Raw genomic sequence first — 72,089 nt, 5'->3', positions numbered from 1 at the left:
TTTTGCTGCTGTGATTATTTCTCAGTTGAAGTCACCTTTTGATCCAGAGCTTCTTCATAGCATTTTTCACCTCTGCACATCTAAGGGTGTAGATTAAAGGATTTAACATAGGCATTATCATGGTATAAAACACAGCCACGGCTTTATCAATGGAAAAGCTGATCCCTGAACACATATATTCAAATATGCAGGGTGCAAAAAAGAGAATGACCACAGTGATGTGGGAAACACAGGTGGAGAAGGCTTTGCATCTTCCTTCTGAGCTATAGGTCCTTAGGGAACACAAGATGACCACATAGGAGACCATCAGAAGGAGGAAGTTCAACAGGCAGACGAGCCCACTGTTGGCAACAACAGAGACCAAAGGGAGGAGTATCCATGCAGACCAGTTTCAACAAAGGGTTCAAGTCACACATGAAATGATCTATAATGTTAGGGCCACAGAAGGGCAGGCAGACTGTGAACAGGATATGAATGGCTGTGTGGAAAAAGGCTCCAGCCCAGGCCATGCCCACAAGAAGGCTACACAGCCGTTAACTCATGATGGCCATGTAGTGCAGAGCTTTGCATATGGCCACATAATGGTCATAGGCCATCACCGTGAGAAGGAATCTCAGATGTTCGGCAAAGATTTGAGTCATACACCCCCTAAAAGAGATAGCTCTTCTCACAGTAAGGGAGTCAACTAGCATCTTAAGGGTCATGGAGGAAGAACAGCAGCCATCTGTAGAGGATAAATGAGACAAGAAGAAGTACACGGGGGACCCTAGGGTCGTGCTGGCGCTGATGGTGATCATGATGAGCAGGTTGCCTGCCAAGGCGACCAAGTAGACAATTAAAAACACAACAAAGGAAAAGTTCTGAAGCTTCACATTTCGAATCGGGCCCAGGAGGAGGGATTCCATCACATTATTCATCCTCTCCACGAATTCCGTTCCGGTGACAAGACACTTCGCTGGAAAGAAAGTCACAGTCACCCTGAATTATAACCCTTTTACTTAAGGAATAAACAATTTCACGGAGTGCCTCTTTTCTTTAGTTTTACAAAAGCCAAAAACAAGCACAAAGCCATAAAAAATGTTTTTATTTTGTATATCCTTTCAAGTGAAAATATAGGTGGTATTTATTTCATTCTTTATAATTTACTAATTTGTTTTTAATCTTCGGTGACAAAAAAAAAATGCATAACTTTTAAAATCAGAAAAGAAAAACTACATCAAGCTTTAAGAGCCAATCCATGATGTGGACACATAGGTGGCACATTCACAAATACCCAAAGATATATGAATTCTATTCCTGGAAAGGCTGGACACGTCTACCAGTGAGAAACAAAAAGACTCAAAAGATAAGATCCTCATGACCCATATCTTTTCCTACTTTGCCTGTCTGATAGCTTCTTCACTTCCTCAAGACAGAGAAAGTGTGCCTCTTCCAGATCTCAGAGGCTGCAGTCAACGTCCATTATAGCACTGGTCCCACTGCTTCACACTCATACCTCTTTTTTCAACAGTGTGTGCCATTGAAAGCAAAAATATGCATTCCTACAATTGCAATCTTATTCATAAACTGTTTCTCCTCCCCTGGTCAAAAAGTAAACATTTACTGAGAGAGAGAAAGAAAAAAGTAAAATAAAAAAGAGGAAAAGAGAAAGTGGAAGAGAAAAAAGAAGAAAGGTAAAGTTAGAAATACATTAAAGAGCAAAGAAAGAGGAACTTAAAAATCCAAAGCCTTAGTTTAAATCTGGGACTTACACCTTATTAACTATATAACATTGATTCATTTAATCCCTCTTTTCTTCAATTTTTTCACCCATTAAAGGAGGGTTATGTATGACTGTATTTAGGGTTACTATAAAGATTACAAGATTTTAAACATTATTGTTGTTGTTGTTGTATGATTTAACTCTTTTCATGAATTTATCACTAAAGAAAACTTCAAAATTCTCTCTAAACATCTCCAACGGGCAAAGATTCTGAAAATTCAAAATAAGGAAAACATGGATAAATGTCAAAAAAGAAGGTCCTCAGATTTAAAAAATTGAAGCAAGCTATTAATAGAATCTTTAACATAAAGATTTAATTATTGCTTTTTTTTACTTTTGTGGGTTTTCCTTTCATTATTTGTTTCATTAACTCACTTGCTAAAGCCATATTCCAATACATAAGAAATTTAATACTTCTAGTTTCAACTTATGACTGGGTGAGGAGTTTTCTAGGAAAAAAGGAACTTTAAACTTAACTCATTATTCAAATAAGACTTTGTAGATGGGAGGACACATGTACACCCGTGGCTGATTCACATCGATGAATAGCAAAAACCACCACAATATTGTAAAGTAATTTGACTCCAATTAAAATGAATAAATTAATTTTTTTAAAAAAAGGAAAAGAAAATATACAGACCAAAGCAAAAAAATAAATAAGTGTAAGTGGAATATAATCTTTAAAAAACAAATGACTTCATAGAATGCAGTCTTATGATGTATTTATTTTTGGCCAATATTTGGTATTATAAAGTATTTGGTGAGAGAGACAGGAAATGTAGAGAGAAACAGACAGGAGAGGTGAGGGGAAAGGTGAAAGGATGAAACAAAGAAAGGAAAAGATTCATGTCAATCTATGCCAAAACCAATACAGAATTGTAAAGTAAAAAATTAAAAATAAATAAATAAATAAATAAATTTAAAAAAATAAAAATAAAAAAAAAAGATTAAAAGGGAAGAGGAAAAAGAGAAGAAAAAGGACATGCTGCAGAGTGATCCAAGAAAGACCCTTTGAAGCAGGTGCTTTGTAATATAGCCAACAAGTGCTGCACTTGAATTCAAACTATTTAACTTTTTTATCGTAGAAACTAAGATCAGCAACACACAAAAGAGAGAGACAAATAGTTCATAAGTTGTTCTTACATGCAAATGAGCATTAAAAAGTTATTTTTGCCCAGTTCAGTACTGAGGGTTATAAACTACTGACCTATCAACAACTGGTCCTTTGAAGGCTCAATAATATTTAAAATAAATTCCATTGGGGTTTTCTTCAAGCCAAGGTGTGTGTTACCAGAGTCATGAACATGTTAATTTACTGCAAAAAAAAAAGAAAAAAAATCAATGTTTCCAGAAAAGAAAACCCTGAAGTAAAATTTCAAAAAAGAAAACTGTACTTCTCTTATATATCAATTTGCATTAGACCCTGTCTAAGACTTCTCAGAGGAGCAATCCCACGCCCAAGGAGCAGTGGCTGTGTGGGCACAGGAGGGCCGAGAGGAGCTACTCCATGTTCAAGGTCAGGAGGGGCGGCTGTGAGGAGATACCCCTCATCCAAGGTAAGGAGCAGCGGTTGCGCTTTGCTGGAACAGCCATGAAGAGATACCCCACGTCCAAGGTAAGAGAAACCCAAGTAAGACGGTAGGTGTTGCAAGAGGCATCAGGCGGCAGACACACAAACCCTAATCACAGAAAACCAGCCAATCTAATCATTTGGACCACAGCCTTGTCTAACTCAAAGAAACTAAGCCATGCCCTGTGGGGCCACCCAAGATGGGTGGGTCATGGTGGAGAGGTCTGACAGAATGTGGTCCACTGGGGAAAGGAATGGCAAACCACTTCAGTATTCTTGCCTTGAGAACCCCATGAACAGTATGGAAAGGCAAAATGATAGGATACTGAAAGAGGAACTCCCCAGATCAGTAGGTGCCCAGTGTGCTACTGGAGATTAGTGGACAAATAACTCCAGAAAGAATGAAGGGATGGAGCCAAAGCAAAAATAATACCCAGTTGTGGATGTGACTGGTAATAAAAGCAAGGTCCAATGCTGTAAAGAGCAATATTGCATAGGAACCTGGAATGTCAGGTCCATGAATTAAGGCAAATTGGAAGTGGTCAAACAGAAGATGGCAAGAGTGAACATCAAATTCTAAGAATCAGAGACCTAAAATGGACTGGAATGGGTGAATTTAACTCAGATGACCATTATATCTACTACTGCGGGCAGGACTCCCTTAGAAGAAATGGAGTAGCCATCATGGTCAACAAAAGAGTCTGAAATGCAGTAGTTGGATGCAATCTCAAAAATGACAGAATGATCTCTGTTCATTTCCAAGGCAAATCATTCAATATCACAGTAATCCAAGCCTATGCCCCAACCAGTAACACTGAAGAAGCTGAAGTTGAACACTTCTATGAAGACCTACAAGATCTTTTAGAACTAACACCAAAAAAGATGTCCTTTTCATTATAGGGGACTGGAATGCAAAAATAGGAAGTCAAGAAACACCTGGGGTGACAGGCAAATTTGGCCTTGGAATGCGGAATGAAGCAGGGCAGAGGCTAATAGAGTTTGGCCAAAATAACACATTGGTCATAGCAAACACCCTCTTCCAACAACACAAGAGAAGACTCTACACATGGACATCACCAGATGGTTAAAACCGAAATCAGATTGATTATATTCTTTGTAGCCAAAGATGGAGAAGCTCTATACAGTCAGCAAAAACAAGACTGGGAGCTGACTGTGGCTCCAATCATGAACTCCTTATTGCCAAATTCAGACTTAAATTGAAGAAAGTAGGGAAAACCACTAGACCATTCAGGTATGACCTAAATCAAATCCCTTATGACTATACAGTGGAAGTGAGAAATAGATTTAAGGGACAAGATCTGATAGATAAAGTGCCTGATGAATTTATGGACAGAGGTTCGTGACATTGTACAGGAAACAGGGATCAAGGCCATCCCCATGGAAAAGAAATGCAAAAAAGCAAAATGGCTGTCTGGGGAGGCCTTACAAATAGCTCTGAAAAGAAGAGAAGTAAAAAGCAAAGGAGAAAAGGAAAGATATAAGCATCTGAATGCAGAATTCCAAAGAATAGCAAGGAGAGATAAGAAAGCCTTCCTCAGCATTCACTGCAAAGAAATAGAGGAAAATAACAGAATGGAAAAAACTAGAGATCTCTTCAAGAAAATTAGAGATACCAAGGGAACATTCGATGCAAAGATGGGCTCAATAAAGGACAGAAATTGTATGGACCTAACAGAAGCAGAAGATATTAAGAAGAGGTGGCAAGAATACACGGAAGAACTGTACAAAAATGATCTTCACGACCCAGATAATCATGATGGTGTGATCACTCACCTAGAGCCAGACATCCTGGAATGTGAAGTCAAGTGGGCCTTAGAAAGCATCACTGTGAACAAAGCTAGTGGACGTGATGGAATTCCAGTTGAGCTATTTCAAATTCTGGAAGATGATGCTGTGGAAGTGCTGCACTCAATATGCCAGCAAATGTGGAAAACTCAGCAGTGGCCACAGGACTGGAAAGGGGCAGTTTTCATTCCAGTCCCAAAGAAAGGCAATGCCAAAGAATGCTCAAACTACACAATTGCACTCATCTCACACACTAGTAAAATAATGCTCAAAATTCTCCAGGCCAGGCTTCAGCAATACGTGAACCGTGAACTTCCAGATGTTCAAGCTGGCTTTAGAAAAGGCAGAGGAACCAGAAATCAAATTGCCAACATCTGCTGGATCATCAAAAAAGCAAGAGAGTTCCAGAAAAACATCTATTTCTGCTTTATTGACTATGCCAAAGCCTTTGATTGTGTGGATCACAATAAAGTGGGGAAAATTCTGAAAGAGATGGGAATACCAGACCACCTAACCTGCCTCTTGAGAACTCTGTATGCAGGTTAGGAAGCAAGAGTTAGAACTGGACATGGAACAACAGACTGGTTCCAAATAGGAAAAGGAGTGCATCAAGGCTGTATATTGTCACCCTGCTTATTTAACTTATATGCAGAGTACATCATGAGAAACGCTGGGCTGGAAGAAGCACAAGCTGGAATCAAGATTGCCGGGAGAAATATCAATCACCTCAGATTTGCAGATGACACCACGCTTATGGCAGAAGTGAAAAGGAACTAAAAAGCCTCTTCATGAAAGAGGAGAGTGAAAGGTTGGCTTAAAGCTCAACATTCAGAAAACAAAGATCATGGCATCTGGTCCCATCACTTCATGGGAAATATATGGGGAAACAGTGGAAACAGTGTCAGACTTTATTATTTTGGGCTCCAAAATCACTGCAGTTGGTGAGTGCAGCCGAAATTAAAAGACACTTACTCCTTGAAAGGAAAGTTATGACCAACCTAGATAGCTATTAAAAAGCAGAGACATTACTTGGCCAACAAAGGTCCGTCTAGTCAAGGCTATGGTTTTTCCAGTAGTCATGTATGGATGTGAGAGTTGGACTGTGAAGAAAGCTGAGCACCGAAGAATTGATGCTTTTGAACTGTGGTGTTGTAGAAGACTCTTGAGAGTCCCTTGGACTGCAAAAAAATCCAACGAGTCCATTCTAAAGGAGATCAGTCTGGGTATTCTTTGGAAGGACTGATGCTATAGCTGAAACTCCAATACTTTGGCCACCTCATGTGAAGAGTTGACTCATTAGAAAAGACTCTGATGCTGGGAGGGATTGGGGGCAAAAGGAGAAGGGGACGACAGAGGATTAGATGGTTGGATGGCATCACAGACTCGATGGACATGAGTTTGAGTGAACTCTGGGAGTTGGTGATGGACAGGGAGGCCTGGTGTGCTGCGATTCATGGGGTCACCAACAGTTGGACATGACTGAGCGACTGAACTGAACTGAACTGAAGACTTCTCATCCTGGCCTGACTTGTTCAGATAATAAACTAGCCCAGACAGAAGATACATGCACTTTGTATTGAACAGGAATTTGTGTTTGAGAGAGAGAGGAAAGATTTCAGAAGCTGTATCACATTTCTATTTCTTTGGGACTCATAGATGTTTATAATATTTTAAGTTTTGGCTCAGACAGTAAAAGAATCTGCCTGCGATGTGGGAGACCTGGGTTCAGTCCCTGGTTTGGGAAGATCCCCTGGAGAAGGAAATGGCAACCCACTCCAGTACTCTTGCCTGGAAAATCCCATGGACGAAAGAGCCTGGCAGGCTACAGTCCATGGGGTCCCAAAGAGTCAGACATGACTGAGCAACTTCACCTTGGTCTGCTAGGCCCTAAGAGCATAATAGACATATCTAACACTAAAAAATGTAAACCCAGTTATAAAAATTAGCATTGGATTAAAAGTACTTTGGATTAGAAACTTCTCGAAGCCATTTCTTCCAATTTTTTTCAGAGCATCTACACTCAATGGAAAGTCAGGTATTTTGGTCCTTGGGACTCAACCTGCCCTCTCTCATCATTTCACTAAACACCATGGCTAGCCTTAAAGAAGATCATTGCCTTTGTGGTTTACTCACCAAAAAACTTCACAGTTCTTCTCAAATCCTTCAATTCTTACAATATAGAGACACTAGTTTTATTCAAGTGGGTGACTCATCTCTCCGTCATTTTCTCAAGGGAAGAGTAATTAATTTGGGGAGACTTTGCCAAAATAACAACCAAATGCCTTTCCCTTCCCCCAGTGGTTCCTCTGACCAGAGAATGATATTTCTGACAAGGGTTAGAATCCATCTGTAGGAATGGAATCACCAGGCTACAGTCAGAACTTGGATTCTTCATTTCATTTTTTTTTTCAGTAAATGTTTATGGAATATCTACAATGAACCAGATAGTTTTATTCAATAATAAAAATGATAGCAACAAACTATTGAGAGCTAAAGGTGAGATTCTATATTAAACACATTATGTGAGGTACACTTTGTGATGGGTCCTATTATTATTCCCACTTTACAAATGAGCTGTATGAGTTTAGATAATTTACCCAAGATCAGAAGTGAGTGGTGGCAGAACTGAAATGTATATACAAATCTGCCTCCAAAGCCTCAATACTATTCCTGCCATCGTGATGCAAGAATTCAACTATTTAAAAAAAGAGAAAGAGTAGAAAAGTGTGTGTGTCTGTGTGTGTCAAGTGTGTATCTATCTGTGTGTGTCAAGAAGGATGGAAGTGAAATTTTCAGGTAAGGTTTTCTTTAAAATTTGATACTGAAGTTGAAGCTGAAAAATATTATCTAAGGCCCAGATTAAATAAATTGAGGGTTTAAGAATATTGACAGGTTTAAGAATTGAGCCAGACTATATCACTGTTGGATAGTGAAGAAAGTATCTCTGTGTGTCTACCCAGTACATTGGTAATTCCATCCTGTTTTGAGCCAGTTCCAATCGACTGTACTTTTTGAAACATCCTTCAAGTATACCACTGACTTCCCTGGTGGCTCAGACGGTAAAGCATCTGCCTACAATGCAGGAGACCCAGGTTCAATCGCTGGGTCAGGAAGATCCTCTGGAGAAGGAAATGGCAACCCACTCTAGCACTCTTGCCTGGAAAATCCCATGGACAGAGAAGCCTGGTAGGCTACAGTCCATGGGGTCACAGAGTTGGACACGACTGAGCGACTTCACTTTCAAGTATATTGTGTGTTTTCATTATTACTATCAATTAGCTGGAAAATTACATAAGCAGAATAGTTAGAAAGCATTGAGCAACTGAAAAAACCAGTTATATGTGACTCACTGAAATATGAATAAAGATAGCTTAGCTCAGCCACACAGCTGTTAGTTACCTAACAGGCCCAATCTCTAACCTAAGCTGTGCTGTCAGCTTTACCTTGAAATGAGTTGCTTGAGCTTTCTCAGCCTGTTTTCCTCATCTTCATTGTTTCAAGGATTAAACAGAAAAACATTTTTTAAAAAATCAATAAATGGGAGCCATATTTTTACTAACTTAAAAAACCAGGATCCAACTCTAGATAAAATTTCCATTAAAATTTTGAGAATTTGTTTTCAAGTGACTAAAGAAATGTACCTTCTCTGACATTCCTCATAAATTATTTCCCATCACACAACAAATATGGTCACCCTTTCTCCCTGGAGCTTTTTGTTCTGCAGGTCACCAGTGCTGAATTCTGCAGTATTTGGGGTAAATCTGTGGTCTTAGGCAATGTTCATGGTGGTACTTCAGAGCTGATGTTTGTTCACAGGTTTCTGGGTGGGTCCACACTTTATATGCTACTGACAGTCTACTATAAGGACTAGTACACAATTCCAATTGTACAGGTGCCAACTATTTCTTGGGTACACATCTAGGAGGTGAACCTAAGAATTGAGGTTATGCGAATGTTTAGATCAAACTAGATAGGACTTATTTCTGAAGTGTTTGCATCAATATATACTTCCAACAACAATGTAAAAGACACCAGTTGGTTCATATACTCCTCATCAGACTGGCTCATACAACTCAACATCAAAAACCAAACAGCCTAACTAAATAATGGGTAGAAGACCTGAATAGACATTTTCAGAGCAGAAGACCTGAGAAGACACGACTGAGGGACTGAACTGAACTGAATTCAAAAAAAGTCTATGCACCCCAGTGTTCATTGCAACATTACTTACAATAGCCAACATACGGAAGCAGCCTAAGTCCCGATCAACAGATTAATGGATAAAAAAGATGTGAAATACACATACACACACACACACACACACACACACACATAATGGAATACTACTGAGCCATTAAAAATAAAATTGTGCCATTCGCAAAAATATGGATGATTCAGTGGATAGCATGCTTAGTGAATTAAGCCAGACAGCAAAAGACTAATGCTGTATGTTTTTGTCCATCTGGGAAGCATGAGAAGTCCTTAGAGAGAAATTAGAACCATAAAATACCTATATTAGAAAGTCAATACATCTGTGTCTCTTTTGCTATCTTGCATACAGGGTTATTGTTACCATCTTTCTAAATTCCATATATATGCATTAGTATACTGTATTGGTGTAATATCATATAAGAAACGAATCGTCAGTCTAGGTTCGATGCAGGATACAGGATGCTTGGGGCTGGTGCACTAGGATAACCCAGAGGGATGGTATGGGGAGGGAGGTGGGAGTGGGGTTCAGGATTGGGAACACGTGTACACCCATTGCGGATTCATGTTGATGTATGGCAAAACCAATACAATATTGTAAAGTAAAAAATAAATAAATAAATAATAAAATTTTTAAAAGTCAATAATGTCTCGAATCAATTATCAAAGATTTTGACTCAAAGAGGTTGAAAAATAAGAGGAAATTAGCAGAAAGTAAGAAAAAATAGGAAATAATAAGGTTAAGAACAAAAATCATTGAAACAGAAGATATAAAAACAATAGAAAAATCAATGAAACAAAAAACTGGTTCTTTGGGAATCTTAAATACAATAGACAAAGCATTAGCTAGAATTATAAGGAAGGGAGGAGGAGGAAGGGATAAGGACAAGAAAGTACGATAGAGAATAGACAAATTATTCATATGAAGAAATAAAATATAAGTATGACTTAAACGGGGTTTCCCTGATAGCTCAGCCAGTAAAGAATCTGCCTGCAATTCAGGAGACCCTGGTTCGATTCCTGGGTCGGGAAGATCTGCTGGAGAAGGGATAGGCTACCCACTCCAGTATTCTTGGGCTTCCCTGATGGCTCAACTGGTAAAGAATCTGCCTGAAAGAACTGGGTTCAATTTCTGGGTTGGGAAGACCCCCTGGAGAAGGGAATGGCTACTCACTCCAGTATTCTTGCCTGGAGAATCCATGGACTGTATAACCCATAGCGTCACAAAGAGTCAGATATGACTGAGCGACTTTCAGTTACTCACGACTTAAATGCGTTTCTTAGGTGGCTCAGTGGTAAAGAATCTGCCTGCCAATGCAGGAAACAGAGGAGACATGGGTTCAATCTCTGGGTCGGAAAGATCCCCTGGAGAAGGAAACAGCAATCCACTCAGTATTCTTGCCTGGAATTCCATGGGCAAGGGAACCTGGCAGGCTATAGTCCACGGGGTCACATAGAGTTGGACACCACTGAGCGACTGAGCATGAGCACATGTTCAAAAACGTATTAGAACATCCAGAGAAAAACTCAAATGCATTAATTTTTTGCAAAGGTGTCAAGATAATCCAGTGATTAAAGAATAGACTTTAAACAAGTTATGCTGTTTCAATGGGATATCTATGAGAAAAAGAAAAAAAAAAACACTACTACCAACACAACACCCCAAAATTAATATGAAATGATTCACGGACCTACAAGTTAATGCTTAATCTAAAATAATATCTTTTTCTAAATGTTTGAGTAGACCAATATATGTTAGATATGACCCAATAAGCAGAAAATAAGAAAAAATGGACTTTATCAAGATTTTAAACCTTTTACAGTTTCTGATGCCTGTATTTCATCCTGGTATGGGTCATACTTTTTTAGCACATCTCCTAATTTTTTATTGAAAACCAGACATTTTATTTATCTTAGTAATCTATTCTTATTTTTGGCTGTGCCGGATCTTCACTGCTGCACGCAGGCTTTCTCTAGTTGTGGTGAGCTAGCTAGTTGCAGTGTGCAGGCCTCTCGTCGCTGTGGTCTCTCTTGTTGCACAGCACCAGCTCTAGGGCATGCAGCCTTCAGCAGTTGGGGTACACAGGCTTGGACTTCAGTAGTGGTGGCACATGGGCTTAACTGCCTCACAGCATGTGGGATCTTCATGGACCAGAGACTGAATCTGCATCCCCTGCATTAGTAGGCAGATTCTTAACCACTGGACTACAGGGGAAGTCCTAAAACCCAGATACCTTAGATAATATATTGTAGCAACTTGAGATATCAACACCTACCTACCTCCATCTAGGTGGCTCAGTGGGTAAAGAATCCGCCTGTGACACAGGAGATGCGAGTTCAATCCTGGGATCCAAAGATCCCTTGGCAGAGGGCATGGCAACCTACTCCAGTATTCTCGCCTGGAGAATCCCATAGAGAGATGAGTCTGGTGGGCTGCAGTCCATGGGGTCGCAGAATCAGACATGACAGAAGCGACTGAGCATGCACTATCCGATGTCACCATTTCAAAAAGTGAAAGGGCAATTCATGAGCAAGGAGAAAACTATATACATATACATATGTATATATTATATAAGTGTGTTATATAATTTTAAAACTATTTTTAAATGTGCAAAGGACATGAACAGCAATGTCACAAAAGAAAATATATAAATGGTCAATAAGAGCATGAAAAGTAGTGCTCGACAAAATTAGCAACAGGGAAACAAGAAATTAAAACCACAATAAAGTACCAAGACATACTTCTTGGAATTACTCAAAGGAAAATAACTTCAAATGAAAAGAATGCAGAACAATTGGAACTCTCTTGTGTTTAAATTTATGTTCTCATTTTTACTGCTAATATTTCACATTGACAAACTCATATGACAAAGAAAGAAAATATTGTAAGATGGAGCCTTCTGGGATTGTGGCTACTGAGAAAAGTGTTTGACTACTTCCAATTTGCCTTAATTCATGGACCTGACATTCCAGGTTCCTGTGCAATATTGCTCTGTACAACATCGGATCTTGCTTCTATCACCAGTCACATCCACAACCAGGTATTGTTTTTGCTTTGGCTCCATCCCTTCATTCTTTCTGGAGTTATTTCTCCACTGATCTCCAGTAGCATATTGGGCACCTACCGACCTGGGGAGTTTCTCTTTTGGTATCCTATCATTTTGCATTTTCATACTGTTCATGGGGTTCTCAAGGCAAGAATACTGAAGCCGCTTGTCATTCCCTTCTCCAGTGGACCACGCTCTGTCAGACCTCTCCACCATGACTCGCCCGTCTTGGGTTGCCCCACAGGCATGGCTTAGTTTCATTCAGTTACACAAGGCTGTGGTCCTAGTGTGATTAGATTGACTAGTTTTCTGTGAGTATGGTTTCAGTGAGTCTGCCCTCTGATGCCCTCTTGCAACACCTACCATCTTACTTGGGTTTCTCTGACCTGGAATGTCAGGTCCATGCATCAAGGCAAATTGGAAGTGGTCAAACAAGAGATGGCAAGGGTGGACATCAATATTCTAGGAATCAGTGAACTAAAATGGACTGGAATGGGTGAATTTAACTCAGATGACCATTATATCTACTACTGCGGGCAGGAATCCCTCAGAAGAAATGGAGTAGCCATCAAGGTCAACAAAAGAGTCCGAAATGCAGTACTTGGATGCAATCTCAAAAACGACAGAATGATCTCTGTTCGTCTCCAAGGCAAACCATTCAATATCATAGTTATCCAAGTCTATGCCCCAACCAGTAACACTGAAGAAACTGAAGCTGAACGGTTTTATGAAGACCTACAAGACCTTTTAGAACTAACACCCCAAAAAGATGTCCTTTTCATTATAGGGGACTGGAATGCAAAAGAGGGAAGTCAAGAAACACCTGGAGTAACAGGCAAATTTGGTCTTGGAATGCAGAATGAAGCAAGGCAAAGACTAATAGAGTTTTGCAAGAAAATGCACTGGTCATAGCGAACACCCTCTTCCAACAACACAAGAGAAGACTCTACACATGGACATCACCAGATGGTCAACACCGAATTCAGATTGATTATATTCTATGCAGCCAAAGATGGAGAAGCTCTATACAGTCAGCAAAAACAAGACCGGGAGCTGACTGTGGCTCAAATCATGAACTCCTTATTGCCAAATTCAGACTGAAATTGAAGAAAGTAGGGAAAATCGCTAGACCATTCAGGTATGACCTAAATCAAATTCCTTATGATTATACAGTGGAAGTGAGAAATAGATTTAAGGGACAAGATCTGATAGATAGAGTGCCTGATGAATTATGGACTGAGGTTCATGACATTGTACAGGAGACAGGGATCAAGACCATCCCCATGGAAAAGAAATGCAAAAAAGCAAAATGGCTGTCTGGGGAGGCCTTACAAATAGCTCTGAAAAGAAGAGAGGTGAAAAGCAAAGGAGAAAAGGAAAGATATAAGTATCTGAATGCAGAATTCCAAAGAATAGCAAGAAGAGATAAGAAAGCCTTCTTCAGCGATCAATGCAAAGAAATAGAGGAAAATAACAGAATGAGAAAGACTAGAGATCTCTTCAAGAAAATTAGAGATACCAAGGGAACATTTCATGCAAAGATGGGCTCGATAAAGGACAGAAATGGTACGGGCCTAACAGAAGCAGAAGATATTAAGAAGAAGTGGCAAGAATATATGGAAGAACTGTACAAAAAAGATCTTCATGACCCAGATAATCATGATGATGTGATCATTCACCTAGAGCCAGACATCCTGAAGAATGTGAAGTCAAGTGGGCCTTATAAAGCATCACTGCGAACAAAGCTAGTGGACATGATGGAATTCCGGTTGAGCTGTTTCAAATCCTGAAAGATGATGCTGTGAAAGGGCTGCACTCAATATGCCAGCAAATTTGGAAAACTCAGCAGTGGCCACAGGACTGGAAAAGGTCAGTTTTTATTCCAATCCCAAAGAAAGGCAATGCCAAAGAATGCTCAAACTACTGCACAATTGCACTCATCTCACATGCTAGTGAAGTAATGCTCAAAATTCTCCAAGCCAGGCTTCAGCAATACGTGAACCGTGAACTCCCTGATGTTCAAGCTAGTTTTAGAAAAGGCAGAGGAACCAGAAATCAAATTGCCAACATCCGCTGGATCATCAAAAAAGCAAGAGAGTTCCAGAAAAACATCTATTTCTGCTTTATTGACTATGCCAAAGCCTTTGACTGTATGGGTCACAATAAACTGTGGAAAATTCTGAAAGAGATGGGAATACCAGACCACCTAACCTGCCTCTTGAGAAATCTGTATGCAGGTCAGGAAGCAAGAGTTAGAACTGGACATGGAACAACAGACTGGTTCCAAATAGGAAAAGGAGTGCATCAAGGCTGTATATTGTCACCCTGCTTATTTAACTTATATGCAGAGTACATCATGAGAAATGCTGGACTGGAAGAAGCACAAGCTGGAATCAAGATTGCCGGGAGAAATATCAATACCCTCAGATATGCAGATGACACCACCCTTATGGCAGAAAGTGAAGAGGAACTAAAAAGCCTCTTGATGAAAGTGAAAGAGGAGAGTGAAAAAGTGGCTTAAAGCTCAACATTCAGAAAACAAAGATCATGGCATCCGGTCCCATCACTTCTTGGGAAATAGATGGGGAAATAGTGGAAACAGTATCAGACTTTATTATTTTGGGCTCCAAAATCACTGCAGATGGTGATTGCAGCCATGAAATTAAAAGATGCTTACTCCTTGCAAGAAAAGTTATGACCAACCTAGATAGTATATTCAAAAGCAGAGACATTACTTTGCCAACTAAGGTCCATCTAGTCAAGGCTATGGTGTTTCCTGTGGTCATGTATGGATGTGAGAGTTGGACTGTGAAGAAGGCTGAGCGCTAAAGAATTGATGCTTTTGAACTGTGGTGTTGGAGAAGACTCCTGAGAGTCCCTTGGACTGCAAGGAGATCCAACCAGTCCATTCTGAAGGAGATCAACCCTGGGATTTCTTTGGAAGGAATGATGCTAAAGCTGAAAGTCCAGTACTTTGGCCACCTCATGCAAAGTGTTGACTCATTGGAAAAGACACTGATGCTGGGAAAGAGTGGGGGCAGGAGGAGAAGGGGATGACCCAGAATGAGATGGCTGGATGGCATCACGGACTCGACGGACGTGAGTCTGAGTGAACTCCGGGAGATGGTAATGGACAGGGAGGCCTGGCGTGCTGCAATTCATGGGGTCGCAAAGAGTCGGACACGACTGAGCAACTGAACTGAACTAAGAAAAGTGAAAAACAGTGCTTGCATAGTGGCGGATTCATGTTGATGTATGGCAAAACCAATATAATATTTTAAAGTAATTAACCTCCAATTAAAATAAATAAATTTATATTAAAAAAATGAAAAGACAATATTACTGTTACTTTTGTAATTATCTAAAACTCAAATTTAAAAAAAAAGTCATATAGATCAATTTATATATATAGAATAGAACTGTAGACCAACCAATTCCTGATTTCCAAATCAGGAATAAGCCATCCACATACATACATTCAACTGAGCTTTCACAAGGATGTCAAGAAAAAGAATGGTTTCTTCAGTAATGGCTTGTGTACTGTGGATAACCCCATGCAGAAGAAAAAAATCAGATCCTTATCTCACAGTATACAAAAAATAAAACTCAATATGGATTAGACTTAAATACGAGACAGGAAACAAACAACAATCACAAAAAACTACTTGAAGACAACACAGAAAAATCTTGACATTGGTCTAGGTAATGACTTTTTAAATATGACACCAAAAGTAAAAGTAGAAAAGTGGGGTTACATTAAAAAAGAAAAAGAAAAACCTGCACAGCAAAGGAAACAATCATGAATAAAAAGGCAGCCAGTGAACTGAGAAAATATTTGCAGCCACAGCCACATGTCTGATAAGGGGTTAATATCCCACATACATAAGTAACTTGCATAAACCAATAGTGAAAAAGCAAATAACCTAATTTTAAAATGGGCATAGGAAATTTCTCAAAAGAATACCAACAATGGCCAATAGGTAAATGCTGCTGCTGTTGATGCTGCTAAGTCGCTTCAGTCGTGTCCGACTCTGTGCGACCCATAGATGGCAGCCCACCAGGCTCCCCCATTCCTGGGATTCTCCAGGCAAGAACACTGGAGTGGGTTGCCATTTCCTTCTCCAATAATAGGTAAATGAAAAAGTGTTAAATGTCACTAGTCATCAGGAAAATGTAAGTCAAAATATCAGTGAGGTATCACAGTTATATGGTAATTATTTTAAAAAAGCATAAAAATAACAAGTGTTGGTAAAGATGTGGAAGAAAGGAAACCCTTGTAAACTAACAAAGCAATTATAGACAGTAGAATGGAGATTTCTCAAAAAATTAAAACTAGAACTACTTTTGATTCAGCACTTTCACTTCTGGGTATATAGGCAAAGGAATTAAAAGCAATTATGCTGAAGAGATACCAGGACTCTTGTTCATTCACAATAACTGGAATATGAAACAACATGTGTCAGATATACGGGTAGATCATGTGGCAGGTGTGTGTGTTTAGTCGCTATGTCGTCTCAACTCTTTTGTGACCTCGTGGACTGTAGTCCACTAGGCTCTTCTGTCCATGGGATTTCTCAGGCAAGAATACTGGAATGGGTTGCCATTTCCTTCTCCAGGATACATAGCACACACACATATATATATATATAATAGAATATTACATAGTTTTTTTCTTAAAAGGAAATTTCATTTGCAAGAGCATGAAATGAATCTGGAGAACATTATGGTAAATACAATAAGCCATATAGACAAGAGAAATGCTACATGGTATTACTTATATGTGTGTGTGCATGCTAAGTCATTTCAGTTGTGTCCAACTCTTTGCAACCTCATGGAATGTAGCCTGCCAGGCTCCTCTGTCCATGGGATTCTCCAAGCAAGAATTCTGGAGTGGGTTGCCATGACCTCCTTCAGGGCATCTTCCCTATCCAGGGATCAAACCTCTGTCTCTCACGTCTACCTGCATTGGCAGGTGGGTTCTTTATCACTAACACCTCCTGGGAAGCTCCATTACTTATATATGGAATCTAAAATAGTCAAACCTATAGAAGCAAAGAGTATAATACCAGGGAGGGAGAAATGAGCAGAGATTGATAAAGGGAAACCAAATGTCAGTTATGGAAGGATCACAATAAACTGTGGAAAATCTGAAATCTTGAGAAATCTGTATGCAGGTCAGGAAGCAAGAGTTAGAACTGGACATGGAACAACAGACTGGTTCCAAATAGGAAAAGGAGTGCATCAAGGCTGTATATTGTCACCCTGCTTATTGAACTTCTATGCAGAGTACATCATGAGAAACACTGGACTGGAAGAAACAATAGCTGGAATCAAGATTGCCGGGAGAAATATCAATAACCTCAGATATGCAAATGACACCACCCTTATGGCAGAACGTGAAGAGAAGCTAAAAAGCCTCTTGATGAAAGTGAAAGAGGAGAGTGAAAAAGTTGGCTTAAAGCTCAACATTCAGAAAACGAAGATCATGGCATCCGGTCCCATCACTTCATGGGAAATAGATGGGGAAACAGTGGAAACAGTGTCAGACTTTATTTTGGGGGGCTCCAAAATCACTGCAGATGGTGATTGCAGCCATGAAATTAAAAGACACTTACTCCTTGCAAGAAAAGTTATGACCAACCTAGATAGTATATTCAAAAGCAGAGACATTACTTTGCCAACTAAGGTCCGTCTAGTCAAGTCTGTGGTTTTTCCTGTAGTCATGTATGGATGTGAGAGTTGGACTGTGAAGAAGGCTGAGCACCGAAGAATTGATGCGTTTGAACTGTGGTGTTAGAGAAGACTCCTGAGAGTCCCTTGGACTGCAAGGAGATCCAACCAGTCCATTCTGAAGGAAATCAACCCTGGGACTTCTTTGGAAGGAATGATGCTAAAGCTGAAGCTCCAGTACTTTGGCCACTTCATGCGAAGAGTTGACTCCTTGGAAAAGACCCTGATGCTGGGAGGGATTGGGAGCAGGAAGAGAAGGGGATGACAGAGGATGAGATGGCTGGATGGCATCATGGACTCGATGGACGTGAGTCTGAGTGAACTCCGGGAGATGGTGATGGACAGGGAGGCCTGGCGTGCTGCGATTCATGGGGTCGCAAAGAGTCAGACACGACTGAGCGACTGAACTGAACTGAAAGATGAATAATTTCTGGAAGTATATTATACAGCAATGTGATTATAGTTAACAATATTGCATTGTACACTGAGAATTTGCTAAGAGGGTGGATCGTGCTATCACCACAAAAAATGGTAACACCATGATTGATAAATATGTTAATAGTTTGATTGTGGTGATTATTTCACAATGTATACTTATATCTAACTGCTGTTAGACACCTTAAAAACAAAATTTTATTTGTCTGTGATACATCAATGAATCTGGAGGAGGAGGTAGAAGGGAGAAAAACAGCTTTTTGATTCAAGAACTTTCAAAAGGCTGCCATTAATTGTATGTCCTCGGTGATCTAGCTCTCAAGCAATCAATAATGGTTTCCAATAAAGGTTTAATAATTGAGAAGAAAATACAAACTCTCCTATGACAAGAGTCAATGGGGATTCATCACATGTCACGCACAGGAATTATGCCACTTTGCTATTGACAAGACATTCAGTTTTCTTAACAATCCAGGTCCTGATAGAAAAGAGGGAATCTCACAGATTTAGTTTCCAAGTGAAGGGAATACTGAGCTTCTCCAGTGGCTCAGCTCGAAAAGAACTTGCCTGCCAATGCAGGAGACACAAGAGACATGGGTTTGATCCCTGGGTCAGGAAGACCCCCTGGAGAAGGAAATGGCAACCCACTCATGTAATCTTGTCTGGAAAATTCCATAGACAAAGAAGTCTGGCAGGCTCCATGGGGTCACAGTCAAACATAACTGAACTCCCACGCGCACACACGAAGGGAAAACTATTCCCCACTTCACAGTATTTCTCCACCCTGTCGTTCCAGAATACTTGCTTCTGGACAAAGCCTTTCCATCAAAGGAGATAATTAATTCCTAGGAGAGAAAGCAGCAGCTATAAGACAAGGTCCCTGGAATATACAAGAGGGAAAGCCTCTTTGAATATCTATGAATATACAAGAGGAAGGTGGAAGTGATTTGTGTTGCTGTTCATCTCTCTAGAATAAGATTCATCATGGGCAGAATGAACCATTTGAATATGCTTCCTTCACACTCTGTTTCTTGTGCTGCTGAACCACTGACATTTATTCAAATCAGTTGTCCATAGTATTCCAGTTAACCCATTCTAAATTCAAAATCAGAAAGCAAGTTTTCTGTGAAGACCGTTTGAGGCTTTAGAAGCTAGATGGAAAGATTTAAACTTCTAAGAACCCTTTTATCTTTTAAAACAGGTTTTATGAGATATAATTGATATACTAAGAACTTATACATGTTCAATGTATACAATTTCTTAACAACTGTTCATTTCAGAGTTAACAAGCTCTTCTCAAGTGTCACACCTTTTATACTGAAAGTTACTTGCTATAAGAAGTTAGTTTGAATATGGAACTGCTCCTGAACACATTCAAACATCACTAAAATCATGTGAAGAGCTAAGGTAAGTTTTTCAACAGTGTTGATGCTCATTTTAATTTGTTACTTCATATGTATAACTCATTATTTTTCAACACATTTCAAATATAGTAAAAGATTATTTTACCCACACTTCAATTTTTCAAAAGATATTCATTAATTTGACACTTGAAAATTTTGAGACTTGAAGAGGTTAAGCAAATTGAGGAACCCAGCTCTGTGACAGCAGGCCCCATGCTTGGCCATGAAACATCTTATTTAATGATCAGGACTAATAATAAGGATAAAACAAAATTTAATTATACTTCACATACCTGAAAGAGAAAATTACAAATATCAGTAGTATAAATCACCAGTAGTTTCATCAAGTATAAATATGGTGACCCTTCCTGGGGAAACCTGCTATGGATAATATCAGCATCTGTTGTTTCTTTGAGAGTAAAATTAGTAGTAATTCTGGAGTTTGAAGCATGGTTAAACAGTTCTCTGTATTACTGCTCCAAATGTTAACTCTCCCTATCCTACAGCTGTATACACAGTCACAAAAGTAACTAAAAGTTCTTTTTGTATCCACAGCAGGTGGGTGTCTTCATGCATAATGACTCAACTACTGATCTATGAAGTGGATATTATTATTCTAACTTTATAGCTGAGAAAACAAGAATGTAAGGTGCCAAAGAAATGCACTTCAGATGAAAGAAGTTGCAATTGGAAGAACCAGGATTCAAACTGGGTCTTTTCTGATTCTCAAACCAAACCATTTAACCAGTGGCATAGACTTTCTCAACATTTTGCAGAAAAATCTGGGGTCCTATTCTTTGGAGTGATATCAGAGAAGGGAGAGTTAGGTTTGAGGAAAAAGTCAAGATGAAAGGGCTATTCAGTGAATTCAATACCACAGTTTCCTTACTACTTGAGAGTTCAGAGATATCAATGTGTGTGTGAATGTGTATATGTGTGTGTGAGTGGATGAAATTTATCAGTATAAACTTGCCTCTCAAATAGTATTAAAGTAATCGAAAGTATAATAATTATGGTCATTTCAAAAGGAGGTTACTAGCTCTCCATTGTTTATTATAACATGACAGCATAGAGCATGGATTAAGATTTGGAGCAAAAAAATAAAGATGCATAATATGAACTGATCTTAGCTCTGCCTAAATTTTTAGCTGCTTGGCCTTGAACAGAATCCTTAATTTCTCTATGCTTCTATTTCTTAACGTGTAAAATAAGCATAAAACTGATGGTAGTAACCATCTTGTAGGTTTGTATCAAGGATTAAAACCAAATGTCTGCATGACATTTAAAGCAACTAAGTGTGCAGTTTTAGTTAATATTAGCACTTTTATCAAACTATTAATGTTAGTCTGTGAGATTGTTTCCTCATGCGCCAAATGAATGATACAACTGTGCAAATTGTTATTACTAGGAAAAGAAAGCATGTGATAGTATACTATGAACATAGCAAAAAATTATTGGAATGTACCTGCTATATGCATTGCAAAGTAATTAGGTTTAGTCAACATGCATTATGAATACTTTTAATTAGCTCTTGTACCCATTCTTTGGGCTTTCCTGGTGGCTCAGTGGTAAAGAATCTGCCTGCCAAAGTAGGAGACATGGGTTCGATCCCTAGGTCAGGAAGATCCCCATGGAGAAGAAAACAGAAACCCGCTCCAGTATTCTTGCCTGAAAAATCCTATGAACAGAGGAGTGTGGAGCGGTTACGGTCCATGGGGGTCACAAAAGAGTCAGACATGACTTAACAACTAAACAATAACAACCTGTTGGGAAGACTCCAACCTACTCCAATGTTCTTGCCTGGAGAATCCCATGGAGGGAGGAGCCCGGTGGGCTAGAGTCCATGGGATCACAAAGAGATGGACATGACTGAAGCAACTTAGCACACGTGCATTGTAGTGTTACTCCTTTTTCAACTATTCTAAGTACTTTGCTATTGTGGTTTCTGTCTCCATCTTCCATCCGTTCACTGAAACCCTGCCAACTTCATCCAAGACACACAAAATCTTTAGTAGAATAACATCCAAGATTCCCTCTTCATCAAATTTCTTTCATCCTTCCACTCATATTTTCAATGACCTTCCATGGTCCCCCATTTCTTAGAGAGTAAAAGGAAAATTCCTAAGCTTTACATCCATCCTCTACCTCTTTTCACACTTAATTGCCATTATCGGGGAAATACACTACTTCAAGTCAGACTCTGAACCATTTCAGATGATTAAGGTCTCCCACCCATGGGTTTACAAAAGTTCCTCACATCTACATTATTAAAAGAATTTTCTCCTAGGAGGTAATTGGAATAATCTTAAGAACTCAGAATCATTTCTTCATTAAAAAAAAAAAGAAAGAAAGAAAGAAAGAATTCACACTCAGTAAAGTCTGGGTATTTATTACTTATTAGAATGAAGAAGTCTCCCTTGGACTGCAAGGAGATCCAACCAGTCCATTCTAAAGGAGATCAGTCCTGGGATTTCTTTGAAAGGAATGATGCTAAAGCTGAAACTCCAGTACTTTGGCCACCTCATGCAAAGAGTTGACTCCTTGGATAAGACTCTGATGCTGGGAGGGGTTGGGGGCAGGAGGAGAAGGGGACAACAGAGGATGAGATGGCTGGATGGCATCACCTACTCGATGGACATGAGTTTGAGAGAACTCCAGGAGTTGGTGATGGACAGAGAGGCCTGGGGTGCTGCAATTCATGGGGTCGCAGAGTCGGACACGACTGAGTGACTGAACTGAACTGAACTGAGAATGAAGAAGTTTAATAAGCTTGCTGCTGCTGCTGCTGCTAAGTCACTTCAGTTGTGTCCGACTCTGTGCAACCCCATAGACAGCAGCCCACCAGGCTCCACCATCCCTGGGATTCTCCAGGCAAGAATACTGGAGTGGGGTGCCATTTCCTTCTCCAATGCATGAAAGTGAAAGTGAAGTCACTCAGTTGTGTCCAACTCTTCCAGACCCCATGGACTGCAGCCCACCAGGCTCCTCCATCCATGGGATTTTCCAGGCAAGAGTACTGGAGTGGGGTGCCATTAAATGCATAAATTAAAATTATGTTTTCTTTTGTTAGCTTTGGACAGTGAACGATGGATTCATGATCTCTGAAGAAGAGGATTTAGCTTCAGAATCAGGGACCAGGCTTGATCACTCAGAGCCTTTGTGTGGTATAAGTTTTATTACAGTGAAAAAGGGCAGAGAAAGCTTCTAACATAGATATCAGAAGGGGGACAGAGACTGTTCTTATCAAGTCTTATCAAGGCGTTATGTACTTTTACCAGACCCACTCCCACAACACACATCTTAAGACTAGTCAGAAGGTTCACTTAAGAAGGAGAAACATGTTCTTGAGTAAGATACATTGTTGTTACACAATCATTAGTACAGAACTTAAGGGAAAACCCACCCTTGAGCAAGATGAGATGTTTTGTTGTGTAATCATTAGTTCTGGGCTTAAAGAAAGTTTATTTTAAAAATTATTGTCACAAAAACTCAGTTTAAGAAAAAAAAAAATGGGCTTAAACAAAGTTAATTTTAAAGATTATTGCCACAAAAGCTCAGTTTAAGAAAGAACATTTTATGTGACTAAGACAAAGCAATGTAGAAAAAAAAAATGTTTATGTCTTTCTCGCCCTCCAGGGCCCTGGACCCTTTCTCTTTCAGGCCCTTATCAGCCTTCCTAAGAATTAACTCTCTCACTTTCAGGTAGTGAATAAACCATTTCATGAAATGCATGGAGAGCAGGAACAACGTGACAGAGTTTGTTCTCCTGGGGCTCACACAGAATCCAAAGGTGCAAAAGATTGTATTTGCTGTGTTCTTTATCATCTACATCACCACTGTGATAGGAAATGTGCTTATCATGCTCACCATCACTGCCAGCCCGTCTTTGGGATCGCCCATGTACTTTTTCCTGGCCTATCTCTCCTTTATTGATGCCTCTTATTCCTCTGTGTGTGCCCCTAAGATGATTGTAGATTCACTTCATGAAAAGAAAACCATCTTATTTAAGGGATGCATGACCCAAATCTTTGGGGAACATTTCTTTGGAGGTGCAGAAGTCATCCTGCTCACTGTGATGGCCTATGACCGCTATGTGGCCATCTGCAAGCCCTTGCACTACACAAGCATCATGAACTGGCAGGTGTGTGGGCTGCTAGTGGGAGTGTCATGGGTGGGAGGCTTTCTTCATGGATTCATACAGATCCTCTTCATCTTCCGCTTACCCTTCTGTGGCCCTAACATCATAGATCACTTTATGTGTGACCTGAACCCTTTGCTCAATCTTGCCTGCACTGATACCCACTCTCTAGGGCTCTTCATTGCTGCCAACAGTGGCTTCATCTGTCTGTTAAACTTCCTTCTCCTGCTGGTCTCCTATGTGGTCATCTTGCATTCCCTACGGGCCTACAGCTTGGAAGCAAGACGAAAAGCCCTCTCTACCTGCATCTCCCACATCACAGTGGTCGTTTTATACTTTGTTCCCTGCATATTTGTGTACATGAGACCCGCAGCTACCTTACCTGTTGATAAAGCAGTTGCTGTATTTTATACTATGATAACTCCCATGTTAAATCCCTTAATCTATACCTTGAGAAATGCCCAGATGGAAAATGCCATTAGGAAATTGTGTAGTAGGAAAGTTACTTCAGTTGTCTTATTAATGTGCTTTAGAGCTGAACGTTAATTCGTCTGATACAAAGGTCAAAGTGTATTTTAGATGATTGCAACAAGGAGTATGTAAAGAATAAAGAAGTAAATTAGTCACTGCAAATTATACATTCTGCACTGAGGGGAACAGAAATAAGCTCCCAGAAAAAGAAAAAAAAAAAACATATATCAAAACCATTCTTTCCATCTTTAGAATCTAAATTCTACCAAATTGAGGTTTATTTTTTACTAGTTTCAACCTTGTACGTGGATTTATAGATTTTTCATCTAATAACATGAAAGAAATACTAAGTAAATTGGTATTTACCACTAAACTCTAACAACACAAAGAGTGTTATAATGCTGCTATTATCCCAATTTTACAAGTGGTGAAATTGAAGGAAAAGGGATGGTATTAAAGCATATATACCAAAGAGTTAGTAATCAGAATCAGACCCATTTCCCTGACCAAAATCCTAACTGCCTTCATAGACAGCCAAGAAATGATAGAAAGGGAAGATAATTACTAACTACCTTTTATTGAGATAGACACTATGCTGGACAAATTATGTACAGTACATTTCATTTTGTTACTGTAACTAAAAATCCAATAACTTTTCATTGCCAACTGTTCACTTTATGTATCATAGTTGAGAGTGATTTGTTAGCTGTAACATGTAACTATTTTATTGTTATAAAGCCCAACACAACACTGGGTTTTGATGGACACATTAGAACAATTATCCTCCAGTTAAACATAAATATATTTAGTAATAAAATTGTTCATTGAACATTTATAATAGTTGAATGGAGATTGCATGATTTTTTTTAAATTTCCTCTTAGGTTTCATAGCACTTACCATTGTTCATGTCACCATCTTAGGTTGAAAAACCATCCAAAAGAGTTATGACTCAAACAAAAGAAACTCTTGATGTCAGATAGGAATTTCTATCTATTAAATATGTGGTCATATTCCATAAAAAACTTTCCTGGTATATCATGATAGTTTCTTCAGTTCAGTTCAGTCACTCAGTCGTGTCCGACTCTTTGCGACCCCATGAATCGCAGCACACCAGGCCTCCCTGTCCATCACCAACTCCCAGAGTTCACTCAGACTCACATCCATCGAGTCGGTGATGCCATCCAGCCATCTCATCCTGGGTTGTCCCCTTCTCCTCCTGCCCCCAATCCCTCCCAGCATCAAAGTCTTTTCCAATGAGTCAACTCTTCGCATGAGGTGGCCAGAGTACTGGAGTTTCAGCTTCAGCATCATTCCTTCCAAAGAAATCCCAGGGTTGATCTCCTTCAGAATGGACTGGTTGGATCTCCTTGCAGTCTAAGGGACTCTCAAGAGTCTTTCCAATACCACAGTTCAAAAGCATCAATTCTTCGGTGCTCAGCCTTCTTCACAGTCCAACTCTCACATCCATACATGACCACAGGAAAAACCTTCAGAGTAGCACAATTTTTGGTTAGTAATAAACATTGAATGAGTAAATAAAAGGTGAAAGCAAAATAAAATCTCAGTAAAATAAAGAGGAAAAAGGCACTGTATTTGAGAGAATTTTTTCCTATCTTTATTTAACTTTATTTAATTCAGATTCTGAGAATTCTAGGTGAATTGTTTAGGGAAATCACAATTTCTTTTACTCTTTCTTTTGAGAGAAAGAAAGAAAGGAAAACTGAAATTATCAGCAACATGAGCAAATAGTTTACCTTGATGTTTTTCCTGTCTCAGCAAGATTTCATTATCTTATATATGTACGAGCTATTCATATTATAGTTCTCTGTTAATCTTTACCTTTTGGTAACATTTTATTATTAAAAGCTTTTTTTTAATCTGTGACTACATCTACATACAAAGCAATTTCATAATAAATGTGTTCCATTATTCCTCTGTCCTTTATTCATTTATCAGTAAATATTTTTGAGCTGAAATAATGAATCAGGCACATGGATATTTGTTGGGTCTTCAGTGACTAATAAAAACAGATTTGGGTCCTGCCTTCTCAGAGTGTAGGATCCATAAAATTATACCCTAGAGCTCTTGTGACTACAGGCTGAATTCAGAATCTAGTTTAGACTACATCCTTTCTTCTCCTACCATAGTAGCTTCATTAAATCCCTTCTCCTTATAAATCACTTCCATAAAATCCCATCTCAGGATCTGTATCTAGGGAACCCCATCTAACATGAAGAGATAGAGTCCAAGAAATATTTGCAAATTATAGACAAAAGAACTTAATAGAAACTTGGTGAGTAAAATTGTGGAATGGCCTTTTGAAAACAATTACATAACCAGATAGGTGACAGTTTATAGTAAGACCTGGGACAAAGTGCTCCTGAAGGCTGACATGCGTTATATAAGCAACAAATATATGCCAAGGTTTCTCCTATAATGAAGACATACTTAATGGTGAAAGGTTGAAAGCATACCTCATAAAATCAGAACATGTTCACTTTCATCACTTCTATTTAATATTTTCCTGAAGAGTAATGTCAGAAAAATTAGACTAGAAATAGAAATAAAAGGTATACAAATTGGAAAGGAAGAAGTAAAACCATACTACCAAATGACATTATCTTATGTAGAAAAAATCTAAATAACCCCCACACACAATAAAACTATTAGAATCAATACAAAACAGCTATATTTCAATATATTAGGAATTAACAATTTTTTAAAAATTAAAAAATAATTATGTAGGCAGTACTATCAGAAAGAATGAAATGCTTATGAATAAATTTTACCAAAATGGTGGATAATTGTACACTAAAAACTGAAAACATCACTAAAAGAAATTAAAGAAGACCTAGGTAAATAGAAGCGCTTCCCACATGGCTCAGTGGTAAAGAATCTGCGTGGGTTCCAACCTTGGGTTGGGAAGATGCCCCAGGAGGAGGGCATGGCAACCCACTCCAGTATTCTTGCCTGGGAAATCCCATGGACAGAGGAGCCTGGAGGGTACAGTCCATGGGGTCTCAGAAGAGTCAGACACGAATTAGACACCAAGAGTCAGACACGAATTAGGGACTAAACAACACCACCACAACAGCATACTTACTGAGCCATGAAAATTCAGTTAAAAATTTAAATAACAAAGATGTTTAAATCTGTTCTACAATTCCACCTCCAAGTGACCGCTCATCTCTGCCGGTGCTTTCCAGTGAAGGATTAATGAGGTACCAGTGCATAACTAATAGTGAAATTATATGAAATTATCAAAATTCAGTTATACAGAATCTTTCAACAAATTAGATGCTTGCTTATCTTTTGGTTTTACAATTAAAAAATGATCACAGTCACTTATTACCTACAAAAAAAAAGGGAAGTCTTACTTCAGGCTGCATAATAAGCAAAAAGTATGTAGGATAAAGGGTCATATCTCAGTATATATCTCAGTTTTGACTTTAACTTAAGGCTCAGTCATATTACACTATATATTTGAGCCTCAATGTATAGAAAATGGGTTCAAAGAATTAAGGATAAAATTCTTATGCCAGTTATCAATTAATTGCCTCTCAGCTACAAATAAACCCATTATTGTCCACTCCATATTAATGAAAATGGATCCTGTAAGCATTTCTCCCTGTCCTTAACCTGACATGATGTTAAGCTTGATCAGGAGAAATGTTCAAAGAGACATCTTTCTCTGGATTAAATATGTTTCTTTTTCATCTTGTTCTGGCTCTGTAGCTTTCAACATTGCATATGTTATAATCACGGGAGGTGGGAGGGATGACTTCCACTGGTACTTCCTTTCGCTTTTACTGACATATCCCATGATTGGAGGAGCCTGGTGGGCTGCAGTCCATGGGGTTGCAAAGAGTCGGACAGGACTGAGCGACTTCACTTTCACTTTTCACTTTCATGCATTGGAGAAGGAAACGGCAACCCACTCCAGTGTTCTTGCCTGGAGAATCCCAGGGATGGGGGAGTCTGGTGTGCTGCCGTCTATGGGGTCGCAGAGAGTCCGACACGACTGAAGTGACTTAGCAGCAGCAGCAGCCTTCCTCTTTTACTGACACTTCCACGGACACTTTCCCATTGAGTTTCAGTGGCCCATCTACAGGAAGATTCCAATAAATTTCACAGGCACCCCAGTAATCACTTTTCCAACTCAGTCTCGATGTACAATGTGTGTGTGTTTTAGTCACTCAGTCGTGTCCAACTCTTTGTGACCCCATGGACTGTAGCCCACCAGGCTCCTCTGTCCATAGAATTCTCCAGGTAAGAATAGTGGAGTGGGTTACCATTTCCTTCTCCAGAGGATCTTCCCCACCCGGGGATCAAACCTGTGTCTCCTGCATTATAGACAGATTCTTTACCATCTGTGCTATCAGAAGGGTGTTCTCTGCCAGCCTTTCTCCACCTGCACCCAAAATGGGTTTTTCCTGCTTGCCACTCAAGGCCTTAATTCCTTGTTCACGACTTTTAGTTAACCATCACTGCAGTGGAAGGCTCCTGTCTTGTCAGTTCCAGAGAAGTTTCATGCCTGCCAACCTCTTCAGCGATCATGAAATAGTTCTGGACCAAGGCAACTCAGTCAAACTTTTCCGCCACTCGATGGACAGCAGCTACACCTTCTCCATAAGACTGGAATCCCAAGTTTGGGGAGATGCTGACATTCTAAATGTTCCTTCTTTGGATGCTCATCTCTCAGTGGAAGTCCTTCTTTACAGACCTCATTACCTCCCTCCTTTCTAAAAGAGATTTATTTGATTATTTTGGCTGTGCTGGGTCTTTGGTGCGGCACATGGGCTTTCTCTAGTTGCAGTCAGCTGAGGCTGCTTTCTGTGGCAGTACACAAGCTTCTCACTACAGTGGCTTCTCTTGTTGTGGAGCAAGGCTCTCGGGCACACAGACTTCAGTAGCTGCAGTGCGTGGGCTCAGTAGCTGTGGTTCCCAGGCTCAAGGGCACAGGTTCAGTAGCTGTGGCACATGGGCACAGTTATTCCAAGGCATGTGGGATCTTCCTGCACCAGCGAGCAATCAGTGTCCCTGCGTTACCTGGCAGATTTTTAACCATCAGACCACCAGGGGAAGACCTTATTACACTTTTATAGATAATACCCTGCTATAATTAATAATTGCATGTGAACTTTTTATATTCCAATCACACTGTGGACTGTCTCCTGGCTGGACCCTGACTGATACAATATGTAAAATATCAAAAAGAATGCCAGCCTTAGGGGCAATGAGAAACAATATTTCTTTTCACTGTACAACCAAGATGCAATAATCAGGAAAATTCCATAAAAGAATCTATATTGAGTCCAAAATAAATAAATATTAAACATGCTATTTTCAATAATAAGCAGTAACCAAGATCTCTGTTACATAATAAGACAATTTAATAGCAATTTTATATTCTAGATTCTTACCATTTTGCTTCTGATGACATTTGAGATAAACAGATTATGTAGTTCAGTCACTCAGTCATGTCCAACTCTTTGTGACCCCATGGACTGCAGCATGCCAGGCCTCCCTGTCCATCACCAGCTCCCAGAATTTACTCAAACTCATGTCCACTAAGTCAGTGATGCCATCCAATCATCTCATCCCCTTCTCCTCTTGCCTTCAATCTTTCCCAGCATCAGGGTCTTTTCAAATGAGTCAGTTCTTCACATCAGGTGGCCAAAATATGGAGTTTCAGCTTCAACATCAGTCCTTCCAATGAACACCCAGGACTGATCTCCTTTAGAATGGACTGGTTGGATCGCCTTGTTGTCCAAGGGACTCTCAAGAGTCTTCTCCAACATCACAGTTTAAAAGCATCAATTCTTCAGTGCTCAGCTTTCTTTATAGTCCAACTCTTACATCCATACATGACTACTGGAAAAACCATAGCTTTGACTAGACCAACCTTTGTTGGCAAAGTAATGTCTATGCTTCTTAATATGCTGTCTAGGTTGGTCACAACTTTTCTTCCAAGGAGCAAGTATCTTTTAATTTCATGGCTGCAGTCACCATCTCCAGCGACTTTGGAGCCCAAAAAAATAAAGCCTGACACTGTTTTCACTGTTCCCCCATCTATTTCCCATGAAGTGATGGGACCAGATGCCATGATCTTCGTTTTCTGAATGTTGAGGTTTAAGCCAACTTTTTTGCTCTCCTCTTTCACTTTCATCAAGAGGCTCTTTAGTTCTTCTTCACTTTTTGCCATAAGGGTGTTGTCATCTGCATATCTGAGGTTATTGATATTTCTTCTGGCAATCTTGATTCCAGCTTGTGCTTCATCCAGTCCAGGATTTTGCATGATGTACTCTGCATATGTGTTAAATAAGCAGGGTGACAATATGCAGCCTTTGATGTACTCTTTTTCCTATTTGGAACCAGTCTGTTGTTTCATGTCTAGTTCTAACTGTTGCTTCTTGACCTGCATACAGATTTCTCAGGAAACTGGTCAGGTGGTCTGATATTCCCATCTTTTTAAGAAGTTTCCACAATTTTCTGTGATCCACACAGTCAAAGGCTTTGGCATAGTCTATAAAGCAGAAGTAGATGTTTTTCTGGAACTCTTGTGCTTTTTCAATGATCCAACAGATGTTGGCATTTTCCTCTCTGGTTCCTCTGCCTTTTCTAAATCCAGCTTGAATATCTGGAATTTCAAGATTCATGTATAGTTGAAACCTGGCTTGGAGAATTTTGAGGATTACTTTGCTAGCATATGAAATGAGTGCAACTGTACAGTAGTCTGAGCATTCACTGGCATGAAAATTGACCTTTTCCCGTCCTGAACATATCTGGAAGGTTTGACCCATAACTAAGACTCATACTTAATGGTGAAAAGCTGAAAGCTTACCTCATAAAATTAGAATATTCTCCCTTTCATCACTTCTATTTAATATTTTCCTGAAGATTAATGTCAGAAAAGTTAGACTAGAAATAGAAATAAAAGGCATACAAATTGGAAAGGAAGAAGTAAAACTATACTAACAAATGACATGATCTTATGTAGAAAAAAAAAATCCAAGGAATCCTCACACACACGAAGAAACTATTAGTATTAATACAAAATAAGCTATATTTTTATAAACTAAGAATTAATAGTCTAAAAACAAAATTAAGAAAATAAGTATGTTGACAGCACCATCAGAAACAATAAAATACTTATGAATAAATTTACCAAAATGGTGGATGAATTGTACACTAAAAACTAAAAAAGAAAAATCACTGAAAGAAATTAAAGAAGACATAGGGTAACTCAGCGGGTAAAGAATCCACCTACAATGCAGGAGACGCAGGAGACACAGGTTCGATCCCTGGGTCAGGAAAATTCCCTGGAGGAGGAAATGGCAACCCACTCCAGTATTCTTGCCTGGAGAATCCGCTGGATAAAGGAGCCTGGTGTGCTACAGTCTATGGGGTTACATAGAGTCAGACACGAATGAAGCGACTGAACATAGGTACATATAAACGTATCCTGTATTCACAGCCTTGTAGACTTAATATAATTGAGATAACAATATCCCCTAAAGTGCATATTTAATTCAATCTTTATCAAAAGCCATTTTATGCAAAAATGGAAATGCAAATACTAAAATTTGTGTGAAATTGTAGAGAAGTTTCATATGGAATTGCAAGAAATCCCAAATAATCCAAAAAAAAAATCTGAAAAGTGAAGAATAAAGTTTGAGGATTCATACTTTCAATATCAAAACTTAATGCAAAGGTATAGTTCTTATGAGAACTATAAGGATTTATAGAAATGTGTGCCTCCAAGTTAGGTTAATGAAAAAATAAATATTATACATGTATCCTCACATATAAAAAATTATTTTTATTTTAAAATGTTAGAAGAAAATTTTGATTAAATTGTTATATAATGTCTATATTTAGAGTACCAGTTTTTGTGACTTTTATCTTCATAAGTCCAGACTGTTCATAAAAATCATAAACACGAATGACATTATCTCTGACTGCTGATGACAATGATTAGCAATATGACAAAGTACAAAAAACATGCAGAAATGAGTTGATGATGGGAACAGGATGGCCTGAGGAACATGGATGTTTAGACACAAAGGGAGATGAGGTATACCTGATAAAATAAGAGTGTTTTATAGTTTTAATGAGAATTAAAATTTCCGTGTGAAATAAGAAACTGTATTACAAGGAAAAAATGTTTAACATAAGCAATGAAGTGTTTTAAACAAAAGCAACAAAGTGTATGTGATTGTTGTTATTATTGTTGTTCAGCCACTAAGTTGTGCCCAACTCTTTGCTATTCTATGGACTGCAGCACACCAGTCTCCTCTGTCCTTCACTACCTCCTGTAGTTTGCTCAAACTTGTGTCCATTTAGTGAACTGAGTAGAGACACCATTTATCAAGGCTGCTTAACTAACCTCTGGGACCATCTGATCATGCTCAGAGGGAATCTACGTGAAGGTTTATAACCAATAACACCAGTTTCACTGACCTTGTCCCTGTACCAACTGGGCATTATTATTAATTTCCTTACAATTATAGAATGAGTTGGAAAACACCACAGAGTTCTGCCCCATAAAATTCTCCAAGTTCTACTTTTTTCCCACTGCTCTGAAGTGTCTTGTGTGGCTTGGTGTCTGTTATCTATCTTGTTGACTTACGTATGATTTTGCTTTTCTGCCACGCTGAAATTTCATTCACCTTTGGATATCATTTCTGGTTTTGTCCCTGGATACTATTTACTTCAAATCTTTCCAAAGCTTCGCCTTCTCTAGATATCCCTGCCCCCATCCTGGTGCCAAACTGACTCTATAAGCTCTTTGACGATGGAGAAAAGACTAGACCCTTCATTTATACTTTGAAGAGTGTTACACTTCTTCCCAGGTGGCACTACCTTCCCAGATAAAGAACCCACCTGCAATGCAGGAGATGTAAGAGACATAGGTTTGATCCCTGGGTCAGGGATGACAACTCCGTTCAGCTGTCTTGCCTAGAAAATTTGGACAGAAGAGCCTGATGAGCTACCGCCCATAGGGTAGCAAAGAGTCGGACATGACTGAAGCAGCTTAGCACACACACATATTTACTGATCCATGACAATTCAGAGTTAAAAGTTCTTTGTGCCTGTATCAATTTTCATTTTATGTATACATTGAAGCAATGTATAATTAGTATAATATAATGTGAATCAGTTAATTCACATCCTCAACAACATTTGGTAGAGTTAGTCTTTATCTTTTTTTAATTATGAAAATATGATAGAACATTTACAAGAGACTTAGAAAATACAGAAAAAAGTTACATATAGTTCCACTATATATTACAATTATTTTTAAACAGATAAATTTAGATTTTTATTTGGAGTTTCAACATCAAACTCTCAAAACATAATAGAATTAATAGGCAGGAAAGTAGAAGGACAAAGTATACCTGAAAAACACTATTAACCAATTCAATATAATAAAGATTTATACAATTTTCACACAACAGTGAAATGCAAATTCTATTCAAGTTCCCATAGACTATAAACCAGAAGACATTGTAACATATCCAGGGGCATAAAACAAGGTGCAAAAATTTCATTTTATAATAAAGGCCAATTGATAAAGCTTTAAAAATTTTTCATGCTATAAAAGAATTGAAATCATACAGAGTCTGTTCTCTTATCAGTGTTGAATTATCAATATTAAAAGATATTTGACAATAACCCACATAACTGCAAGTGCTATGTGACATTCACCAAGACATCTTTGACTTAACCATTGAAAGCCTCAGAAAAGTTAAAAAACTGAGAAAGCACAGAGGGTGATTGCAGAGAAGAAAGCATTTACATGAGAAATTAATATCAAAGATTCTTTTTAAAAACCCCACGTTTCTGGAAATTGAGTGTTCAGTGAAAGGCTCCATCTCACCAGTCCCAGAAATATTTCATGCCTGCCAGCCTCTGTTCAGCCATCGTGAATTATTTCTTGCTCAAGGCAATCCAGTTAAATTTTTCCACCATTCAGTGGGCAACAACTTCTCCATAAGACTAGAATCCCAACATTCTAAATATGTTACTTCCTTGTAAATTCATCTCTCAGCCCCACGTCCTTCTTTAGAAAGCCCATTACACCCTGTTATAATTAATAGCTGTTTTCATTTAGTCACTGAGTCGTGCCTGACTCTCTTGCAACTCCATGGATTCTAGTCCAGCAGGCCACTGTGTCAATGGGATTTCCCAGCAAGAGTACTGGAGTGGGTTGTCATTTCCTTCTCCAGGGCATCTTCCCAACCCCAGGGTCGAATCCATGTCTCTTGCATTGGGAAGAGAATTTTTACCACCCAGCCACCAGAGAAGCCCTTTGTAGTTAATACCCTGATACAATTATTCATTGTATCTGAACTCTTTCTATTCAAACTGCACTGTGGTCTGTCTCCTGGCTGGACCTCAACTGATACCATGTGTAAAATAACAAACACAGTGCCAGCCTTATAAGCATCTGAGAAACACTATTTCTTTTAACTGTACAACAAAGATTCAATGAACAAGAAAATTCCACAAAGGAATTTATATTGAGTTCAAAACAAATGAATATTTTTAACATTTTATTTTCAATAATCAGTAGTAACCAACATCTCTGTGTTACATAATAAAATAGCCACCCAGTAGTCTAGGTTCTTAGCTTGTAGCTTCTGAAGACATTTGAGATAATCAGATAAATACTGAATAAAAAGCATTAAGCTGTGATGAGGAGAGTGCAGGATGGGAGAAAGTAAACCTGGATTCCAGTCTAAACTCAAGTCTGTGCTTAAGTTGTTGTTCAGTCCCTAAGTCCAACACTTTGCAGCCTCATGGACTGCAGCATGCCAGGCTGTTCTGTCATTCAGTGGCTATCTGCAGGTATTATTCAGTTCCTTTTAGAGTCAATGTATTCATCTATAGATCAAGAGGATTGGAGGAGATTATCTGTTTTACTTCTATCTATAAAGCTCAGTGAATCTTTAATCACTATCTGCAGTCACTTTCTTTCTCCAGTGCTTCTTCATAGCACATTTTACCTCAGCACTTCTGAGGGTATAGATTAAAGGATTTAACATAGGGGCCATCATAGTGTAAAAGACAGCAACAGCTTTATCAATGGGCAGAGTGGTGACTGGGCGAAGATACACAAAGATACAGGGCACAAAAGACAAAACCACTACAGTGATGTGAGAGACACACGTAGAAAGGGCTTTGCGTCTCCCCTCCAGGCTATAGTTCTTTAGGGAGCACAAGATGACCACATAGGAGACCAACAGGAGGAGGAAGTTTAACAGGCAGATGAACCCACTGTTGGCAGCAACAAAGAGACCAAGGATGTGGGTGTCCACACAGACAAGTTTCAACAAAGGGTACAAGTCACACATGAAATGGTCTATGACATTGGGGCCACAGAAGGGCAGCCGGACTGTAAAGAGGACCTGAACGGTTGCATGGAGAAATCCTCCAGTCCAGGCCACCCCCAGCAGGAGGAGGCACAGCCTGTGGCTCATGATGGCCGTGTAGTGCAGAGGCTTGCAGATGGCCACGTAGCGGTCATAGGCCATCTCTGTGAGCAGGATGATCTCAGCAGCACCAAAAATGTGTTCTGCATAGACTTGAGCCATGCACCCATTAAAGGAGATTGTCTTGACCTCCTGAAGGGAGTCCACAATCAACTTAGGAGCTGAAGAAGAAGAGTAAATTGTGTCTATCAAGGAAAGATGGGTCAGGAAGAAGTACATGGGGGAGTTCAGAGCCTGGCTGGTGGTAATGGTAACCACAATGAGCAGGTTGCCTGAGCGGGTTACCACGTACAAGACCAAAAACACCACAAACACTATTTTTTGCATTTGGGGGTTCTGTGTAAGACCTACTAGAATGAATACGGTCACATTCCTTTTGTCCTCCATCTATGTGGTGTGGCTAATAAAAACTCTGGCAAGGAACACTTTACCTTTAAAAAAGAAAGAAAGAAAAGGGGAATATAAAAGACTGAATTACTACAAAATACTACCTTTTAACAGTACACTGACAATATCACAAATGATTCCTTCTTTTCCCCAAACTGTCTAGGAACACATGGACAAAATTTCTCTTAGTTGACTCTCTTAGATTTTTTTTTTACATTTTTCAATAGTTTTCAGAATTCTGGAGTTGCCTTACTAATTTTAATCAGAAAATACATGTTTTTTTCTTGGAGGCCTTAGGTTGAAACAATGAATTTTTTAATTGAATGGTATATGTATGGGAAAAGAAACATAGGAAGTTGTATACTGGCACATTGTGGGACCCCTAAATATATTATCTGAATATATTAATATTTGAAGAAATCACTTTAATATACTCATAAAGTTATTGTTATCAGTTCACTAATAAACATAGAATGAGGGCCTCACTGGACTCTAACAGCTTTTAGAGGATCAGGGCAGGGGGTAAGTCTGCCCTAGCTGCCCCATGGACCACTTTTAATCATCCTAGATACTGTCTTAATCTACCATCTAAAAATTATTGATCACTAGTTTTAACATATCGGAGAAGGCGATGGCAACCCACTCCAGTACTCTTGCCTGGAAAATCCCATGGACAGAGGAGCCTGGTAGGCTGCAGTCCATGGGGTCGTGAAGAGTCAGACATGACTGAGTGACTTCACTTTCACTTTTCACTTTCATGCATTGGAGAAGGAGATTGGAACCCACTCCAGTGTTCTTGCCTAGAGAATCCCAGGGACGGGAGAGCCTGGTGGGCTGCCGTCTATGGGGTCACACGGAGTCGGACACGACTGAAGCAACTTAGCAGCAGCAGCAGCAGCAGTTTTAACATATGCCATTAATACTAACAGGTAATAAGCCAAGTCTCAGTAATCAACCAGATCACTTTAATGCAAAGGCTATTTCCATTTACTTAAAGGAATATATATATATATATTAGTCAAGTCCACTTTAAGGTCATATGTACAGCTAAGCGGGCTTCCCAGATGGCACTAGTGGTAAAGAAGCTGCATGCCAATGCAGAAGACACAAAAGGCATCAAGACCCAGGTCTGATCCCTAGGCTGGGAAGATCCCCTGGAGAAGGGCATGCCAGTCCACTCCAGAACGCTTGTCTGGAGAATCCCACGACATAAGAGCCTGGTGGGCAACAGTCCATAGGGTCGCAAAGAGTCGGACATGCCTGAAGTAACTTAGCAGCATGCATACAACTTAAGTGTTGTCATTATTAATCTTTGCATTTTACAATAACTAAGATTTCATTATTCTCTTTATAGTTATGTATTTTTAAAGAAAAAAAGGCAGTGACGGGTAAAATGAATTGTCTATGTTACAAGTGGGCAAGGTACATAATGAGGTAACTCTTCCAACCAAGTTACTCAGTCTTGTCCGACTCTTTGTAATCCCATGGACTGTAGCCTACCAGGCGCCTCTGTCCATGGAATTTTCCAGGAAAGAGTACTGGAGTGGGTTGCCATTTCCTTCTCCAGGGGATCTTCCAGACCCAGGGATCGAACCCAGGACTCCTGCATCACAGGCAGATGCTTTACCATCTGAGCCACCAGAGAAGCCCCAGATTCTCTGCACCAGGGAACTCTTCCAGATGATCCCACAAACTCTTCGTTGAGAAGACCGCTTTAGAGTTCCAAGCCCCAGGATAGTGGGCTCTCTTCTGGATAGCCCAGGGCATCAGAGAATCCTTCCAGGGACAAGAACACTTGAGAAGAAAATCTGAGTGCACTTCTAATTGCCAACTCTTCTCTAGACAAGATGACACCTGGGAGAACCAAGAACCAACTGATATATTTTTATGCTTTCCCAATGGTCTGTACCAAAGGTTGGATTTCATGATCAAAATCAGACAGAAAATCCCAAACTTAACTCATTCATTCTCATTATTTCACTTTTTACCTCAGCTTCTTGCAAACTTTGAAGCAGTTAGCTTTAAAATAGTTCTCTTTTACAATTTATATCTGCTCCTTTTATCCCACACAACACAATAACCAACTCACAAACAAAACAACCTGGCCTATGTCAAACTCAGTGGACATTGTTGATGTCCTCTGTTAATTGACAGACCCAAACACAGGATAATTTCCAGTTTTGTTTGCTTTTTTGTCTTAATCCAAAGACCAATTCTGTTCCTATTTCCACTCACATTCTCTAATACTCATAATTTTGGAAAAATAAGAAATGCACAAAAGTTATGGACAGCAAAATAATTCTTGACCTTCCATAAAAAGGCACACAGACTGCAATTGAGAGGTAAGAACTTCAGCAGACAAACTACTTCGTCAGCAAGGAAATCTTTCTTTACTTGCTTAAATTCAATATACCCAAACATTGGTTAATGCACTTTTACTGTAAGTCTGCTTTTTCTCAATCTTATAGAATGCAGAGATTTATTTTTTACACCATGGCATTCCTATAATAACTGTTAGCTTTGTTGAGTTTCACAATGTACTAGGCATTATACTAAATATTTTACATGTACGTCATCTTCAACATGATCCTTGTGAGGTTAGTGTACTGTTGACTGTATTTTAAAGAAAAATAAACTGTGGTTACAAGAAGATAAATGACTTAACCAAAGTAATAATGATGAAAACCCTAATAGAGAAGACTGTATTCAAATTCAGGATGCCTGCGTCTAGCTCTTTACCACTTAGTGCCTCTCCAGGAGGAACCCAGTTTACTTCTGGGAATCAGCAATGCCAGAGTTTAGACATGGCCACAAGTAACCACATGAAATCCATGGCAGTTCTTTTGCTAACCTATGAAATACAGTGAAAGATGTTAATGGGATCCAGGGTATATTGCACAAGACCTGGAATTTTGTAAACAAAACATCTCCCAGTACTTTGCATTTTATCATCTCATCAGTTCGGCTTAGTTCATTCGCTCAGTCATGTCCAACACTTTGAGACCCCATGGACTGCATGCAGGACACCAGGCCTCCCTGTCCATCACCAACTCCGCAGCTTGCTCACTTTCATGTCCATCGAGGTGGTGATTCCATCCAACCATCTCATCCACTGTTGTCCCCTTCTCTTCCTGCCCTCAATCTTTCCCAGCATCAGGGTCTTTTCAAATAAGTCAGCTCTTTGCATCAGGTGGCCAAAGTATTGGAGTTTCAGCTTCAGCATCAAAGCTTCAAATGAATATTCAGGACTGATTTCCTTTAGGATTGACTGGTTTGATGTCCTTGCTGTCCAAGGGACTCTCAAGAGTCTTCTGCAACACCACAGTTCAAAAGCATCAGTCTTTGGCACTCAGCTTTCTTTATGTTCCAACTCTCTCTCTCTTTTTTTTTTTTTTGGACTTCATGCATATTTTTTTTCAGTCAATAAATAAAATTTAATTGGACCACAGCTATGCTTATTCAGTTACATATTGCATCTGGCTGTTTCTTTTTGTTTGTTTTAATTTTAATTGGAGGCTAATTACTTTACAATATTGTGGTGGTTTTTGCCATACATTCACATGAATCAGCCATGGGCGTACATGTGTTCCCCATCTTGAACCCCCTCCCATCTCCCTCCCCATTCCATCCCTCAGGGTCATCCCAGTGCACCAGCCCTGAGCACCCTGTCTCATGCATCAAACCTGGACTGGTGATCTGTTTCACATATGATAATATATATGTTTCAATGCTATTCTCTCAAATCATCCCACCCTTGCCTTCTCCCAGAGTCCAAAAGTCTGTTCTTTACATCTGTGTCTCTTTTGCTCTCTCGCATATAGGGCCATCATTACCATCTTTCTAAATTCCATATATATGTGTTAATATACTGTATTGGTGTTTTTTTTTCCTGTTTTACTTCACTCTGTATAATCGGCTCCAGTTTCATCCACCTCATTAGAACTGATTCAAATGTATTCTTTTTAATGGCTGAGTAATACTCCATTGTGTATATGTACCAGAGCTTTCTTATCCATTCGTCTGCTGATGGACATCTAGGTGGCCTCCATGTCCTGGCTATTGTAAACAGTGCTGCAATATGTTTCAACTTTCACATCCATACATGACCACTGGAAAAACCGTAGCTTGACTAGATGGACCTTTGTTGGCAAAGGAGTGTCTCTGCTTTTTAACATGCTGTCTAGGTTGGTCATAGCTTTTCTTTCAAGAAGGAAGCATCTTTTAATTTCATGGCTATAGTCACCATCTTCAGTGATTTGGAGCCCAAAAGAATAAAATCTGTTACTGTTTCCATTGCTTCCCCATCTATTTGCCATGAAGTGATGGAACCAAATATCATGATCCTCTTTAAAGATGAGGAAACTGAGACCCAGACAAAAACACAGCTAACTGATCAGTAGTACACAAGAATCCAAGTCTTCTAAAGCCCAAAACAGTATTTTTTTTTCCACAGCACCACATCTTACCCTGTTCAGACACCTTAAGGTGACTGTATACAAGGAAAAAAAAATCACCATAGGGTGACAAAGAGAATTAGCTTTCATCTCTCATATTTAGCAATATCTGTTTTGACTCTCTAAGAAAAAGATATAAGTCTAGGGTTGTGTGTGTGTGTGTTCAGCCATGTCCAGGTCTTTGTGACCCCGTGGACTGCAGCCCGCCAGGCTCCTCTGTCCACTGAGTTTTCCAGGCAAGAACACCAGAGTGGGTTGCCATTTCCTACTCCAGAGGATCTTCCCAACCCAGGGATCAAACCTGCCTCTCTTGCATCTCTTGTATTGGCAAGTGGATTCTTAACCACTGAGCCACCAGGGAAGTCTAGTTCAGGGATACAGAAATTCTGTCATGCTACTGGGACCACATCCACTGAAACAAAATAAGATCTAACAAGATCCACCAAAGTTTGAACAGAATTAGAATAAAATAGTCTTTGAGCTTGGAGTTTAATAAAGACTCCCAATCACAGCAGAGGGTACATTTTTAATGCTATTTTTTTGTATACACGTGTACCCCATCCTGAACCCCCTCCCACCACCCTCCCCGTACCATCCCTCTGGGTCATCTCAGTGCACCAGCCCCAAGCATCCTGTATCCTGCATCGAACCTAGACTGGTGATTTGTTTCATATATGATATTACACATGTTTCAATGCCATTCTCCCAAATCATCCCACCCTCTCCCCCTCCCACAGAGTCCAAAAGACTGTCCTATACATCTGTGTCTCTTTTGCTGTCTCGCATACAGGGTTATCGTTACCATCTTTCTAAATTCCATATATATGTGTTAGTATACTCTATTGGTGTTTTTCTTTCTGGCTTACTTCACTCTGTATAATCGGCTCCAGTTTCATCCACCTCATTAGAACTGATTCAAATGTATTCTTTTTAATGGCTGAGTAATACTCCATTGTGTATATGTACCACAGCTTTCTTATCTACTCGTCTGCTGATGGACATCTAGGTTGCTTCCATGTCTTGGCTATTATAAACAGTGCTGCGATGAACACTGAGGTACACGTGTCTCTTTCAATTCTGGTTTCCTCTGTGTGTATGCCGAGCAGTGGGATTGCTGGGTCATAAGGCAGTTCTATTTCCAGTTTTTTAAGGATTCTCCACACTGTTCTCCATAGTGGCTGTACTAGTTTGCATTCCCACCAACAGTGTAAGAGGGTTCCCTTTTCTCCAGACCCTCTCCAGCATTTATTGCTTGTAGACTTTTGGATTGCAGCCATTCTGACTGGCATGAAATGGACCTCATTGTGGTTTTGATTTGCATTTCTCTGATAATGAGTGATGTTGAGCATCTTTTCATGTGTTTGTTAACCATCTGTATGTCTTCTTTGGAAAAATGTCTATTTTAGTTCTTTGGCCCATTTTTTTATTGGGTCCTTTATTTTTCTGGAATTGAGCTGTAGGAGTTGCTTGTATATGTTTGAGATTAGTTGTTTGTCAGCCTTCAGAATGGGAGAAAGTAATAGCAAATGAAGCAACTGACAAACAATTAATGCCATATTTTAATTCATTTTCTCTTTGGATCTCGGTTTTTGAACTGGGCTTGTGGCAGATTCATGTTGATGTATGGCAAAACCAATACAATATTGTAAAATAAGTAACCTCCAATTAAAATAAATAAATTTATATTAAAAAAATAGAATCCAAATGCTGTCCTTCTCTCTCCCATGGATTCTCCATGGGAATCCATAAATCATAAACCTATCCCTTAATAATTATAGTTAAACCCATAAACAGTGAGAAAAATAAATATTTCTGCAAAATATCCTAAAACATCTAAAACCATCAGTATCAGAAAGGAAAACTTTAATGATTTTAACTCTAAACCCCTTAGAATAAAATGAAAATGTAAAAACCAGATTAAAAATCAACAGTGCTAATTAACTTACAGTGGTGGCCTCTGTCCTTAAGAAGAATGATCAGTGTACTCAGGAATAAGAAATAATCATTAATTGTAGCTGCTCAAACACCATGTCATGTAATGGAAGTTCCTCAAGTGTTCCTGCTGACTGGACAATTCTACAGGAAGCAGAGAATGTCAAGACAGCACAGATTTATTCAAATGGATTGAGCACACATTTGCAAAGCTCCAGTGCCTTGGAAATTCACATCAAAGGAAAATAAAATGCTATGATAAATTTGAAACCCAAACTTCTTAGGTACTAAGGAGAATCCTCTGATCTTTAGCACTTAGATTCATGATCCCACAACAAGAAATGCAAATATTTCATTACTTAATAAACTCCTCTTATTCTGCTCTTAAAATAAGAAAACGGCTCCTTTTTGAATCTTAGTATTTAGAGAGGATACTGAGAATGTTAAAGGACTGATTTTTCTATTAATATCTAAGGCTTTGTCCGTCCCCCTAGGAATTAATTATCTCTGGGTTTTTTTTTTTTTTTTTTTTTTTTCCTAATTTTTGCCTTAGAAATAGATATTGAGGAGAATTTGTCCACAAACAATACATCTTCACCTGATTGGTTCTTTTCTGTGAACTTGAAACTAATGTAGCAATTAGTTTTCATTCCTGGTTGGAAATTTGGGTGAGAAAGCAACTCTCATATAAGCCCTTGGGTATCATGAACTGAGACATAAAAGACAGTAAACACTATATGAACAACTCCATGGGGTTCATCGAGGTTGCATACCTCTGAAAACATTTCCTCACTAACTGAGTCACCAGGAGTGCGTAAGATTCTGAGTCAACGTCTCACTTGTACTATAAACTCATCAGGGCAAATGCTATCTATAGAAACCTTGTGAGTTGACATATTTTCTGGCAGTGTGACATCTAGAGTTGGAGAACAAATGGAGGTGAAAATTCTACCAACACTTCTGGTGTAGAAATACAGAAAGATATCATCTTATGCCGTCTTGCTGACTATTTTCAGAGAAGGCAATGGCACCCTACTCCAGTACTCTTGCCTGGAAAATCGCATGGACGGAGGAGCCTGGTGGGCTGCCGTCTATGGGGTCGCACAGAGTCAGACACGACTGAAAAGCAGCAGCAGCTGACTATTTTAGACTTTGGGGAATTCTATTGGTCATTCAATAAAAGAAATCTACCCAGGCAAACAGATTTTTTCAAATTTTGTTCGCATGTATTATCCTCAGGACAGTGCAACACATATTTTAGCAAATACTCTGAAGCCTAGAGGAGAGGGTTTAAGTCACATGTTATTCGACTTGATATAGCTATTGTATTTAAATGTATGGCTAGGCAGTGGATGGAGAACTGGGGAAACAGTAATAACAGTATAATCATGTCAATAAATTTTTCTGGCCACAGGACTATGAAGCTAGAAATCAACTATAGGAAAAAAAAAAAAAAAACCTGAAAAAGCAAGTGGAGGCTAAACAAGACAATACCAAACAACCAGTGAATCACTGAAAGAAGAAATTTTAAAATGCCTGAAGCCAAATTAAGACAAAAGTGAAATGACCTAGAATCTATGCATGCATGCTAAGTCACCTCAGTCATGTCTGACTCTGTGTGACACTGTGGACCATAGCCTCCCATCCTCTGTTCATGGGGGTTCTCCAGGCAAGTGTACTGGAGCAGGTTGCCATGCTCTCCTCCAGGTGTCTACAAGATGTAGTGGAAGCAGTGCTAAGAGGGAAGCTTAGAGCAATAGAAGCCTACTTCAGGAAAGAGGAGAAATTTCAAATAACAGTCTAACTATTCGCCTAAAGGAAATAGAAAAAGAAAATAGAAAAATCCTGAAGTTAGCAGAAGGAAAGAAGTCATAAAGATCAGAGTAGAAATATATGGAAAAAGAGACTAAAAGTTAAAAAATAATAATAATGAAACTAAGACCTGGTTCTTTGAAAAAATAAGCAAAATTGACAAAACTTTAGCCAGACTCATCAAGGCACAAATCAATAAAAACAAAATAATTATTTCTTTATAAAATGAGAAGTTACAAATAACCCCACAGAAAGCAAAACAGATCATAAGAGATAACTACAAACAGTTATATGCCAATAAAATAAACAACTTAGAAGAAATGGATAAATTCCTAGACATGCATAACCCTACAAGACTGAACAAGTAAAGAACAGGAAATATGATCATATAAATTAAAAGTAATTAAATTAAATTCATATTTTTAAAAAAATTAAAGCTATGGTGGCTCAGATGGTAAAGAATGAGCCTGCAGGACACTGGGGTTCAATTACTGCGTTGGAAAGATCCCCTGGAGGAGAAAACGGCAACCCACTCCAGTATTCTTGCCTGGAGAATTCCACGGACAGAGGAGCCTGGCAGTCTACAGTTCATAGGGTCACAAAGAGTCAGGCATGACTGAGCAACTAACACACACTTTCAATTTTGAAAAAAAAAAAAAAAAAAGTCCAGGACCAGATTTCTTCACAGGTAAGTTCTACCAAACATTTAGTGAAGAGTTAACAACACCTGTCTTTCTGAAACTATTTCAAAAAATTTAGAGAGAACAGGATGGTTCTGAACTCATTCTATGAGGCCTGCATCACCCAAAATCAGGCAAAGATATTACAAAAGAAGAGAAAATTATAGGCCAATATACTGATGAACCTAGATGCAAAATTCTTCAACAAAATATTAGCAACTAAATTCAATATAAGTTGAAAGGATCATATACTATGATCAAATATGATTTATCCCAGAGATATAAGGATAGTTCAATATCAATAAAGCAATCAATGTGATATACCATGTTAACAAACTGAGGAATAAAAATTATTTAATCATCTTAGTATAGGCAAAGAAAGCTTTTGACAAAACTCTTCACCCATTTGTGACAAAAACTCTTCAGAAAGTAGGCAGAGAGGAAACATATCTCAATGTAATAAAGGCCATTCATGATAATCCCACAGCTAACATCATACTTAGTGTATAATGTTACACACTGTGTATATTCAGAAAGTATTTCCTCTAAGATAAGGAAAAGAGACAAGGATGTTCACTCTTGCCACATTTATTATTTGCTGGAAGTTCTAGCCATAGAAATCAGAGAAAAGAAATAAAAGAAATCCAAATTAGAAAGGAAGAAGTGAAACTGTCACTGAAGCAGAAAATACAAAATATATAGAAAATCTTTGAAAAGCTACTAGAGCTCATCACTGAATTTGTAAAGTTTCAGAATACAAAATTAATGTACAGAAATCTGTTGCATTTCTTCAACACACTAGCAACAAACCATCAGAAATAGAAATCAAGAGAACAATCCAATTTACAATCACATGATAAAGAATAAAATACTGAGGAATAAATCTAATTAAGGAGGTCAAAGATCTGGACGTGGTAAGCTATAATAAACTGATGAAAGAAACTGAAGACTACACAAACACATGAAAATATATATCATGTTCATGAATGAGAAGAATTAATATTATTAAAATCACAATATTATTCAAGGCAATCTGCAGGTTCAGTGAAATCTCTGCCAAAATACCAATGCTATTTTTAACAGAACTAGAATTCTAAAATTTATATGAAAATATAAATACCCTGAATAGCCAGAGCAGTCTTGAGAAAGAAAAAAGTGGAAGTAGCACACTCCTGATTTCAAACTATACTACAAAGCTATAGTAATCAAACAGTATGACACAAACATAAAAACAGATACAATGATATTAGAAGATACAAACTACTATATATAAAATAGATGAAAACAAGGTCCTACTGTATTGCACAGGGGACTATATTTAATATTCTGTAATAAATCATAATGAAAAATAATATGATATAACTGAATCACTTTGCTGTACATCAGAAATTAACAGGACATCATAAATCAACTATACATCAACTTTATTTTTTTTCTTTTTTCTAATATAAATTTATTTATTTTAATTGGAGGTTAATTACTTTACAATATTGTATTGGTTTTGCCATACATCAACATGAATCCACCACAGGTATACACGTGTTCCCCATCCTGAACCCCCCTCCTTCTTCCCTCCCCATACCATCCCTGTGGGTTGTCACAGTGCACCAGCCCCAAGCATCCAGTATCATGCATTGAACCTGGGCTGGTGACTCATTTCATATATGATATTATACATGTTTCAATGCCATTCTCCCAACTTTAAAACAGAAAAAATGTTGTGTATATGTGTGTGTGTGTGTATGTGTGTCTGTGTGAATTAGTCACTCAGTTGTATCTGACTCTTGGTGACTCCATGAACTATAGCCCACTGGGCTTCTCTGTCCTTGGAATTCTCCAAGCAAGAATACTGGAGTGGGTAGCCATTTCCTTCTCCAGGGCATCTTCGCAACCTAGGAATCACACCCAGGTCTCCTGCATTGGCAGGCAGATCCTTTTACCATCTCAGTTAAAATACAGTGAGAAGAACAAATATTTCTGTAAAATATCCTAAACCATTTAAAAAGTAATCTCCCATAAATTGTCAGAAAATAAAGCTTTAATGATTTTAATTACAAACCCTTGAAGAACATGGAAATGTGAAAACTGGTTTATAAATCAGCAATTCTAGTTCACCTCCTGTGGTTGCTTCCACAGTTAAGGAGAATGCCCAATGTATTCAGGAATAAGAAATAACCAATTCATGTAACGTCATATCATGTATATTTCTCAAATTCCCACTGACTGCACAACTCTACAGGATGCAGAGAATGTCAAGAGGACACAGATTTATTCAAATAGATTCAGTAAGCATTTCAACACTCCAATGCCTTGGAAAGTCAAGTCAAAGGAAAAGAAAATACTATGTTGAATTTGAAGCCCAAAGTCTTATGAACTAAGAGAAATCTTCTGATATTGAGCTCCTAGTCTATGGCTACAGAACAAGAAACACACATATTTCTGATACTTAATAAGCTCCTCTTATTCTGTTCTTAAAATGAGAAAACAGCTTCTTCCTCAGTCTAAATATTTAGAGAGGACTATGAGAATATCAAAGGACAAATCTTTCCATCTAAGGTTTTATCCTCCCAGGAATTAATTATCTTAATTATTTTTTAAAGATTTTATCCTAGAAGCAAATACTTGAAGAAGCCATTCGTGAATAACACATCTTCACCTGATTGGTTCTTTCTCTTGCACTTTGAGATATTAGTAGACTACATTCCTGATAAGAAAATAGGAACTCTTCCATGACTTGATTCAATGGGGAAACTACATCACAGGTCCACACACTGGAATTATGCCACCTTACTATTCACATGATATTCAGTTTTCTTAACAATCCAGGTCCATGTAAAGAGACCTCCCACATGCTAAGTTTCCAAGTGCAGAGAAGTTAATTGCCTATTCAAGAATGGATGATTCGTAAACATCCAGAATGTCTGCTTCTAGGACAAAGTCTTTCCATTAAACAGGGATAATTAACTCCTGGGAGAGAAACAGCAGCTGCAAGACTGGACTCAATGGAAACCTCTTTAAATAGTAATAAAGAACAAGGTGAAATTGGTCAGTCTTGTAATTCACTCCCCCAAAGCAAGATTCATCATGAGCAGAGTGAACCATTTGAACACACGTCCTCCACACTCTCTGCCTCTTGTCCTGTGGAATCAGAGACATTTATTTCAGATAATTTCTCTTTTGTGTTGCAAGTGAACCCATTCTAAATTCAAACAAGAATAGGGTTACAAACAGGTTTTCTGTGGAGAATTTTGGGACTATATACTAGGTGGAAAGATTTAGATTTCTAAGAAGGTTTTCTTTATTAACAGGTTTTTTGAGATGTAATCAATTTACCCAAAACAAGTGCACGTGTTCAATGTAAAAATTTTGTTAACAACTCTTCATTTGACAGCTAGCTATATGAATAGGCTCTTACGAAGTGTGAAATTTTTCATACTGAAGGTTACTTATAATTAGAATTGGTCATTTTGAATATGAGATTGTGTTTTGAATATGTTTGGAGAGGTGTTTCTCCCCAAACATCACTAAGATCATTTAACAGAGCTAAGGAATATTTAACAGTAGTGCTGATACTTATTATAGATTTTCACTTTCCGTATATAGTACTCATATTTTCAACACTTTTCAGATATAATATTAATAATAAAATATCACATCTTCATTCTAATTTTCTAAAAAATAATATGATCCACTCAACTTGAAAGTTGACAATTTTGAGGCTTAAGGAGTTTAAGCAAACTGTCAGAGCTCACTTTTCTGATACTAAGAACAATATTTTGCCAGAGACACCTCCGTTAGTAATCAAAACTATCAATGACAATTAAAGCAAAATTTAAATATACTTCACATACACAAAATGGGAAATTACAAACACTAATGACATAAATCATCAGTCTTTCCATCAAGCACAAATATGAGGACCCTATCTGGGAAAAACTGCTGTGGATAAAATGGGTCTCTCTTGCTTCTTTGAGAGTAAAATTGGTGATGATTCTTCTGGAGCTTATTGCATGATTAAATAGTTCTCTGTATTACTGCTCCAACTGTTAATACTTCCTATCCCACAGTGTATACACTCACAAAAATAATTGGAAGTTCTTTTTGTGTAGTACATATTTCCTCTATCGATTATTAATTATCATATGATCTATGAAGTGAATATTATTATTATTTTACAATTGAGAATAAAGGATATAAAATGCCAAAGAAGGATATAAGTTGCCAGAAAATTTGGAAAACTCAGCAGTGGCCACAGGACTAGAAAACGTCAGATATCATTCCAATCCCAACAAAAGGCAATGCCAAAGAATGTTCAAGGTACCACACAATTGCACACATCTCACATGCTAGCACAGTAATGCTCAAAATTCTCCAAGCTAGGCTTCAACAGTACACGAACCTTGAACTTTCAGATGTTCAAGCTGGATTTAGAAAAGGCAGAGGAACCAGAGATCAAATTGCCAACATTTGCTGGATCATAGAGAAAGCAAGAGAGTTCCAGAAAAACATCTACTTCTGCTTCTTTGACTATGCTAAAACTTTTGACTTTGTGGATCACAATAAACTGGAAAATTCTTCAAGTGATGGGAATACCAGAGCACCTCTTGAGAAATCTGTATGCAGGTCAAGAAGCAACAGTTAGAACTGGACATAGAACAATGGACTGGTTCCAAATTGGGAAAGGAGTACATCAAGGCTGTATATTGTCACCCTGCTTACTTAACTTATATGCAGAGTACATTACATCATGCAAAATGCCGGACTGGATGAAGCACAAGCTGGAATCAAGATTGCCAGGAGAAATATCAATAACCTCAGATATGCAGATGACACCACCCTTACGACAGAAAGTGAAGAACTAAAGAGCCTCTTGATGAAAGTGAAAGAGGAGAGCGAAAAAGCTGACTTAAAACTCAACATTCAAAAAACAAAGAACATGGCATCTGGTCCCATCACTTCATTGCAAATAGATGGGGAACCAATGGGTGACAGACTTTATTTTAGGGGGCTCCAAAATCACTGCTGATGGTGAATGCAGCCATGAAATTAAAAGATGCTTACTCCTTGGAAGAAAAGTTATGACAAACCTAGACAGCATATTAAAAAGCAGAGACATTACTTGGCCAACAAAGGTCCGTCTAGTCAAGGCTATGGTTTTTCCAGTAGTTCATGTAGGAATGTGAGAGTTGGACTATAAAGAAAGCTGAGGACAGAAGAATTGATGCTTTTGAACTGTGGTGTTAGAGAAGACTTTTGAGAGTCCCTTGGGCCGCAAGGAGATCAAACCAGTCCACACTAAAGGAAATCAGTCCTGAATATTCATTGAAAGGACTGATGTTGAAGCCTAAACTCCCAATACTTTGGTCATCTGATGCAAATAACTGACTTGTTTGTAAAGACCCTGATGCTGGGAAAGATTGAAGGTGGGAGGAGAAAGGGACAACAGAGGATGAGATGGTTGGATGGCATTGCCTACTCAATAGACATGAGTTTGAGTAAACGCTGGGAGTTGGTGATGGACAGGGAGGCCTAGCATGCTGCAATCCATGGGGTCGCAAAAAGTTGGACACAGCTGAGCAACTGAACTGAATTTATAACTATGATGGCTAATGGGCTTACGATAGCCATCAAGGCCAGCCCATCCTGGGGTCCCCTATGTACTTTTTCCTGGCCCATCTCTCCTTTGCTGATGCCTGCTACTCTTCTGTAGGTACCCCCAAATTGACTGTAGACTCACTGTATGAAAAGAAGATTATCCTATTCAATGGATGTATGACTCAAATTTCTTCAGAGGTGCTGAGATAATCCATGCTCATCGTGATGGCTTTCGACCACTATGTGGCCATCTGCAAGCCCTTGCACTATACAACCATCATGAACTAGTGGGTGTGTAGGCTGCTAGTGGGATTGTCATGGGTGGGAGGCTTTCTTCATGGATTCATACAGATCCTTTTCATCTTCTGATTACGCTCTTGTGGCTCTAACATCATAGATCACTGTATGTATGACCTGAACCTTTTGCTCAATCTTGTCTGTCCTGATACCCAGACTTTAGGACTCTCTTTTGCTGCCAACAGTGGTTTAGTCTGTCTGTTAAACTTCCTTCTTTTGCTAGTCTCTGTTTGACCATCCTTTGGTCTCTAAGAACCTACAGCTTGGCTGCAAGATGCAAAGCCCTCTCCACCTGCATCTCCCACATCACAGTGGTTGTCTTACTCTTTGCACCTCATACATTTGTGTACATGAGACCTGCAGCTACTTTACCTATTGATAAAACAGTTGCTGTATTATATACTATCATAGCTCCCATGTTAAATCACTTAATCTATGCCTTGAGACACGCCCAGATAACAAATGCCATTAGGAAATTTATACAGTAGGAAAGTTATTCCAACTGACAAATGAATACACCTGGAACCCAATATTGATTCAATTGATGTAAATGTCAAAAGGACACTTTGGATGAGCTAAGCAAGTACCAACTAAGGGGTAAAAAAAATAAATCAACTATTAAAAATTGTACATTCTACATTGAGGGGAGGAGAAAAGCTGTAAGAAAATAGGAAAAAGTTAACCCAACATCACTCTTTCAAAATTTAGAAAATTCTACCCAGATTGGGGTTTAATTTAGTAGCATCAACCACAAATATGGGTTCATAGACTTTCTTTCTAATAAAAGGCAGAAATGGTAAATATTAATTGATTCATATTAAGCAGCAATCTCTGTACAATCCAAAGAGAAGCATTGCTACTATCCCAAGGGAAGAAATTGACAGAAAGAGAAAGGTGTCAAAACATACATATTAAAAATTCAGTAATCATACACACCAAGGAAACCAGAATTGAAAGAGATACGTGTATCCCAATATTCATTGTAGCACTGTTTCCAATAGCTAGGACAGGGAAGCAACCTAGATGGCCATTGGCAGATGAATGGATAAGGAAGTTGTGGTAATTATACACAATGGAATATTACTCAGCTATAAAAATAGAACACATTTGAGTCAGTTCCAATGAGGAGGATGAAACTGGAGCTTCTTATACAAATACAAAAGGAAGTACATCAGAAAGAGAAACACAATACAGTATATTAATGCATGTATGTGTGTGTGTGTGTGTGTGTTGAAATATAGAAAGACAGTAACAACGACCCTATATGCAAGACAGCAAAAGAGACACAAATGTAAAGAAAAAAAAATGTAAAGAACAGACTTCTGGACTATGTGCAAGAAGGCAAAAATGGGATGATTTGAGAGAATAGCATTGAAATGTGTATGTTACCATATGTAAAATAGATGACCAATGCAAGTTCAATGCATGAAGCAGGGCATCCAAAGCCAGTGCTCTGGGACAACCCAGAGGGATGGGGTTGGGAGGGAGGTGGGAGGGGGTTCAGCATGGGGGGACATATGTGCATCCATGGCTGATTCATGTCAATGTATGGCAAAAACCACCACAAGATTGTAAAGTAATTAGCCTCCAAAGAAAATGATTCTTTTAAAAAGTCAATAATCAGAATCTGACTGATTTCTCAGACCATAATCTTAACTGGCAAGCAATGATCATAAAAAGGTATGCTAATTGCTAGCTACTATTTATTGAACCAGGAGCTGTGCTTGACAGATTGTACATAGTAGTTCATTAACTAAATTCAATAAATTTTTGTTCATACTCTGATCGTTTTGATATGTCACAGTTGATAGTAACATACTCACTATAACATGACAGAGTGTAACCATTTTAAAGCTCCAAAACTAATGGGCCATCGAACTTCTGAAGCAACACAATGAAGATTGCGTCATATTCCTAACTTCCTTGTGGACTTCTGAATATTTAGTATTGCTCATGTCGTCATTGTAGGCTAGAAAACATCAGAGAAGGGTGGTGACTTAAATAAAAAAAAAATCTTAATATCAGACAGGTTCAGTAAATTTCTATTTATTAAATATTTTCAGTCATACTCCATAAATCATTTGCCTGCCATACAATGTATTTTCTATAAGGCAGAACAATTTCTGGCCACAGTGAGTACTGAATGAATAAATAAAAGCATAAAGTAAAGTAAAATGTCAATAAAATATAGGAAAAGAAGTACTGAAGTCTAGAGAACTCTTTCCTATCTTATTGAAAATCTAAGAAAACTTCTAGTCAAAAATTTTAGGAAAATCATGTGTATTTTTTTTCTTTTTTTTTTTCCAGTTAAGTCACTCTTTATTTTTTTAATATAAAATTATTTATTTTAATTGGGGGTTAATTGCTTTACAGTATTTTAATGGTTTTGCCATACATCAACATGAATCCGCCACAGGTATACACATGTTCCAATAAGAGGATGAGGAAGAAATCAGAACTGAGATTATCAGCATTTGAGCAAACAGTTTATCTTGATGTTTTCCACATCTCAGCAAGATTTAATTATGCTATATATAAAAGCTATTTACATTTCTCTGGTTATCAGTTTACTTTTTGGTAACATTTTATTATTAAAAACTGTTTTTCAGCTTTTACTCTTAACACTGAAAAACTGGAAATAACATGAATACACGTTAACAGGTAAATAGGCAAATCAATTCTAGCACATTCGTACTGCAGACTATTACTCCACATAAAAATGAACCAGTTACAAACAATAACATGATCTCTTTCAAAATGTTATACTGAATAAAAGAAGTCAGATGCAAAAGATAATATGCTGAATTATTACATTTATACAAAGTTCCAGAAAGGCAAAGCTAGTCTGTAGGTGACAGAAAGTAAATCAGTGATTACTTGGTGCATCAGTGGGTGGAGAATGAACTACAGAGGTTAATAGACATGTTCTTATATTGTATAATCGGTGGTATAATGGATGTAACCATTTGTTAAAATTTGCCAAACTGTGTACTTAAAAATGGGTGCATTTTATTGCATGTGAATTACATATCAATAAAAACTATATAAAAAGAAAAAATTAAATAAAAACTGCTTTTTATGTACACCTGTGGTGGATTCATGTCAATCTATGCCAAAACCAATACAGAATTGTAAAGTAAAAATTAAAAATAAATAAATAAATTAAAAAAAAAATAATAAAAAAAAATAAAAATAAAAATATCTCATCAATACACAAAACAATTTCAGGATATGCTCCATTCATTCTTTCTGATTCATTAATCAGTAAGTAATTTTGAACACAAAGTATCTGGAAACATTGATAGTTGTTGGAGGTTCAGTGATGAATAAAAACAGATCAGAGACCTGTTTTCTCAGAGCTTAGGATTTACTGAAAAACTCTCAAAAGAGAACAGAAAATTACAACACCAGCTGATCCTCTCGCCTCAAGATAGAACCAGTTCAGTAGTACAGTGTTCTCTAGAGCTCCCATGACTACAGGCTGAAACCAGACTAGTTTAGACCATACCGTTTCCTCCCCTACCATATTCACTTCACTCAATCACTTCAATCACTTCTTATAAATCACTCCCATAAAATTTCCATTTTAGGATATACATTTAAGAAACCCTACCCATTAATAGCATGGGAAGATAGAGTTCAAGAAATATTTGCAACTTATAAACAACAAAGAAAAACTTGACAGTAGTCTAGAAACAACTGGATTAATAAAATTTTACATGCCCAGATAGGTGACAATACCTTACAGAGCTACAGCTAGGGCTTCCAGAACACCAATATGCCCTCAATCAGCATCAAATTTACAGTCTGTTTATACCATAGCTGTGATTCACGGGTCTAGTAATCAGGTGGTGATAAATGGGAGTTGTACCACTCATTATTATCCTGAGGAACTTGCAAAAATTTTATATCCTGTTCCTGCAATGCTTGGGTGGCCTAGAAGTCTTAGTTTTAAAGTAAAAGACATTTTTTCCAGGAGACACAACTCTGATTCCTTTGAACAGAAGTTAAAACTGTTCTCTGTCCATTTTAAGCCTCCCGTGACTCTGAATCAACAGGTGAAAAGACCAGTAACTGTGACAGCTAGGTAACTGACCCTGACTACCAAGGAGAAATTGGACTACTATTCTACAATGGAGGTAGAAAAGAATGTGTCTGGACTGCAGAAGACCCCTTTGGCATCTCTTAATATTATGATACACCAAGATTAAAGTGAATGAAAATAACAATAACAACCTGGACAGGGTTACTAATAGTCCAGATTCCTGAGGAATGAATATTTAGATTGCTTACATCTCATAAAGAACCATGGCCAACTGAAGTGGTCACTGAATACAAAGGAAGTGTAGAATAAGAAGGTAGTTAGTTATAAATACCAGCTATGATCGTGTGACCAGTTACAGGAGTGCTTGCCATAATTCCTCCCAATTTTCTCATGAATTTATTTAACTATATAGTTATACACATTAAGTATGTGCCTTTGTTTTCATCTCTGTCGTAGCCTCTTAACATGTAACATAAGATGTATTAAGTTGGTGTCATATTTGTGTGTGCTTAGTCACTCAGTCATGTCTGACTCTTTGTGCCCCCGTGGACTGAAGCCTTCCAGGTTCCTCTGTCCATGGGATTCTCCAGGCAAGAATACTGGAGTGGGTTGCAATGCCTTCCTCCAGGGGATCTTCCCAACCCAGGGTTCGAACCCAGGTCTACCACACTGCAGGTGGATTCTTTACCACCTGAGCCACCAGTGTGTCATGTTTAAGTATCATTAATTTTACATAATAATATCTAAGTGACTGGGTATCAAGAAAAAGACTATACATCATTTGAAGATTTCCTCTCTTAGGGAAGGAGTTAGTATATGTTCGGTTGTATGGAGGGTGGTCCTATCATGTTAGAAAGAATTATGACCTTGTCATTGTACTTATTTAGAGGTTAAGAATGGTTTAAGGAGATGTGTACATATGCCAAGTGGATGAGAGGACTTCTGATGGTTAATTTTATGTGTCAACACGATCAGGGCATGGGGTGTCCTGATAGTTGGTCCAAAAATATACTGAGTAGGTCTGTATTAAGGTATTTCTGAACCGTGTTAACATTTTAAGCAGTTGATTCCAATCCCAAAGAAAGGCAATGGCAAAGAGTGTTCAAACTATTGCATAATGACACTCATCTCACATGCTAGCAAAATAATGCTCAAAATTCTCCAAGCCAGGCTTCAACAGTACATGAACCATGAACTTCCAGAAGTTCCCCTTGGATTTAGAAAAGTCAGAGGAACCAGAGATTAAATTGCCAACATCCGTTGGATCATCGAAAAAGCAAGAGAGTTCCAGAAAAACATATATTTCTGCCTTATGGACTATGCCAAAGCCTTTGACTGTGTGGATCATGATGAACTGTGGAAAAATTGTGAAACAGATGGGAATACCAGATCACCTGACCTGCCTCTTGAGAAATCTGTATGCAGGTCAGGAAGCAACAGTTAGAACTGGACATGGAACAACAGACTGGTTCCAAATAGGAAAAGGAGTACGTCAAGGCTGTATATTGTCACCCTGCTTACTTAACTTATATGCAGAGTACATCATGAGAAACGCTGGGCTGGAAGAAGCACAAGCTGGAATCAAGATTACTGGGAGAAATATCAATCACCTCAGATATGCAGATGACACCACCCTTATGGCAGAAAGTGAAGAGGAACTAAAGAGCCTCTTGATGAAAGTGAAAGAGGAGAGTGAAAAAGTTGGCTCAAAGCTCAACATGCAGAAAACTAAGATCATGGCATCTGGTCGCATCCCTCCATGGCAAATAGATGGGGAAACAATGGGAACAGTGAGAGACTTTATTTTGGGGGGCTCCAAAATCGCTGCAGATGGTGACTGCAGCCATGAAACTAAAAGATGGTTCCTCTTTGGAAGAAAAGCTATGACCAACCTAGACAGCATATTAAAAAGCAGAGACATTACTTTGACAGCAAAGGTCTGTCTAGTCAAAGCTATGGTTTTTCCAGTAATCATGTATGGATGTGAGGGTTGGACCATAAAGAAAGCTGAGAGCCAAAAAATAGATGCTTTTGAACTGTGGTGTTAAGAGACTCTAGGCCTGCAAGGAGATCAAACCAGTCAATCCTAAAAGAAATCAATCCTGAATATTCATTGGAAGGACTGATGTTCAAGCTGAAACTCCAATACTTTGGCCACCTGATATGAAGAATTGACTCAGTGGTAAAGACTCTGATGCTGGGAAAGAGTGAAGGCAGAAGAAGGAGACAGCAGCAGATGAGATGGTTGGATGGCATCACCGACTCAATGGACATGGGTTTAGGTGGACTCCAGGAGTTGGTGATGGACAGGGAGGTCTGGCGTGCTGCGGTTCATGGGTCACAAAAAGTCAGACATGACTGAGTGACCGAAATGAACCGAACTGAACTGAGTCAGTAGATTGAGTAAAGCAGGTTATCCTTCCTATCTAATGTGGATGGATCTCATCAAGTGCCTAAATAAAACAAGACTAATAAAGATCGAATTCTCTGTTTGTCTGACCTCCTTTGAATTGAGACATTGGGATTTTTCCCTGCCTTCAGATTTGAACTGAAATGTTAGCTCTTCTTGAGTCTCACCCTGCCGGTATTCATATGAGAATTGTACAGTCAGGTCTCCTGGATCTCTAGCTTGCCAGTTGCCAGTCTCGCAATGTGTTAGATTTCATAATCACATGAGCCATTTTCTTATACTAAATCGCACATGCATGTGCGCGCGCGTGCGTGTGTGTGTGTGTGTGTGTGTGTGTGTGCATGAGTGTATTCTACAGGTTCTGTTTCTCTGAAGGCCACTGACTAGGAACATGGCAGATTTTCTTTCTTTAAGGTATAAAAGCAAATCCAGTTATCAAGATAGCAGTTGATTAAATGTTCCCTGCATGAGAGATCTTCCAAAGCCGAGTCTTCCAAGCTTTTATTCAGAGCATCTATGCTCAGAGCAGAGTTGTATGTTTTGGTCTGTGGGACTTCTCTTGCTCTCCACTCATCTCACTAGAACCCAAGTCTAGCCACAGAGGGTGCTGGGGAGAAGTACTGCCTTTGCAATTTGCTCCATCAAGAAATCCTCACAGTCTTGCCTTCTCAGCTCCTTTAGTTCTCACAACATAGATGAGTCTTTTCCAAGTGCACTAACCAGCACTGTTTATTTCCTCAAGGGAAAAGTTATTTTAGTAGCCTTTCCCAAAATGGCAATTAAATGTTTCTACCTTTTTTCTACTATCCCCGTGATCAGAGAATGAGAAGGGTTAGAATTCATGTATGTGACATGGATAATCTTGAAGCTATAGTCAGAACCTCTATTCTTTTTTAACAGTGTTCATTGAACATCTAAAAGTACCAGATGTAATTAACCTCCAATTAAAATAAATAAATTTATATTTAAAAAAGAAAAAATAAATAAAATCAAAAAAAGAAAAAATAAATAAATAAAAGTACCAGGCCAATTTTACTTACCACATGGGAACTCAATGTTATTGTGTCTGTGTGTGTAACCGTGTGTGTGTGTAACCATGTGTGTGTGTGAGCTGATGAAATTTTTTCAATAAAGCTTATCTCTGAAGTGATATTAAGTAGAATTATGATGATCATTTCAAAAGGAGATTACTAGTTCAACATTATTTATCATAACATAACAATGTTGGGAATAGGTTAAGAATTTGGAAGAAAAGTATTTAAATAAGAATAATCTGAGACCTAACTTGGCCTTGCTCTTTATTAGCTGCTTGCTCTAGGACAGAACTCTTAACTTCTCCATGCTTCTATTTCCTAGTGTATAAAATAAGTATAAAAATGATAGTAGTAGCCATTTAGTAGATTTGCTGAGGATTAAATACCAACTGTCTGCACAAACACTAAACACACTAAGTGTTCATTTTTAGCTAATATTATCATTGTTATTATAACTATTACCTGTTTCCTGAAGATGTGAAGCAGCAGCAACTCATATACTGCTGATGGAAATGTAACAACCACTTTGGAAGACAGTTTGCTAATTTATGCCTTTATCATATTGTCTATAATACAATATCCAAACTGGTTTTAAAAATGAAATATGAAGGTTAACTTTTGAAATATTCAACACCTGTTTATGAAGGCCAAAAAAACATTGTTGAGAGAAATTAAATGCACAAATCATTGAGATAAATCATGGATTAGAAACTCATTATTTGTACCATACCAATGCTAAAAATTTCATGAAATTCCAATCCAGATTTCAACAGAACTTTTGGAGAAGCTGACAAGCTTATTGTAAAATATGTATGAAGATATAGAAATTTAAAAGAATCTAGTAAAACAAATCACTTGCAAAAAATGAGTTGAAGTAATTACTTAATGTCAAAACTTATATAAAGCTCCAGAAATCAAGAGTGTGTTGCACAAGAATAAACACGCAGACCTGTAAAATAAGAGAATGTACAGATATAGGACCAAATATATAAATGTTTACAAAGATATCAAAGTAATTCAATAGGGAAGACAAGGACTTTTCAACAAACTACGTTGAACATAGTTTCAACAAACTATGTTGAATCATTTGGACATCTATAAGGAATAAAATAAACCTCACCATTACTTCACATCATACACAAAAATTAGCACATAATGAAAGAGAGGTCAATGTATCAAAGGTAATGAAAATAATAAAAATTTTAATTTGACCTTGGGGTAAACTAACATTTCTTAGTATGACACAATAAGGCTGAACCATAAGACAAATAAAAAGTTAAACTTTGTCAAAATTTTTAAATTTTGACCCATCAGATGACACCATTCTTAAAAGTGAAAATGCAAGCCACAGATTTGGAGAAAATTTTGCATATACGTCATATATATGTGACTAAGGATCTGTGTCTATAATATATAAAGAACAATTACAACTCAGCAATAAAAAAAACCCAGAGCTCCTATTTGTAGAATTTACAAACAACTTGAAAAGAAACTTCACAAAATAAGATATATTAATACAAAAGGCCAATAAAAAAGTGAAAAAGGGTTCAACATCATTAATGATCCTGGAGATAATAATTAAAACTATATTAATTGGTGTGTGCTGCTGCTGCTGCTAAGTCGCTTCAGTCGTGTCCGGCTCTGTGCGACCCCATGGACAGCAGCCCACCAGGCTCCACTGTCCCTGAGATTCTCCAGGCAAGAACACTGGAGTGGGTTGCCATTTCCTTCTCCAATGCATGAAAGTGAAAAGTGAAAGTGAAGTCGCTCAGTCGTGTCCAACTCTTCACAACCCCATGGTCTGCAGCCCACCAGGCTCTCCCGTCCTCAAATAAGGGCTAAAAGGAAAGCAACACCACCAAATAATGTGGATACAGAAATACTGGTAATGTCTTATTTTCTGCACGATGAGAGGGACAGGGAGGGCTGGCATGCTGCAGTCCAGGGGGTCGCAGAGACTCAGACACGACTTGGAGGCTGAATAACAACAAATAGTTGCTTTACAATGTTGTGCTGTTTTTACAACAAAGTGAATCAGCTATACGTATACATATATCCCCTCCTTTTTGTATTTCTTCCCTATTTGGGTCATCACAGAGCACTGAGTAGAGCTCCCTCAGCTATATAGTAGGTTTTCATGCTAGTTATGTGGGGCTAGTGGTAAAGAACTTGCCTGTCAGTGCAGGAGATGCAAAACACAGATTTGATCCTTGGGTCGGGAAGATCCCCTGGAGTAGGAAATGGCAACCCACACCATTATTCTTGCCTGGAAAATTCCATGGACAGAAGAGACTGGCAGGCTGCAGTTTATGATGTTGCAAAGAGTTGGATATAACTGAGTGCAGACACACACATGCACATTCACGCACGCACGCACGCACACGCACGCACACACACCCCAGTAGAGTATATGTCAATCTCAACCTCCCAATTCACCCCACTCCCCCTTCCCTTGTTTGGTAATTTCTTCTTATGTTTCAGATATTTCACCACATTTTTAACGCTGTCTATTGTTTCATAATGACTGTTCATGAATCCCAGAGGTAACTGCGATCTGAGTTTCTGACCCAGAAATAGATCAATGTCCACCATTAATTTTATGCCCTGCTGATCTACCTTTCAAGCATTCGATAGTGGTTTCACAGAAAAGTTTTAATACTGATAGGAAAATAGAAGCTCTTTTTGTGATCCAAGTCAACGGGGAAACTACATCACATTTCCATATACTGGAGATTGCCACCTTGATATTCACATCACATTCAATTTTCTTAACAGTCCAGATAGAGAAAGGGGATTCCCACATGCTTAGATTCCAAGTGTAGGAAATAATTTCCCCTTTCAAGAATGGGTAATTCTCAAACATATCTCACCAGAAAACCTGCTCGTAAGACAAAGCCTTTTCCTCAAAAGAGATAATTAATTCCTGGGAGAGAAAACAGCAGCTATGAGACAAGGTCCCTGAACCTTACAGAAACCTCTTTAAATACATGTAGCAAGGAGAAGGCAAAAAATTTTTTGTTGTCATTCACCTCTCTAGGGCAAGCTTCGTCATGGATAGAGTGCCATTTGACCTCTGCACTCTGCCTCTTGCCCTGCAGAACCAGAGTCCTTTATTTAAGGTCACTCCTCCATAGCCTTTCAAGAGAACCCACTCTAAAGTCAAAACCAGAAAACATATTTTAACAGGATTTATGTGAAGAAATTTTGAAGTTTAAGGATAGATGTAAAGATTTAGTCTTATAAGCTCACTTCCTTTTTAACAATTTTATTGATGTATACTGGACATAACAAAAAAAATAAACATGTTCAATGTATCATTTGATAGTGAATTACCTGAACAAGATCTCCCTAAATATGATATCCCAGATGTTACATATATTTTATACTGAGAATTATTTATTACAAGAAGCAGTCAGTCTGGAAATAAGATTGTTTCTGAACACCCAAAAACGTCATTAAGACCATCTAAGACAACTAAGGTAAGTTTCTAAACGGTGCTACTGCTTATTAAAGATTGTTACTTACCATGTATTGTACTCATTATTTCTCAGCACTTTGCAGATACAGTAATAAAGTATTTCATCCTTATCCCAATTATTGAAGAGATCGTTTATAGTCATCCTTAAACTAACTTGATGGTTGAAAAATTTGAGACTCATAGAAATCAAGAAAAATGTAGGACCCAGCTCTTTGATACCAGGCACCAAGATTTTGGCATTAGATATCTCCTTTAATAAGGAAGACTAATCATAAATGAAAACAAAATTAGACTACATTTCACACACATGAAAGACATTCATGAATATTAAATGACATAAATCATCAGCTGTTAGTCCCAGCACAAGCAGAGAGACCCTTTCCAGGGATCAACTATTATGAATAATACGAGTTTGGGGGGATTCCTTGAGGATAAAATTGGTAATGATCCTTCCTGAGATCACTGCATAGTTAAGTCCCATCATTACTCAAGCTGTCAGTTCTTTCTATCTCCTAGCTGCACACACAACAATTAATGAACGTGTCATATATGTCACCTCAAATAATTCTTATAACAGCCTGTGAGGTGGATATCATTCTCAGGTCACAGATAAAGAAACAGAATATAATGTGTTAAAATAATGTACCCAGATTAGGAAAGTGAAGATAGAAGGATCAGGAACTAATCTGATTTTTCTAATTCTCAAACAAAAACACTTAACGACTGGGATAATCACTATAGATATTTTTCAGAAGAGTATGTGAGCCCATATTTTTTAAGGAGATAAAGGAGGAAATATTGGGTGCTAAGAGAGAGGCCAAGATAAAAGGGCTGTTCAATAAAAGCAGTACCACATTTTTCTTAACATTTGGGAGTTCCAGTATGTTATTATGTTGTGTGTGTGTGTGTGTGTGTGTGTATGAATTGATTAAACTGTTTCATATAAACTTGCCTCTGAAATATTAGAGTAGTATTAATGTGATTATAATTATTACAATCATCTCAGAAAAAAGACTACTAGTTCAACATTATTTATTATAACATAGTGAAACAGAGCATAGGTTAACAATTTGGAGAGAAAAAAAAATTAACAAGTATAATCTGATCTAACCTTGGTCCTCCCCTTTATTAACACTTGGTCCTAAGCAAAATCCTTAACTCTTTATGCTTTTATTTCCTAATGTATAAAAATAGGTATAGAATGATAGCAGTAACCATCTTTAAGTTTGCACTAAGGCTTAAAATATCAAACATTTGCAAAATCATTTAGCACACACCAAGTGTTCAGTAGGTTTTAGTTAATATTATCCTTGTTATTACAACTACTAACACTAGTCTCTGAGACTGCATCCTCAGCTGCAAAGTGGATGATATTTTACCAACCACACAGGTTGCTATCATATGAAGAGGGATATGTACAAACAATTGCTACTATATTGGGCATGCAGCAATCAATTATTTTAAAGTATGCATTATTAGCTGTTGTAAAGTTACTGGACTTAGGAAGCATGCATTATGACTACTTCTAAGTACCTCTTGTATCCATTCCTTAAATTCCCATCACCAATGATCTGTTGCTCCTTATGCAATCATTATCAGCAGTCTATTAATACAACTTGGGTTCTTGTGTCTGCCTTCCACCCCCTTACTTAACTGCAGGCCATTTCATCCAAGACAAAGATCTTTACTAGAATAACATCCAAGATTCCCCTTCATATTCCTGTTCACCAATTCACCCATAGTCTCAGTTTTCATGATTCCCCATTTCCAAAAGACTAAAATGAAAATCTTATAGCTTTTCACTTATAGACTTTACACCAAACTTCTACCTCCTTTTCAGGATTTATCGCTACTACATATGTGATGTACTGTGTCAAACTCTTAGTCATCTGGAATGAGAAAGTGTACACAGTAGGTCTCCCGCCTGTATGTTTACAGAAGTTTTTCATTTCTATGATCTTAACAAAGACTTCACCTGGGAGGCAATGAGATTATTCATGAAGATCTCACAATCTTTTCAATACAAGCACACACACACAGATCAAAAGAATTCAACACTTGATAGAATGTTCTAAAATTATTATATATTAGGATAAGAAGTTTAATAAACCGAAGGGTGCATTAACAAAATGTTTTGTTTTCAGGTAATGCAATTACCCATCTCAAGAAACACATGGAGAACAGGAACAACGTGACAGAGTTTGTTCTCCTGGGGCTCACACAGAATCCAAAGGTGCAGAACATCATATTTGCTGGGTTTTTGGTCATCTATATCATCACTGTGGTAGGAAATATGCTCATCGTGGTCACTGTTACTAACAGTTCTTTACTGGAATCCCCCATGTACTTTTTCCTAGCTTATCTCTCCTTTATTGATGCTTCTTATTCCTCTGTCAATACTCCCAAATTGATCGTAGATTCACTCCATGAAAGTAAAACTATCCTATTCAATGGATGCATGACCCAAATCTTTGGGGAACATTTCTTTGGAGGAGCTGAAGGCATCCTGCTCACTGTGATGGCCTATGACCGCTATGTGGCCATCTGTAAGCCCTTGCACTATACAAGCATCATGAATCGGCGAGTGTGTGGGCTGCTAGTGGGAGTGTCATGGGTGGGAGGCTTTCTTCACGCAACCATACAGATCCTCTTCATCTTCCGCTTACCCTTCTGTGGCCCTAATGTCATAGATCACTTTATGTGTGACCTGAACCCTTTGCTCAGTCTTGCCTGCACTGATACCCACACTCTAGGGCTCTTTGTCGCTGCCAATAGTGGGTTCATCTGCCTACTAAACTTCCTCCTTTTGATGGTCTCCTATGTGGTCATCTTGCGTTCCCTAAGGACCCATAGCTTAGAGGCGAGGCGCAAGGCTCTCTCCACCTGTGTCTCCCACATCACAGTGGTTGTCTTATTCTTTGTGCCTTGTGTATTTGTGTACATGCGACCTGCAGCTACTTTATCCATTGATAAAGCAGTTGCTTTATTCTACACTATCATCACTCCCATGTTAAATCCCTTAATCTATACTTTGAGAAATGCCCAGATGAAAAATGCCATTAGGAAATTGTGTAGTAGGAAAGGTATTTTAGGTGATAAATAAATGTGCTCGGAACACAACATTGATTCAATAGAGGCAATGGTCAAAAGGACATCATGGATGATCTCAGCAAATACTTGTGGGATAAAGAAAAAAAATAACTGCTACAAATCACAGGTTCTGCACTGAGTAGATCAGAAATGAGTGCAAGGAAGGAGAGAAAAATGACCCATAACTGCTCTTTCCATATACATGAAATTCTACCAGAGTTGGGTTTAGTTTTACTAGCTTCAACCAGTTACATGAATTCACAGGTTTTTCTTCTAATAACAAATTAAAGAAATAATGGAATTTTTATTGCCATCGAGTAATAATCTCTAGAATTCTTCACAACCTCAGATATGCAGATGATACCACTCTAGTGACAGAAAGAGAAGAGAAGCTAAATAGCCTCTTGATGAGGAAGACAGTGAAAGAGCCAGCTTAAAACTAAATATTAAAAAAACTAAGATGATGACATCCGGCCCCATTACTGCATGGCAAATAGAAGGGGAAAATGTGGAAGTAGTAACAGATTTCCTCTTTCTGCGCACCAAAATCACTGCAGACGGTGACTGCAGCCATGAAATCATGCTTCTTGGCAGGAAAGCGATGACAAACCTTGCCAGTGTGCTGAAAAGCATAGGCATTACTTTGCCAACAAAGGTTCGGATAGCCAAGGCTATGGTCACGTACCGTTGTGAGAGCTGGACCGTAAAGAAGGCAGAATGCCAAAGAATTAATGCCTTCAAACTGTGGTGCTGGAAAAGACTCCAGACTCCTTAAAGTCCCCTGGACAGCAGGGAGAGCAAACTGGTCAATCTTACGGGAGATCAACCCTGAATATTCCCTGGAAGGACTAATGCTGATGCTGAAGTTCCAGACAACTCATTGGAAAAGTCCCTGATGCTGGGAAAGATTGAGAGCAGAAGGACAAGAGGGCATCAGAGGAAGAGATGGCTGGATGGCATCACTGATGCAATAAACATGAACTTAGGCAAACTCCGGGAGATGATGAGGGACAGGGAGGCATGGCGTGCTGCAGTCCATGGCATTGCAAAGAGTTGGACACAACTGGGCAACTGAACAATAACAAATAATCTCTATAATAAGCCAAGGAGGTATGCATAAAGATATGTGTGCACACACGCATGCTCAATAGTGCCTGACTCTTTGTGACCCCATGGACTGTAGGCTCCCCTCTGTCCATGTGATTCCCAGACAAGAATAGTGGAGTGGGTTGCCTTTCCTACTCCAGGGGAATCTTCCCCACCCAGGGACTGAAACTGTGTCTCTTGAATCTCCTGCAATGGCAGGCGGATTCTTTACCACTGGCACCATCTGGGAAGCAGAAAAAGGAAAGTATCAAAAAGTGTCATAAAGAGGAAAGTATCAAAGTAGATGTATTGGAAAGCCAGTAATCAAAATTGACTAATTTCCTGTCATGCCCTGAACTTCAGTGAACTTCCAGGCAATGATGACAGAATGTTTAGATAATTGTACTACTAACCATTTACTGAGCCAGGACCTGTGCTTAACAGTGTATATATTGGATCATTATCACTAAAAGCCTAATGATTTTTCATTAATAACTGTGCTTGTTTTTATATATCACAATTGATAGTTACATGGTACCTGCAATATTATAGTATGTAACTATTTAATGCTATAAACACACTGGCCCTGTCTACCTCTGAGGGGTAGATAATGAATATTACACCATTTCCAAATTTTCTTGTAGCCTTCAGCACCATTTAGTATTGTTCATATAACCCATGCTCTGCTGGTAACACATCAGATAGAGTAATGACTCAAATAAAAGAACATTTTGATGTCAGGAAAGAATTTCTATTTTTGACATATACAGTCACACTTTGTAAAGTACTGTAAAGTACTTGCCTACTATATAACAATAGTTTCTACAAGATAGCACAATATCATATGCATGATAAATATTGAATGTGTGGATGAATATATAAAGGAAAATATATAAAAGGAAAATAATATATAAAGGAAAATAATTAAATTCACTAAAATGAAATCCAAAAAGTAGTACTAGAGGCTAGGGAATTCATTTCTACTTTAAGTTGATTCAACTTCAAGGAAAAGTTTGGCTTGACCTCAGAGGGAACTACAATTTGCTTTTATTCCTGTTTAAACTGAAGATGAGAAAGAAATTTAAATTACACTTCTCAGCATATGAGCAAATAGTTTACCTTAATATTCTCCCTGCTCTCAGCAAGACTTTTTATGTTATTAATATAAGCTCTTTAAGCTATGCTCTTCAGTTAACCTACTTAGTTTTCAGTAACATTTCATTATTAAAAGCTGTTTTTTAAAATGTGTGGCTCTGTCTACATACAAAGCAATTTCAAGATAAATGCACTCCTTTTATTCTTTTTTTGTCTTAATTCATTAACTAACAAACATTTTGAGCACACAGTATGTATCACACATTGATGGTTGCTGGGGTTGAAATGGTAAAAAAAAAAAGAGAGAGAGAGAGAGAGAGGAGAGAGACCTGGATTCTGCCTTCAAAAAACTTAAGATCCTTTGAAAAACTCCCAAGAGGGAGTAAAAAATTACAAGGTGTTATAAATTATAAACTAGTGGAAAAGGACACGGTACCATGAAATGTGTGGGGAATAGAAATTTGTACAGCCACTATGAAAATCAGTGTGGAGGTTCCTTAAAACACTAATATGAGTCAGTGATCCAACTCCTAGGGATATATCCAGAGAAAACCACAATTTGAAGGGATGCATGCACCCCAATGTTCGTGACAGCACTATTTACAACAGCCAGGACACAGAGGCAACCTAAACATCCATGAACAGGGGAATGGATAAAGAATGCATGGTACATATATACAATGGAATATTACAAAAACTGAATGGTGCTACTCACAGAGATGTGGATGGACCTAGAGACGCTCATACAGAGTGAAGTAAGTCAGAAAGAGTAAAACAAACATTGAATAATATCACTTACATGTGTAATCTAAATAATGGTGCAGATGAACTTATTTGCAAAGCAAAAATAGAGTCACACATACAGAAAAGAAAATTATGGTCACCAAGTAGGAAAGTTCAGTTCAGTTCAGTCGCTCAGTCGTGTCTGACTCTGTGACCCCATGAATCACAGCACACCAGGCCTCCCTGTCCATCACCATCTCCGGGAATTCACTCAGACTCACGGCCATCGAGTCCGTGATGCCATCCAGCCATCTCATCCTCTGTCATCCCCTTCTCCTCCTGCCCCCAATCCCTCTCAGCATCAGAGTCTTTTCTAATAAGTCAACTCTTTGCATGAGGTGGCCAAAGTACTGGAGTTTCAGCTTTAGCGTCATTCCTTCCAAAGAAATCCCAGGGTTGATCTCCTTCAGAATGGACTGGTTGGATCTCCTTGCAGTCCAAGGAACTCTCAAGAGTCTTCTCCAACACCACAGTTCAAAAGCATCAATTCTTCCGTGCTCAGCCTTCTTCACAGTCCAACTCTCACATCCATACATGACCACAGGAAAAACCATAGCCTTGACTAGGCGAACCTTAGTCGGCAAAGTAATGTCTCTGCTTTTGAATATACTATCTAGGTTGGTCATAACTTTTCTTCCAAGGAGTAAGCATCTTTTAATTTCATGGCTGCAGTCACCATCTGGGTGATTTTGGAGCCCAAAAAAATAAAGTCTGACACTGTTTCCACTGTTTCCGCATCTATTTCCCATGAAGTGATGGGACCGGATGCCATGATGTTCGTTTTCTGGATGTTGAGCTTTAAGCCAACATTTTCACTCTCCTCTTTCACTTTCATCAAGAGGTTCTTTAGTTCCTCTTCACTTTCTACCATAAGGGTGGTATCATCGGCATATCTGAGGTTATTGATATTTCTCCCAGCAATCTTGATTCCAGCTTGTGTTTCTCCCAGCCCAGCGTTTCTCATGATGTACTCTACATAAAAGTTAAATAAGCAGGGTGACAATATACAGCCTTGACGCACTCCTTTTCCTATTTGGAACCAGTTTGTTGTTCCATGTCCAGTTCTAACTGTTGCTTCCTGACCTGCATACAGATTTCTCAAGCGGCAGGTTAGGTGGTCTGGTATTCCCATCTCTTTCAGAATTTTCCACAGTTTATTGTGACCCATACAGTCAAAGGCTTTGGCATAGTCAATAAAGCAGAAATAGATGTTTTTCTGGAACTCTCTTGCTTTTTCCATGATCCAGCAGATGTTGGCAATTTGATCTCTGGTTCCTCTGCCTTTTCTAAAACCACCTTGAACATCAGGGAGTTCACGGTTCATGTATTGCTGAAGCCTGGCTTGGAGAATTTTGAGCATTACTTTACTAGCATGTGAGATGAGTGCAATTGTGTGGTAGTCTGAGCATTCTTTAGCATTGCCTTTCTTTGGGATTGGAATGAAAACTGACCTTTTCCAGTCCTGTGGCCACTGCTGAGTTTTCCAAATTTGCTGGCATATTGAGTGCAGCACTTTCACAGCATCATCTTTCAGGATTTGAAACAGCTCCACTGGAATTCCATCACCTCCACTAGCTTTGTTCGTAGCGATGCTTTCTAAGGCCCACTTGACTTCACATTCCAGGATGTCTGGCTCTAGATTAGTGATCACATCATCATGATTATCTGGGTTGTGAAGATCTTTTTTGTACAGTTCTGTGTATTCTTGCCACCTCTTCTTAATATCTTCTGCTTCTGTTAGGTCCCTACCATTTCTGTCCTTTATCGAGCCCATCTTTGTATGAAATGTTCCCTTGGTATCTCTAATTTTCTTGAAGAGATCTCTAGTCATTCCCATTCTGTTCTTTTCCTCTATTTCTTTGCACTGATCGCTGAAGAAGGCTTTCTTATCTCTTCTTGCTATTCTTTGGAATTCTGCATTCAGATGCTTATATCTTTCCTTTTCTCCTTTGCTTTTCGCCTCTCTTCTTTTCACAGCTATTTGTAAGGCTTCCCCAGACAGTCATTTTGCTTTTTTGCATTTCTTTTCCGTGAGGATGGTCTTGATCCTTGTCTCCTGTACAATGTCACGAACCTCATTCCATAGTTCATCAGGCACTCTATCTGTCAGATCTAGGCCCTTAAGTCTATTTCTCACTTCCACTGTATAATCATAAGGGATTTGATTTAGGTCATACCTAAATGGTCTAGCAGTTTTCCCTATTTTCTTCAATTTGAGTCTGAATCTGGTAATAAGGAGTTCATGATCTGAGCCACAGTCAGCTCCTGGTCTCGTTTTTGTTGACTATATAAGAGCTTCTCCATCTTTGGCTGCAAAGAATATAATCAATCTGACTTCGGTGTTGACCATCTGGTGATGTCCGTGTATAGAGTCTTCTCTTGTGTTGTTGGAAGAGGGTGTTTGCTATGACCAGTGCGTTTTCTTGGCAAAACTCTATTAGTCTTTGCCCTGCTTCATTCTGCATTCCAAGGCCAAATTTGCCTGTTACTCCAGGTGTTTCTTGACTTCCTACTTTTGCATTCCAGTCCCCTATAATGAAAAGGACATCTTTTCGGGGTGTTAGTTCTAAAAGGTCTTGTAGGTCTTCATAAAACCGTTCAACTTCAGTTTCTTCAGCATTATTGGTTGGGGCATAGACTTGGATAACTGTGATATTGAATAGTTTGCCTTGGAAAAGAACAGAGATCATTCTGTCATTTTTGAGATTGCATCCAAGTACTGCATTTCAGACTCTTTTGTTGACCATGATGGCTACTCCATTTCTTCTGAGGGATTCCTGCCCATAGTAGTAGATATAATGGTCATCTGAGTTAAATTCACCCATTCCAGTCCATTTTAGTTTGCTGACTCCTAGAATGTCAACGTTCACCCTTGCCATCTCTTGTTTGACCACTTCCAATGTGCCTTGATTCATGGACCTGACATTCCAGGTTCCTATGCAACATTGCTCTTTACAGCATCGGATCTTGCTTCTATCACCAGTCACATCCACAACTGGTTATTATTTTTGCATCCCTTCATTCTTTCTGGAGTTATTTCTCCACTGATCTCCAGTAGCATATTGGGCACCTAATTACCTGGGGAGTTCCTCTTTCAGTATCCTATCATTTTGGCTTTTCATACTGTTCATGGGGTTCTCAAAGCAAGAATACTGAAGTGGCTTGCCATTCCCTTCTCCAGTGGACCACATTCTGTCAGACCTCTCCACCATGACCCACCCGTCTTCGGTTTGCCGGCAGGCATGGCTTGGTTTCATTATACACTCTACTATGTATAAAACAAATAAATAATAAGAACCCATTGTATAGCACAGAGAACTCTATTCAGTGGTGACCTAAATGGAAAGGAAGTCCAAAAAGGAGGGGAGCTTCCCTGGTGGCTCAGAGGTTAAAGCGTTTGCCTGCAATGCAGGAGACCAGGGTTCGATCCCTGGGTCAGGAAGATTTCCCTGGAGAAGGAAATGGTAATCCACTCCAGTATTCTTGCCTGGAGAATCCCATGGACGGAGGACAGTGGGCTACAGTCCACAGGGTCACAAAGAGTCGGACACAACTGAGCGACTTCACTTTCACATATGTATATGTATGACTGATTCACTGCTGTAGAGCAAGAAACTAATGCAATATTTTAAAGCAACTATACTCTGATTAAAATTAATTTTAAAGAAGAACTATGAGAAATTAGAAACTATCTGTAGAAATGTGTGTGCCATTTAATTTTTATTTTTTAATATAAATTTATTTATTTTAATTGAAGGCTAATTACTTTACAATATTGTATTGGTTTAGCCATACATCAACATGAATCCACCATGGGTGTACATGTGTTCCCCATCCTGAA

The 72,089-nt window shown here is 38.5% G+C and overlaps 3 protein-coding genes and 2 pseudogenes across 3 annotated transcripts; 3 read left to right on the top strand and 2 right to left on the bottom strand.

Annotated features, from left to right (window-relative positions):
* Positions 1–31: 31 nt before the first annotated feature.
* LOC120876982 lies at positions 32–920 on the bottom strand (annotated as a pseudogene).
* Positions 921–23,683: 22,763 nt separating this feature from the next.
* On the top strand, positions 23,684–24,646 carry LOC120875972 (olfactory receptor 4C46-like). The gene has a single exon (XM_040257707.1). It carries the CDS (start codon positions 23,684–23,686, stop codon positions 24,644–24,646), a length of 963 nt encoding a protein of 320 aa, XP_040113641.1.
* A 10,881-nt stretch (positions 24,647–35,527) lies between these two features.
* LOC120876981 (olfactory receptor 4C12-like) lies at positions 35,528–36,538 on the bottom strand. Its single transcript, XM_040259291.1, has one exon. The coding sequence runs from the start codon at positions 36,455–36,457 to the stop codon at positions 35,528–35,530; it is 930 nt and encodes a 309-aa protein (XP_040115225.1). The 5' UTR covers positions 36,458–36,538.
* Positions 36,539–39,040: 2,502 nt separating this feature from the next.
* On the top strand, positions 39,041–51,715 carry LOC120875971 (annotated as a pseudogene).
* A 12,652-nt stretch (positions 51,716–64,367) lies between these two features.
* On the top strand, positions 64,368–65,297 carry LOC120876980 (olfactory receptor 4C46-like). Its single transcript, XM_040259290.1, has one exon. The coding sequence runs from the start codon at positions 64,368–64,370 to the stop codon at positions 65,295–65,297; it is 930 nt and encodes a 309-aa protein (XP_040115224.1).
* Positions 65,298–72,089: the final 6,792 nt, after the last annotated feature.

Source organism: Oryx dammah, unplaced genomic scaffold (genome assembly GCF_014754425.2).
Source record: "Oryx dammah isolate SB20612 unplaced genomic scaffold, SCBI_Odam_1.1 HiC_scaffold_17, whole genome shotgun sequence".
NCBI classification, from domain to species: domain Eukaryota; kingdom Metazoa; phylum Chordata; class Mammalia; order Artiodactyla; family Bovidae; genus Oryx; species Oryx dammah.
The sequence above is the reverse complement of the archived record's forward strand: the minus strand, read 5'-3'. Positions and strand labels throughout refer to the sequence as shown.

Excerpts from the sequence above, each read along its gene's own strand:
- LOC120875972 (XM_040257707.1), top strand. The coding sequence starts at position 23,684 with ATGAAATGCATGGAGAGCAGGAACAACGTGACAGAGTTTGTTCTCCTG.
- LOC120876981 (XM_040259291.1), bottom strand. The coding sequence starts at position 36,457 with ATGGAGGACAAAAGGAATGTGACCGTATTCATTCTAGTAGGTCTTACA.
- LOC120876980 (XM_040259290.1), top strand. The coding sequence starts at position 64,368 with ATGGAGAACAGGAACAACGTGACAGAGTTTGTTCTCCTGGGGCTCACA.